Below are 72089 nucleotides of genomic sequence, written 5' to 3'. Positions count from 1 at the left end.
TTTGATTGCCAATTAGCTTAGGCCCTCTTTTCTCCAGTTTTGAATTGCCAGGCCCACTGTTTCCACTTCTTCCTACATATAAGTTTTCCAAGGATTGATTGTCTCTTCATAAATGGGCTTTAACATGTTTTTTAAGCTTTCAATTGGTGCTTTCGAAACCTGGCAACAATGTTTTGCCTGCACGCCCAGGCATTCATAGGGACTCATTATGAAAGCCTTGCGCCACCGGTGCGTCACTTTTTCCCATGTTAAAAGTGACGCACCGGCGGCGCAAGGCCTTCATAAAAAGGCCCATAGTGTTGTTGCACCAAACCGAAATCTAAGCAGATCAGGCTGTTCCGGGTGTATTTTGGTAGCTTAAATATTAATTTTCAGCCTGCGATTGTGATTTCTCTAGTGTGATATCCATCTTGCCTGGGAATGCCTGCGTGCATAGCCCGCTAATGCCCTTATTTGACTCTTCTTCTTGGGACTGTTGTTGGACTTAGCAATTTGTCATGAAGTTTTCACAAAGCATAAATTGTCGACTGCCCTTTTGAGTTCATTTTTCAAAAGTGTATGGCTGATTTCCCTGTATCACTGAGCCATTCCCCAAGAGAGTTGTATGATTTTGTGATTGCAATTGTTTTATTGTCCACTTTCCATTTAAGTAGTGCTTTTTTTTCCGCAGCGCACAAATATCATCACTTTGGTCTTGTGAGGATTTAGGACCAATTCATTGGTCTCATTATAGATGTTGAGAGTGTTTAAAACCCTTTGGAATCCAATTCTGGTGAGATCCATCACAACCAGGTCATCTGCTTATTGCAATATTCAGAACTTATTGGGGCCTAATTGGGACTAGCAAGGTTGGCATTTTGGAGTGTCTTCCCTTGATCTCATGTGTATGTTAAAAAAGGTTGGGGCAAGGATGCAGCTCTGTTTTAGACTGCAGGTCTGTGAAGCACTGTTGTTATTGTTTTTATCTTCTAATTGAACTTTCATCCAGGTTTTACTATAATATATAATATTATATATATTATATATTATTATATATAATATATAATCTCATTCAAGAGACTTGCTTGGATGTCCCAATTTCTTAGCTATTCCATAGCTTGTGTCGAGAGACCCCATTAAATGCCTCAGAAAAGTCAATGTTTTTTTTTTTTGAGGTGAGCTTTCTGGCTCAGATAGGATGGCCACTATGTTGTCAATTGTTGACCCTCCTTTGGGAAACCCTGTTTGATATAGGGGAGGATTTATATTTTGTCTTCGATCCTTCTGTTGAACTCTGCCAATAAGGTGCTAGCATAGACTTTCCCTTCGATGTCCAGTAGAGCAATCAATCTGTAGATTTTGGGCTCAGTATTGTCTCCTGTTAAAACAGTGAGCTGTGCCATAAATCTGGGACATTGGCTTGCAGGCGCTATTCAGAGAATAGGTGGAATAGAACTCCTCCCCAGTATACCAGCTCTTCTCTGAACATTCCTCCCGGAATCCCAGTGGGACCCGGGACCCGTCTTTTCTTATCTTTTTTTTATTTTCTGAATGGCAGGGTCATCTTGATCATTGCCTTCTGACCTAGGCTCATCATCACCATGTGCATCCTCGACTAGGCGTTCCTCGGTACGCATCAGTTAGACCACCCTTTACTTTCTGTGCAGGTAGTAGCTATGTGACTTAGCCATGCCTTGGAGGGGACAGAGTTGCATTGATTCACTTTGTCATTTTCCAACGGGCAATGTGTTGACAGCTTGACAAAGAACCATTCGCTCTGCGTGGCAGCTCGGCATCGCTTCTAAGCGCTGTGTTGCTAGCGCGCTGAGTTATTTTAAAACTCCCTTTTGACTATTTTATTTGTTTTGCTTCATTTAGTCCTTGTTTTTAATTGGGATTGCTGGCCCCTTACCTGCATATAATAGTAATTTTCACCGCTGCTTTGGCGGGTCCGGTTCTGGGGGTGCAGTTTCGTTCTTGAAGCTCGGGCGCCATCTTGGGAGGGGTTCTGATGCTTTTTGGGCGCCATCTTGTGTGTCCTAGTGGTGGCGGCTCACACGTGGGGGCCCTATTTAAACCTGCCCTTGCTCGCGCAGCGGTTTGCGCCTTCGCTGCGCCTGAGTCGTGCCCGTCTGCGCTCGTCAGTGTCTCGGAGGCGCATGGAGGCGGACTCTGGCTCTTTCTAGTATTACCTAGGCAGGCGCCACCTCGACACTGGAATGCTTTTCTACTCTTCTTCTGAGCTCTACGTAGATATTCCTTGTTCTGTCATCATATATTTCCGGGAGGGCGTGTTCTTAAGAGAGGTTGTGTGGCTTGTGGCTGGCGTCTTACGAGTGATATTACTAACCGGCCGGCTGTCTCACCTACTCTAAATGAGTGCCTTCTTCTCAACACAAGTTCTCTTGCCAAACATTCCCTTGATATCTGGAACCTACTAACGGAGTCCAAACCACCTTGTTTGTTCCTCCCGACTATACCATATTTAGGAAGGATAGGGTGATAGGCAGGGGAGGGGGGGTACCCTGGTTGTCAATAAATTCTTCCCCTGTACTACCTTTTCGATTGATAATATTCCTAACTGCGAGACCCTTGGTTTTACTCTTAGGTTGTCACCTCATCAAACGGTCATCGGGATTTTACTTTACAGAGCACCTGGTCCTTTGGGCCCCTTCTAGGATGATTTACAGGTAGCACTTTCTGTGCCCTGTCTTAAATCAGACCATTGTATTTTATTGGGTGATCTGAACATCCACATGGATAATAACATCGATCCAGATGCTCTTAAGCTGCGGGACATTACTTCGTCTTTAGGGCTGATTCCTTATATCACATGGCCAATTCATATCAAGGGCCACATCATCGATCAAGTTTTTTCCACAAAAACGATCAGTGTATCCACGCCTCTACCCGTTTTTTGGTCTGATAATTTTTTAATAAAGTTTATTATACCCCTCATTTCTGTGACTGTCCTGAGAGCACCGAAAGACCAGAGAAGAAGTACACGAGCTTTCCATCAGGTCTCCGCCGAAATGGTGTCTGATGCGCTCTGTCATCATCCTTGTTTATCTTCTGGAAGTTTGGAGGAAAACCTTGAATCAGTGCATAAGTGGATGACTGCTATTTTCGAGGAGTTAGCCCCAGGGAAGCCAGCTACATCTGCCGATAGGCGTGCTTCGGCCCTGTGGTTCACTCCATCCTTGGGTGCGATGCGGCAGGAATGTAAGAAAGCCGAAAGGGCCTGGAGACGCCTATATGATCCTCATCTTAATTAAGGCTAGCTACAGAGATACCATCAAGCTATACCACAGGCACATCCTAGCAGGAAAAAAAGTTTACCTTGAGCGTAGAATAGATGATGCAGAGCGCACCAGTAAAGAGATATTTAGGATAGGTTCACTTCTCCCTCCACTGGTGCTCCCTCTCATGCGCACACTGAAGCTTGGATTAGCCAGTTAGCGGATTTCTTCGTGGACAAAACCAAAGCTATTCACGATTCCTTTCGCCGTCCATGCCCTATGTCTGAGCCGGGTTTTACATCCAGCCTGGAAATATCTATAACAGAGGAAGGCCCACTTTTGTCGGAATTTCCGGCAATGTCTCCCATGGTCTCCCTTGACCTTCTGTCTCGGCTTAAGTCCGGCTCTCCGCTTGACCCTTGTCCGGCGAAATGTTTGGGGAAAGTACCTCCGGCTTTAAATGCGGTGCTCAATCCTTTACTTAATGCCTCACTGAGCATGGGTGTTGTCTATCAAGTGTGGAAGCATGCACTGATTCTTCCACTGATCAAGAAGACTAACCTTGACCCTCTCATCCATGCTAACTACAGGCCTATCTCTCTCCTCCCTGCTATGGCCAAGGTGACTGAGAAGCACGTGCATAACTCCATTTCCAACTTCATTGAGAGTAACAACATACTTCATGACTCTCAATCGGGCTTTCGCACAAATTTTAGCACAGAGACCGCCCTTCTCGAGGTCACCGATGCCATCAGGGAGGTTTTGGATACTGGAGGAAAGGCCATTTTGGTTATGCTGGATTTGTCGGCGGCTTTCGACACCGTCCCCCATGAAGGTATCCTTTTAAGACTCCAGGAGATCGGTTTTCATGGGACGGTGTTGAATTGGTTTAAGTCATTCCTGACCGTCCGCCGGCAAGTGGTCTGGGAACCTCCGTTTTCCGCTGAAATGCCGCCGCTGGAGGTGGGGGTGCCGCAGGGCTCTATTCTAAGCCCTGCGCTTTTCAACATCTATATGGCCCCTCTGGCGGCGGTTGCGGAATCTTTTGGTGCCCAGATCATAACCTATGCTGATGACACCCAGTTGCTCTTTACATCTGAAAAGGGTAAGTACTTTGACGGCCCGCGGATTAGAGACTGTTTGGGAGCCGTATTTACCTGGTTCCAGCGGCATAGCCTAAAATGCAATCCCGATAAATTGGAATTGCTTTTTTTCATATGCCCACCTGATCCTGGCTGGAAGGCTTGGTGGCCTTCAGATATGTCTCCACCGGATGCTGCCTCTTCCAAAGCTAAAAATCTGGGCTTTGTGATTGATGATGGCCTTGCCTTTTGCCCCCAGATCCTTGGGCTGACCCGCAAATGCTTCGTCCTCCTGAAAATGTTACGGAAATTTCTTCCGCTGTTGTCGCTGAAGCATAGAAAGATCATCGTGCAGGCCTTAATAGGCTCGCGTTTGGATTATGCAAATGTTTTCTATCTTGGCCTGCCGAAATATCTTTTGATGCGACGGCAGATTGTGCAAAACTCTGTGGCCAGAGCCATCTTTGGTCTCCGGCGCAGAGCCGGAGCCACAGATTTGCTAAAAAAACTGCATTGGCTCCCAGTCACTAAAAGGATTGTCTTTAAGGCGCTTACTTTTGCCTTCAAGGCCCTTCATCTGATTGGCCCCAAATATCTTCAGAAGCGCTTGGCTTTTTATGTGCCTCGTAGGACGTTACGTTCCGCGACTTTATCCAAAGCTTTGATTCCCCCCATCTGCCGGGCTAGAATCGGAGGACGCTCTTTTCGTTTTCTAGCATCTCAAAGTTGGAATGACCTGCCTGTCTTGCTTAGGAAAGCTGAGAATCTGCTCTCTTTTAGGAAAGGACTAAAAACCTGGCTTTTATACAGTAACTGTTCTTCTCTTTTTTCTATTTTCGCAGTGTTATGTTTTTTTACATTGAGAGCTGTTTGTCAAAGCGCCGGGACACTCCTTGGAGTAGCTGTGCGCTATAAAAGAGCATTTTTAACGTAACATAACATAACATAACAGAACTGCCAGAGTTTATAGTTCTTGGATAGCTCGTTGATTTTAATCCATTCTTCCTCAAGATTCTTTTATTTTAAATTCCATATCACTGTTTGCACTCCAAATTGTGTTCTCTGCATTTGTGCTTGGTGACCTCTATTTTGGAGTTCAGGGGCTCCTCTTTGCTCGTTTTAAATCCCGGGTTAGTTCACTTAGTTTTTTTAATATTTTGCCCCGTTTGCATAGCATGTGGCTTATTAGCTCGATAGGACTCTTTGCTCCACCCCAAAGAGCTGTTTTCAGGGCAGAGCTCCATGCCCCCCAGTTTTCAATAGTGTATTCGACACTAGGATGATTACTTAAACACTCCTGTTCATGTTTCAATAATCTTAGTAAGGCGACCTTCTGCTCATTCCATCCTATCCTCCTGATTACTGAGTGTTCCTCTATACCTCTGGAGTGTGCTAGAGTCCTGACCTGTTTCCGTTGTTTGGTATGGATGCTTAGTTTCAATTGAAGAACTGCATGATCACTTGTTTCGTGTGTCGCCATTATGAAATTAGCTTTTTTGGGACTGAGATAGTTGCACTGGAAGATGTAATCAATTGTTGTGCCTTCTACTGCGTTTGGATTTAGATCTTTGTTTAATGTCTCGGCAGACATGAAATTGTAGCTTTCTAGGAAGTCATTTAAAAAAATTTCAGAGCTAGTCAGATACCTTGTTTTATTTTCCTCTATTCAGAAATAATGAAGATTGAAGTTGCCCATGATCACCTTGGCCAATGACTGGTATGTACATAAGATTTCCTCTATTGTATAGATCATGGATCTTGTTGTCTCCAATTTTGCCTGACCCTGGACATTAAGATAAACATTTATAATTAGCACTGAAGAACTTAGGGCCATTTGTATCATCGAAATTCGCATTCGCAAAGGCTGAAATGCGCAGAATTTCAGCCTTTGCGAATGCGAATTTGCAAAATGGTATGTATGTATGCAAAATCATTGGGAATCAAGGAATCGGTAAAAATGCAAATCCTTAATTTGCAAAATTGGCCAATCTGCGATTTTTCTGCAATTCCCTACATTTGCGAGTTCTCAGTTTGCAAAAATCGCAAACGGAAATTCACAAAATTTGTTAAATTCCAGGAATATCGCAGATTGGCCATATTCGCAAAATAAGGAATCGCAATGGTATGTATGAAAAAATCGCAATTAGCGAATTTCCGAAATTGGCAAATTACAGAATCGCAATTACCACCAAGTAGGAGCAGGTGGTAACCAGGTGCAAACTACTTAAGCAGCAACAGAATTTCACAAACTGTTTACTACAATGGAGGTGCTTTACATGATAGCTAGGAGGATGCGTCTGAGAGCTGCTGCACAGAGGAGGAGACGCCAGGAGAGGATATTCCGTTTGCGTGTCAGCATCTCCCAGCGCCTTGAGGAGGAGCTCTACACCCATTACAGGCTGAATGAAGACAGCATTAATGATTTATTTGCGGAACTCAGACCCTACCTTGAACACCCCACACGCAGGACAAATGCCATCAACACTGAAATCCAGGTCCTGTGTTCATTACACCTGTTGGCCTCAGGAAGTTTTCAGGGTGTGATTGCCACAGCGGGAAGGGTGTCACAAAGTGCCCTTTCGCGATTCTTCCATGCCTTTCTAGATGCCATGGTTCAGAGGATGCAACATCACATTTACTTCCCCACCACCCCACAGGCACTAGCCCAGACAAAGCAGAACTTTTACCAAATCTCGCAATTCCCACACGTGATAGGATGCATAGATGGCACACATGTTGCTATATCCCCCCTCAAGCAATGAATACATCTTCATGAACTGGAAATGCTACCACTCACTGAACATTCAGGTGGTGTGTGATGCCAAACACTTCATAACTGACATAGTAGCAAAGTATCCTGGCAGCACACATGACGTATTCATCTTCCCTCAGAGTGGGCTATACCGTAGACTCTCAAGAGGAGAGTTTGGCAAGGGATACCTACTTGGTAAATACCTTCAGACATAGGGCTCATTTGTACTAACTACCATGTGCATTTCACAGACTAACCATTTAAATTTCAACCCACAGGTGGCAGTGCATATGCAGTATGGGATTTCATCTTGACTCCCTACCTTAATCCCACCAATGCTAGAGAATGCAGACACAACAGGGCACACATCGCAACCAGAGGCACCATCGAACAGACCTTTGGGACCTTGAAAAGTAGATTTCGGTGCCTCTATAAAAGTGGAGGTGCACTCCAATACATCCCCAATATGTGTTGCAAAATAGTGGTAGCATGTGCCATGCTGCATAATATTGCCACAAGAAAAGGCACACCTGTGGAGCTGAGTGACTCAGGATCCTCTGACGTGGAGGGGCCTGGACCAGGACCTATGGTAGCTGGTAGAGCTGTTGCAGCAGCTGGGCGCCAGAGGCGTGATGAGATTGCGCGCAACAATTTTTAGGTAAGGAAAAATGACACAATGCCAAATCTTGTAAGTGTGAATGTGGTTTTTAATCCTTTCACGGAGGAAAAATAATAACACAAAACATTCAGGCACAGTAGTCATACTACATATGTTTGGCACATGTTTCAGTCACAGTGTTATAAAGAAAAAAGGAGTGACTTTAAAGTTTGATGTTACACAGTGTGATGCTAATTGGAAGGTGTAGGCCTATTGGTCCTGCCACTACGGCGCCTCTCCAAGGTGGGTGGTGGGGTAGTGCTGCTCCGACCTGACTGCACGTCCTCTTCACTTGGAGTTAGTACTCCAGGTCCTGTTGTGCGTACTGCCCGCAGGTCGTCCACAGCAGTTGTAACTTGCAAAAGTGCATTTGCAATATCCTGTGCAGCATGTGTGAACTGACGCTGCATCTCAATGCTTCACCTGGATGCTTGTTGTAGACGCCAAGCGGTTGATGGCCCAGGTATAACGATCTTGGCTCTGCAAAGCTCTGCGCCTAGCAGAACCCTCTGTGCGCAATTCCTCACATACCGCCTGTAGGCCATCCCTCAGTTCATTCCTCAATCCCCTGAAACCTGCCCTCACCTCTCTTTGTAACAGTTTAATATTTTTGGCTTGCAGGCGCTGCACCTGCAACATATTGAGTTCCAGGCCGGCAAACACAGAATCTTCACCTCTGCCTTCAACATTGTTAGTCGTGCACCGTCTGCGCCTGGCTGCACTTTGTGGCACATGATGGTCTAGTGCACGGCCCTCTTGCTGTAGCTGTGTGTCATCATTTGTCAAATTTCCAACACTATCATCTGCATAATCCTGTATTGGCGGAAGTGGTCTCACAATTTGTCTCCTCTTTTGCTTGTGAGTGGACACTGGGCTGTCCTCCCCATCAGTGTGCTCATCATGGCCGGCATCTCCTGAGTCCAAACCTTCATCAACTGTTCCACTGCCTGTAGGCTGTGTTGAAGATGGTGCTGTGGACAGAACAGCACCCATTAATTTACTGTACTCACTTGCACTGTGTAAATAAAATGTTTTCACCGTTTGGGTTTACATTGGTGTATTGTTTCCCTTTCATGATCTGCAGATTATATGTAAATGTAAATGTGTTGTATTTGTATAGCGCGAACAGTAACCCGTAAGCATCCCGGCGCTTGTACTCCTACCACAAGGGAACCCCTCCTGGCTTTTCCATGTGAGGTGTCCACTCCTGGGCATCCCATGGTGAAACCAGGCATCCCTTGTGTATCGGGGGCCGTTGTGGAGACTAAGCAAGCTATTGCCCAGAGTTGCAGCTTGGGGCCCATGCTTAGATTCGGCACTGAGGCGAGAATTTCCGGTCAGAGGAATTTAAGCCCGATCCCGCCAAGGCGGGAATCGAACCCTGGTCCCTGGCCAGCGCTCTGCATCAAGGTTTGCCTCTCTAACCAATGAGCCACACTTCTCCACTATGTTTACACTTCTACAATATGTTTAACTATTTTGGCTGCAATTTTTCACCTTTGATTTTCATGTGACTACATCTCCCATAATGTATTGCTATGTCTGCCTGTGTGCCTGCTCTGGACTACCTATCTTTTTTCTATGACCCTTGTTCACTGCTGGGGGGTGTTGGGGGGTGTAAGGGGTGTGAGGGCATGCTTCCTACCTTTTCCAGATACTGGGTGATCAGAGCTGTCAAGATCAGCCACTCCTCCCATACTCTCTGGTTGCAGGGTCCCCTCCACCAGTTCCTCAAGGGGTGTGGAGTCCGAAACAGAAGAGGTCCCACCACCGGTTAGCCTAGACTGCTCCAGCCTGGCAGCTAGCTTCTCTTTTGAGCACAGGCACAGGTCATACCAGCGCTTTCTGAGGCCCTCCACACTCCGGGGTGTCACCCCCACAGCATTCACCTTATGCTGGATGTCCTCCCAAATTCACCTTTTACGGCTCTCTAGCACCTTCAGAGATTTTTTTCCAAATAATAATTCATGGTTTGACACCATTTGTTCAATCAAAGCCTCCAGTTCTGCCTCTGAAAATGTCTGCTTCCTTTTCCTGGAGCATTCTCCTGCCTGGGCGTGTCTCCACTTTCTGCCATGTTGGTTCAGGAGCACAGTTCACTCGCCCAAACACACCTTCACTCTACCTCTGACTCAGGAAGTCAGGTGCAGCATGGGTAGTCAATCACTTCCTGGTTGTGATGTCATCATGCTGCTCCTGAGTTCCTGATTTGATGGTTAGCGAAATTCGCAAAATTGCGATTTTTTTCTGATAAGGAATCGCAAAAATTTCGATTTTTCCATTGTGAAATCGTACATATTGTGATTCCTTGAGGTTAAAGAATCACACAAGGGTATTTCGCAAATAAGTAGCGATTCATAAGGAATTGCTATTTATTTGCGATTTCTTTCATACATACCAATTTCCGATTCTGAATTTGCGATTCGGTAAAAATCGCAAATAAGGAATCGCAAATCGGTACTTTCATACATACGGCCCTTACTTCCTTATCCTCTTACCCTTCCACTGGGAATGCCTGCAACATTTCTGAGTCTGTGTTTATTTTCCTTGTTGTAAGTTTTTTTGCGTGCTTTAGGTAGGTTAAAATCTCTCCAGATGGTCTGCTGACACATTGATGTCTGGTTGCTGGTTTATGAAAGTCGGCAAAAACTTCCAAGTGGGTAGAAGTTATAGCCCAGGTTTCTAGTAGGCATACAATGTCACCTTCCTGCATAATCTTGCTTAATGATTCATGTTTCAGTGCTCTCTGTATATCAGCAAAATTCCAGGATACAATTTTGATGCTTTGTTGGGGGGCTGAATTACCGTCTCAGAGGCACTTGTTTGTTTAGGGAAGCGCAGTTCTTTGTGGGCCTCTCTGATGTTAGGAGTGATGAGAGACATGCATTGTTGCACTACTTATCCTTTGATGTTCCTCCCTCCTACTGAATTTCTGAAGTTCTTCATTTATTACAGATCTATTTTTGGTCGTCCCTTCCTGTGTTCTTACTGATATGCTCAAGTTTATATAATTTTGAAATTATTGTGGTTTTGTGGTTTCTCTCAATACACTCTGAGAGTTTTCATTGGCTTTCTTTATGTTTTTTGTGATGTTTGTTGGTTGGAGCAACATGTAAGGATATTTTTCTCGCTGGTCCATTTCTATGTCCAAATTTTAAAAGCTTTCTTTTTCCCAAAGGACAGCTTCTAATATGCATTTACTCTTCTTTGTCACTATGGTCTTTTCCTGGCCGCTGCTTTTCTCTTTGGGTGCAAATTGTACACTAACCAAATCATCACTTGCTATTTCTTTCAAAGGTGGTATGTGTTTGAAGAGCCTCAATAGATTTGCCCGGTTGAGTATATCATGCTTGCCCTTTGATTTGTACAAAGTCTGAAATGCGATCTTCCATACACTGTTTTTGTGAGCAAGATCTGATATATTTCCCCTCGCAATCTGTGTGTAAAGGTTTCCTTCATTCGATTTCCCTTTTGGTGGATCACAAGCCAGTCAATTCATTTGGGTTTCGGATGATGCTTGTGGTGCCCTCTTTGTGGGATCCTCAAGGTGAGTATACAGAGCCTCCCGGTACCCATCTGTCTGCCCTGGTTAGAGCATTTATTTGATTTTAAAATCACTCGGCCACTGTTAAACTTGCTCCTGGTGAGGTAGCCAATGGGTTTATGATGGTTCTCATAATATTCCCTTCTCTAAGTGGTTTGCTTTGCTTAGACATCTTAGTGAAAATTAGAAATGGCTTTGTGTTTAATGGCCCAGCCTGATTCGTGGATGGCTTTACTGTTGGCATTATGGAAGCATGAGGGGGCTCTCCACAGCTTCTTCTAATTTGTGTCGTCTTTTGGTCCTTTTGCTGTTTTTTACATCTTTTTTGTGCGTCTTGACAGCTTACTTGTGGTGGTTTTCACCTTGGGGGACTTTTGGTTTCCTGGGTTGTTGGTAGCTCCATAATTGACAAGTCACCCAACTGTTTGGCCTCTAATGTTTTATTTGCCCGATTCAAGTTGTGAGGCAACTTTTGTTAGATTTTCTACTGTCTTGCCTTGTTCACCTTTCAATGAGTTTGAACTAATAGAGACCAGCATTGTTTTTGCAAACAGTGGGTTTTGCTGAGATTGACGGAAATTGAAGAGGCATCCAGACAACATCTTCCTTTCTTTACCCATCTCCTTTTAAGTTGTTCAGCATAGGCCTCTAATGAGATTGGGCCTTCTGCGATAGATCTTTTGATCTCGTTGTTTGAATTTTCATAAACCAGCCGGTTGAGGTTCATCAGATTATTTATCATGGAAAGCAGGACTTCAGGGAGTGTTGTTAATTTATCTATGATGTCAGAACAGTGGCACTCCCTGTAATTGAGCCCCTTTTCTATGTTATCTAAATAGTCTGAGGTTTTTATGATTGCCAAGGTTTTTGTTTGACTTATCTCCATTTGAATTTCCAGTTTGTGTGATTGCCAGGTAAGGGGGTTAATTGCTGCCGTGAGAGTTGTATTTATAGAGGACAGCAATTTGTCTTGATCTTTGGTGAGCTCCAGACTGACAGTTGAGCAATCCTGCAGAGATTTACCATGTATTTTTTCTGACGTGAAAAACAAAGAATTTAGACTTGAGCCGAGGTTTGGTTGATGTTTCCTTGTTTCCTGTTCTTATTTGTGACAGGTCTGAGTCTTCGAAGTCACCTGCGCTGTGAAGTTGCCATATTTCTTGCTCTTGTTGGTCTAACAGGTCCGCGTCTCCAATATCACCTGTGCACAAGAGTATGGGGTTGCTCGCATCCAGCTGGCCTCATATGTGTGTTATTAACTTTTTGTTTCTTGATGTTGATTTGTGTTCTCTAAGGCCCTAAGGTCTAGTTTTTGCTGGTCATTACTATTCTCACTCCAGGGTAAAACATCTTTGTTGGAAATTGGACTAGGTGAACGCCTGCTAAAAGGGCCTGTAAGGCTTGAGAAAAAGCAATTTTATGGTTTCCTGGCTCATTACTTTCCATGATGATATACACTTACAAGATGCATACACTCCTTTACAGTTCACACAACAACTTTGAACATTACCTATATGTCCACAATACGCCTAACGCACATCTATTACTGCTGAGTTCGTTATGAGAGCACGTCTGTTCAATATCATTATTCATTATATCACGATGGTCTGCGTATTCAAACATGCCCGAATCTAAGACCTTTTGAGAGCCTATCACTACACTACGTTTCACATGAGTGTTTATTTACTAACAGACGTCTTAACACTTGACGGCGTTTTTCACCGCACGCTAAAGCATTTAATTCATTCATTTAATTTGTATTCCTAAACTGCCTCGATAATCTAGGCGAGAAACTTGTTCATCTATTATATTCAATCTAACACTAAGATACCGGTATCTTTTCTCGTAACGCAATACCGTTACAGCCTTTCCCGATGTTGTCATCACGTGACTATTAGACATGCCTATAACTAGCTTCCCCATTGGTCTGTTTTTCATCTGACCGGTTCCGCGTTCGGGACCCAGAGAGCTCGACACGTTACTTTCACGGTAAGTCCTGTTAGAACGGTTTCCGTTTGTCCCGCTTGCTTGCTCTAGCCGTAACCATTTACACACTCGCCCAACACTCTCATGTCACCTCCCCAAACCACAATCATAGTGTATTGCACACGCTACACGGATCAACGCGTAATGTTCATGTCACCTCCCCAAACCACATGCATAGTGTATTGCACATGCTACACGGATCAACGCGTAATGTTCATTGCATATACAAACAGGACAACATAACAAACTGTTGCAACTCATTTTATTTGTGTTTTGATAATGTGTTTAAACGGTAATCTTTGGTGAATGTATTTACTTATGGCTCGTTTTGAATAATCTCATGGCTCGTTTTCTGAAAGTTAAGGTCTTGTATGTTTTCATTTCAGGCCCCTGACGAAGGGTTATATCTACTAACCAGAAATGCATTGTGCAAGCATGAAGTAATGTTAAGAAATACTTATGTTGGATATTATATTGCAACTACGATTTAATTAAGGAATCACCTGTTGGAATGAAATAAATTCTAAATCAAGAACTTCAGCAAGTTTTGATTGTATTCTTTTGAATAAGCACAATAATCTTTGAAGAAACCAAAGCGTTTCACGTCAAAATAGCGCGCCTTACAGTGATCTCCAAATCACACTTTGGATCTATTGAATAAGGCACTAATTGGCATAGTGCGACAAGGAAACGCACCCAAATCACCTTAAGTTGGAACAACTTTCCGAGTGCACGGAGATACAATAACCAGATCATTACTTTCCAACGCCATATTTGATTGAGTCCGCCTGTGTGTCCTTTAGATCTGTAGTTGTTTTAAGTGTGGTCTTTTTTAAAACCTGGGTAGGGTACCACCTGTGTGGGGGATGGATATCATCTTCACTACATTTGAGAAATATTCCATGTGTCTTATTTCTTATATCTCTGACCAGCCTATTTACTTCGTTCATAGATGTTTGCTTATTCACTTTCACTTTCCTTGAAGGTGACAAGCCTATCTTCTTGAGTTATGAACATTCGTTTCTGATCTGTCCTCAGTGGCATCCTCTTGGTCTGCTTGGCACTTTATGTCATTCATCTCCTTTGTAAATATATTCTTCCAGCACTCATCAAAAGCCTCTCTTTACCTAGTAGTGGTGTTAGCCCTCTTACATTTGGGGTCCAAAAGGCTCTCCTGTGTGCTTCTTTTACTGGCTCCAAATCCCGGGGCCGAGTCCGGAACCCCTTTCCTAATCATCCGGGCTCCTGGGAAGGTGAGGATGTCGGTGCGTATGGTGGTGGATTGGATGTGCAGTCCACAATGAAGTGTGTGTGATGAGCTGGGTCCCTTTGAGGAGGACCCAAAAGCCACACCTCTTTGTACCCTTCAAGGCAACTCTCTGCATTGGCAAGCTGCAGCTGCTGCGCTCACAACATGCACTAGCCCTGTAAGCCGTGTCAATTTATTCGGGTTAACAAGGTTCCTTTCTCCCCTTGTTCCCCTGTTTTCTGCTCTTTGCTCTTTGTTTTATATAATATTTATTAATCCTTATTTTTTATTGTTTATTGCTTTTGCTGCTTTTGCTGTACACTGGACTCTGCATTTGTGGTGCGGTGCAGGGTTTTAGCAAGAGTTGTCTCAATCCATTGTCTTTGTCCTATGTATGCTTCACAGTCCCCCCCCCCCGGCTCTTCAGCTCTGTAACGTACATATGTGCATGTGTCACTGGTGGTGTTGAATTCTGCTACCCAGTGAGTAGTTTCTTTCCGGGTTCCGGGATGTTAGGATTTTTCCTGCAGGTTAAAGCAATGATTTATTTGTTTCTACTCTGGAGAGAACATAGGAGAACATAAACTTGTGAGGGAGGCACTTTTGTGAACATATGTCTACCTGTCCTCCTTATAGCGTACTGAGCCACCACTTAAGATTACTGTTGGGGGTGCTGACCACCTGGTTTGTAGTATTTGCCCCTTTGCTCTATATGTTGCCTTTTGTTTTTTGTTTTATTCTTGTTAAAATTCTCTCCTTTTCATTTTGTTGATCACCACAAAATAGCCTATCTAAATGAGGCTTCAACACACTATTGAAAATAGGCCTTGTCTAGGAACCTTTGGTTGCTCTTGCTTTGCTTGCCATGGTGCAGCCAAATTGCCACTTCACAAGTCTGTGTGTTGTTTCCAAGATTGAGCCAGGGCAGTTCCACAGGGAGTAGGTCCACAAACACATCTCTGTGAACAAGGCAACGTGAATGGGTGGGTGCTTTTAATGCTGGCTTATTTATTTACAGCCAGAGAAGTTGAAATTAAATTGTTGTTGAGCTGAGGGCAGGGTGAGCGGGTGTCCTCGCGTACATAAGCCGCGCCGGCCTAATGCCGGCCGCCTCCACGAGCGCAAGCACTCCCGCAGCTATAGCTCCCCGAGGTCTTGAAAAATAAGTAGCCCGGCTGAGAGTAGGTCCGGGGTTGCAATCGGGATGGAGGACACTTTTGCTGCCCTCTCTCACCTCCAATCACTTCTACGGTCCTCCTCCATGGACTCCGGGAGTCAGGCGCCAGATGCCCACCCTGGGCTGGAGCGGCTCCTGGCTGACTCCGTCCTGCTCTAATTTTCCTGCTGCCACATTTTCTGGTGGTGCTGTAACAATGTCCACTCTCCGCTGAGCTTAGCCTCCGCCTCCTGGAATTGCAGCGTTGCGAAGCCACAGCAGCAAAGAGTGAAATTAGTGACTGCTATGGTAAGTAGTGCAGTTTGACTTGGCTAATGTCCACGTCTTTTGGCTTGCTGTACTAACTGAAGTGTACGGTAGATATGTGTCTAATGTATGCAAAGTAGGTATTTGTTTCTCCACACATGGGGGTGTTGTATTTTTATACCTTTTTGGTACTTTGAATGCACATGTAACCTTTTTCATGTGTTTTTTTCCACCTATGTGTGACAACTGCTGTTACTGCAGTGACACTGTTTTTTTCAGGACTTGCACTTACATATTAGCCACATGTGCATGCCAATTTGTGAAAATATTGGCTGTCCCTGATTTACCTCATGCCACAGGTCTTCTGCACATGGAGACATTGAAGCAAGTGCATTATGGACTGTGGCCTTGACCCGTTGCCTTCCAGAAGTCTTCCTAGTTTGGGTAACCCAATCTGCAGAGAGTCTTTACATTGCGGCCTTTAAATGTATGCACCGTGGTTTGTGGAAATCCCATTTACCTGACTTTCCTTTTCATGTGGTTGATATGTGAAGGCCCGTCACAGTGCTTTAGCAGTGGAGGTGTGTTTTACTTTCCTCAGACATCCATACTGATGTATGTTCAATGTCACAGAACCTAGCTTATGAGCCAAGTGAGGGTGCCACAGAAGGTGATTGCTATGTTATTGATGAGGAGGTGCTGTTTTGTGAAACTGTTTATTGCACACATCAGTACATGAGCTTCTGAGATGTGCACACATGTAGAGTTTGTGAGATTGTGCCTGTACTTTTTCACTGACCTGTACGCAGAGGGCATCATTCAGATGTGATGGGAGCATACATTCTGTGATGTTGCATACAAGGACACACAAAATATGTTTGGACCATGGATAAAATGCCCCTAGTCTTCACCACAGTCTCATGGCTCCAGCAGGGCTGTATGTAGTGTCGCAACCCCATGATTAATGTATTGTGTGGAACATAGGTGGCTATAAGTGCTTTTAGTCAGGTGATATAAAGTATCTGTAAATTTCCACCAGGGATGTTTTAACTGCCTACCCTGACACATACACACACTCTCTGTCTTCTGTGTTGTGGTGGAAGTCAGAAATCTTGGATATGTCATGTATTGTACACTATGCAGACATTCATCTTCAAAATCACTCCCTTTGCTCTTTTCTACCACAAAGGGGAAGTAAATTCTTGATAGTCATCATGGAGGGCAGACCTTCAATGCAACTCTCATGAAGGGGAAGGCAGGAAAGCAAAGTAAATCAAAACAAATAAAATCAATTATCAAAAGAAAAACTATTTTAAATCAACAATTAGATGGCAGTACAGTGTATATCAAAGACATCCATCATACCAAGTAATTACTTTAGTTAGACCAAAGAGTGTGTGCAAAATTCTGGAGCAGAGGGTACATTTTAAGTAATCTCCAAATTACAGAAAGGGCATACATTGAGGTCCTGATTCCAAATACACTTTTGACTAAGTTTACTACTTTTTTTTTATTTACAAACTGCACTTTTTTAGTAACTTAACCGGTTTGATGCTGATGAGGGAACCTGTAGTATTCCATTCTGTGCTTCACTCTCCCTTTAACCATGTACTTCCCTTCCTATGTTCCATTCAGAATTGTTTTGATTCCTACTGCCTGGGGATTCTTAGGGATCCTTGGGAATGTAATGTTCTATTAAGATCAGTTACAACTCTGCATCTGTTCGTGGTGGTTGTGTAAGCTGTCTCCTTGGATTAAACTGATTCAACCATCAAGAAGCCTCTTTTTGTTTACTACATATTCTGGCGACGATCGGGATATCAAGCCTGAAGCTCAACAGGACCCGTGTTATTCTTCATTTATTTTTTTTTTCTTCAAAAAAAAAAAGAAAATCCAGTTTGGAGACAGCGTTCACCGTTTACAGTGTGGATCCTATTAAGGTACTTTTCTAAAAATTCTATGTGTTAAATTATAACACCAGCGGCAGTATTCCTTACTTGACGTGCCTTGATTGCACCTGCGGCTGTTTCTCCGTGTTTTATGCATCTAAATTTGAGAATTCGAGCGATCCGCGCTCACATTCTGGAGAATTTCATCTCACATTTACTTTGGTCTGTCTCCGTGTGAAATTCCCCTTTCTGCCAGTGTTTTCGTGGAATTATTGGTATTTTCTACGATCCTTTTGCTGAAGTGCATCTTTCAAAAGCACACGAGACTCACCTGTATCTCCGCGTGCGCTCCACTCGCTGCCAGAATCCTTTCACCATTCTCCCGGAACAGACGCGTCATCCTCACACGCTGCCTCCGTGTGTACCTGCGTCATTAGACAGCGTCCTTCTACGTACAGCGCTGCGTTCCAGCGGCCATCTTGAATTGTCATGGCAACAGACTCCGATCCGAGTCCCGTTTTTTTTTATTTAATTCTTTGTAACGCTACAAATATTTATGTAGTTTAACTCCACCACATCGATATCCACCACAGTTATTTGTGTATCTTTGATCATTGTGTTTTATAATCTATTTCCTGGTTGTGGTTTCACTTACGAGGGAATCGTTTTGAACATCTTTATTCACAGAGAAGGTACCTCAAACTTTGATACTATTGTTATATACTGTATTTTTGACAATTTATCCAGCCAAATAACTGTGACTTTTATTTCTATTTTCCTTTCTTTTGCCTGTTTTTAATACTTTTTCGAAAAAATGTCAAATAACATAATTTCACCTGCACATTTCCTACCTTCGGCTGGTGATCCCAAAGTAGAATGGGATCTTTGGTATCCAACCTTTTTAGCTTACGTTGATGTGGTAGAAGAAGACGGCTGTTCTCCTAAAAGGAAACTCGCCTTACTTAAAAATTGTCTAGGTGGCGCCGGTCTTAAAGAACTAGAAAGTCTTCCACCTATTGACAATTCTGGTGCTGGTGATGTAAATGTTTTTGAGGTTGTTGTCAAGCAATTAAGCATCAGATTTGGTAGGAAAATCAATACTTTGATGGAACGTTTTAAATTTTACTCTAGAATTCAAAAAGAAGATGAATCCATAGAAACATATGTAGCTGCTCTACGCACTCTAGCTAGTTCTTGTTCCTTTGAAACCATTGATTTTGACCAAGTTTTAAGGGACCAAATCATGATGCGTACTAAAAGTAAAAAGATACAGGAACGTTTGTGGATGGGCACTGAGACCTCTCTTAACACCGTCCTAAACATTGCAAAAGGTATTGAGCAATCGGAATTGTTTGTTAACGAAATAAGAGGCCATGATATCAAAACTAAAGTAACTATCCCGGAGGTTTCATTAGTCAGGAATCCCCCAAATTACAGAAAACCTACTTCCAATATCACTAGAAGGGACAACTTTAGCAGAGACAACAGAACTTTCCAAAGAAGGTCTCCTATAATTTGTTATAGATGTGGCGCTAATGACCATGTGGGAAATTACAAAGGGTGTCCTGCTTGGAACAAAATTTGTGTCAAATGCAAAAAGTCAGGTCATTTCACAAAAATGTGCAAATCCACGCAGAAAGTTAATTTTTTATCACATGATGAGTATGATGACTGTGAACAACCTTCTGAAATTAACACGATGTTGTGTGTTGGTGATACCGAGTGCAAAGGTTTTCCTAGTGACATCATTCTTATTAATGGTGTAGAAATCTCCATGCTCATCGACTCATGTGCTTGGTACACCATAATAGGCAAAGATGTTTTCGACAAGTTTTGGTCCCCAAAAGAACTGTTACCACCTGACATACATCCCGGAGGGTATACTGGGAAGAAGATAGGCCTTGAAGGTTTTATGTGGGCAGAGATCAGGTTTAAAGATAGAACTATCAGGGGGAAGGTTTACGTCTCCTCGAAAGGGGCATCTATCTTATGCTGGCCCCATCAGTTTAACTTAGGGATCAAACTTGATCCCAATGCCTCCCCTCCTGTATATGTGGTTTCTCCGGAAAATGACTTTATTTCCCAATTAAAAAAAGATTTTCCGTGTATTTTTAATGACAATTTGGGTGTTTTCGCTAATTTCAAACACCGCATTATCCTTAAAGAATCAGCTGTTCCTGTCCGACATAGGGTCAGAAATGTACCCTTGGCCTACCGTGATAAATTAAAGTTAATTTTATCTGACTTAGTTTCAAAAAAAATCATCGAACCAGTTGAGTCATCCCCATGGGTTTCGCCCGTTGTTTTATCCCTTAAAAGCAACGGTGAGCTTCGTCTGTGTGTAGATCTCCGCAGCTTAAACAAGGAGATCTGGATCGACAGACATCCTTTACCCAACATACATGAGCTCATTTCCACTCTCTCTGGCGCCTGTGTTTTTTCCACGCTTGATCTAACCAGCGCCTACCATCAGGTAATTTTACATGAAGACTCTAAATTCTTAACCACTTTCATTACACCTGAAGGTTTGTTTCAGTACTGTCGTATGCCCTTTGGTCTAGCTAGTGCAGCGTCCGTATTCCAACGCCTCATGAAGACACTTCTGGAAGGATGTGAGGGTGCAATCGCCTTCCAGGACGACATCCTGGTACATGGAAAAGATTTTGAGGAACACGATAAAAATTTGGCTAAAGTTTTAAAAAGTGTACAAGATTTTGGTCTCACTCTTAAATTATCAAAATGCAAATTCAGACAAAGTCAGGTTGAATACCTCGGCCATGAGATTTCAGCGCTGGGAATCAAACCTAAACTCAATCACTTCAAGAGTATATCCGAAGCCCTTCTCCCTTGAACAAAGATCAACTTGTTTCCTTTCTTGGTCTCACAGAATTTTATAGTAAATTTGTCAAAGATTATGCTTCCAAGGTTCACCCTCTCAGGGTGTTATTGAAGAAGGATGTGAAGTTTTTGTGGAATAACGATCAGCAACATGCTTTTGAATTACTTAAACAAGAAATTATTAGTGCTCCTTTCCTAAGACCTTTTGATTTAGAAAAAGAATGCATAGTGTGTGTGGATGCGAGCAATGTTGGCTTAGGTTCAGTCTTGATGCAAAAAGACAAAGGTGAAGAGTACGTTGTGTCATATGCTTCAAGAACCTTGCGGGGCGCTGAGTTCAATTACTCCACAATTGAAAAAGAGCTACTAGCTTGCACCTGGGCCTCTGAACATTTTAGGCAATTTCTTTGGGGAACCAGGTTCTGTTTAAGAACCGACCAGAAACCCCTAATCAATATGCTGGCAGCTGGTGGTGGCAGGACCTTAACAGCGCGCCTAGCACGTCTTGCAGCCAAATTGCAAGAATTTCAATGTACTGTTGAATATGTCCCTGGGCGGTTAAACGTGCACGCCGACTGCATGTCCAGGTTGCCTTTAGTAAATTCTATTTTTTCTGTTAGTTGGAACAATGATTCTGATGTTGTTTCTAACATCGATGATGTCAACGATTGTGGTCCGACTGGTGTTTCTCCTAGCATCTCTGAAATTGAGTGGAGGGAAGCTATGGCGAATGATTCTGACCTTGCTTCCTTAACCAGGCACTTACAATATGGTTGGCCTCATGAGCGATACTTATCTGGGGACATTCTTTCTTTTTTTAAGGTAAATGACGAACTCATGTTTGACCAAGGTTTCGTGTTTCGTAGCGACAAAATCATTCCCCCCACTTCTTTGTGAGAAAGAATTATTTCCATGGCCCATGAAGGCCATATGGGCATGTCTGGCACAAAAAGACGCATACGCGAGTTCTACTGGTGGCCTGGTGTAGACAGAATGGTTGACAAATGGGTTCGCTCATGCTCCCCTTGCGACAAAAGTGACAAGACCGTTAAACCCTTGTCTGTTGCCACTTCTCCCATTGAATTTGTCTCTTGCCCCTGGAAGAAATTGGGCATTGACATAATTGGACCTCTTAACTTGTCTTCCCAGCAAAATGTGTTTGGTCTGGTCCTTATCGATTATTTTTCTAAGTGGCCAGAACTAAAAATTGTCGACAAAGTTGGCTCCACTCAAATTATTCAATTTCTTGATGAGGTTTTCTGCAGGGAAGGAATTCCCGCTGAGATAGTGTCGGATAATGGTCCGCAATTTATAAGCAAAGAATTTTCGTCATTTATCCAGAGATGCGGGATTGTGCACAAAAGGGTGTCGAACTATAATCCACAAGCCAATGGTCAGACGGAACGCTTTAACCGTGTCATCAAAGAGTCCATTCAGCTGGCTGTTAAAAGCAATCTAGACTGGAAAAAAACTCTGCGTTCCACCTTACTGTCTTACCAGACCTCTCCCAATTCTGTTACAGGGTTTTCACCCTTTGAATTGCTTAGAGGCAGAAAGCCTGGTTCCAAACTTTTGCCTTGGTGGATGAAAGTTAAGATACCGGTTGATCCTTCTGTAGATCCTGCTTGTGTTAAGGACAGAGTTTTGAAGTATCAGGAAAGAATGAAAGCCAATTTTCTGTCTACTAAAAACTCTGGTCAGAAAGTCAGGGTGGGTGATTTTGTCCGCGTGAAATTAGGTAGAGCTTTTGACAATAAGTGGAATAAGTGGTCGGACCCTTGCAAGGTTATTGAAGTATTTTCTAAGGCTGTGAGAGTTGAGGATGGGAAAATTTGGAATTTTAGAAGGATTTCTCTGTGTAAAGGTTCAAATTCTTCCAATGCAGAACCCTACTCTGCACCATCCTCCAATGATTGTTCCACTGCTAAGCCTTTGTGTGATCAAAATGATACATCTTTTTCTCCTTTGTTTAACTCTTTTGACTCTGAGAACCAGTCTGTCGATCGTGTTGTTCCTGTGTCTGGTAATTGCAGTCCATCTATGCCTGACAATGGCAACTTGACCACTGAACCAACTTCTAGCCATGTCAATGACTCTGTTAGTGAAAATGTTCCCATACCTTGTCATGTGATTCCTAACGATGATACTTCTTCTCTTAGGAAAAGCATTCGTGTAAAACATACTCCTGTAAAGTTACATGATTACTACCTCTAAGTTTTTTTTGTTGTTTTTTTTGTTTTTTTTAAGGGGGAAGGTGTGTAGTATTCCATTCTGTGCTTCACTCTCCCTTTAACCATGTACTTCCCTTCCTATGTTCCATTCAGAATTGTTTTGATTCCTACTGCCTGGGGATTCTTAGGGATCCTTGGGAATGTAATGTTCTATTAAGATCAGTTACAACTCTGCATCTGTTCGTGGTGGTTGTGTAAGCTGTCTCCTTGGATTAAACTGATTCAACCATCAAGAAGCCTCTTTTTGTTTACTACAGAACCGCTCCGTCATCAGCTGCGGTTGGGCTGTGCTGATGACGGAGCGGTTCCGTCATGGCCCGGCCGCCACGCCTGCGCGGCGCTGATTTCGCGCCAGTGCGACGCTGATTTCGCGCCTGCGCGGTGCTTTCTATTGAGCGGCGGGCCATGACGGAACCGCTCCGTCACTAGCCCAGCTCAACCGCGGCTGGCGATGGAGCGGTTCTGTCACCAGCATGCGGCCGCCGCACGGCCGTCCCGCCGCAGCGAAATAGTTAAACATTCAAAAAAAGTCCAGCACTACATATGGCCAACCACTGGTACTGCAACACCCTCACATAGAAAATATTGGAGGTAGGGACTTACTACAAAGTGAAAGTTACTACAAAAGCATAAGTTACTAAAAAATCTCAGTTTGTAAGTACCGCAAAGTAGTGAAGGTATTCAAAAGTGTACATTTGTTCAAAGTGCAGTTTGTGAATAGCACTGTGTAATACATATTGTAGAACTACTTCAGTTTTTGAATTAGGCCCTCTGTTGTTACATCTCACACTATTTCTTTATTCTTTTCTCATACAAAATACCTTCCAACACATGTTTCACAATGAAACAATTGTCACCTAAGGGCCATACCATTATGGTTCAATACACCATTCTGGAAGATAAATCGCAGATCACAAAAAACATTAAAATAAATTCCCCCAGTGGGCTGGAGCCCCTGGAGGCTTTTGAAAGTTGAGGATTACTCCTGTTGCCTCTGTCGCGTTCTGCTGCTCCTTTCATGCTTCTGTTGAGACCAGGTCAGACATTCACCCCTTAGCGCCAACGAAGAACATACCCCCAGAGCCCTGTGACTCTGGCCCTGGAGAAGCATGTACTTGCTGTGGTTGCCGAGGGCCACCTGGTCTTTACTCCTCCCAAAAACCATATACTCTAATCAGGATTTGATAGGCTTATTAGCCACGGCTCTGGCTCTCTTTAAACGCTGAACCATTTCACCAAATGGTGCTCACTTGGGGGAATCTACATGAAAAGAGCGGCTGAGTTTCTGTTCTTGAACATTCCAGCTCTCTGCCAGCTGGTCTGGAACTCATCGTGGACTTCTGATCTTTGACACCAGCTCCTGAACCAACTAAAGAACACAGAAGGAGGCAATAGACACTTGAGAGTTAGGCAGGTACTGCTTAAATGCAAGCTCATACAAAGCAAATTAGGGAACTAGGATAGGGAGATATTTGGGAAATTTACTGATGAAGCAAAAGTCTAACCTGGAACATGAGCTTCTTGGCAATTCCTCTTGCCATAGTTAGAAGATGCAGCTCAGCATTATTGGCTTCTTGCTGGTGTGAATGATAGCAGTGTGTTACAATAGATAAAAGTTATTATTCCATGGACACATAAGTGCAATAGGACAATTAACTGCACTTTAGCTGCAAAGATAGGTGAATGTGTATCCATTAACATGTTAAGGGAATGGGTTTTAGATGTCAATGAGCATTGATGGGCACTTGTTAACCATTTTCACATCGAAATTTCATAGCCTTCAGCACCTTTTATAAGGGCTCATTTTATTTTATTTTTCCGTCAGCGTTTGACATTCATTTTAGTCAAGTTCAAGGCCCACATTTACTTATTTTTCACACAATTGAGCACAGCAACTAGTTTTTCTGCTTTCCATTGCACAAGGTGGAAAACACGGCCCAGAGAGGTGTCTACTAAGACTTGCGTGCTACTGCTGTCGTCCACTGAAAAGGTACTTTAACAATGCTGCCTTGCATGACACAAAGCCTCAACCATTGTGCAGCGGTGAGTATGTGCCCTCTAGTCTGGGATTTGTACTGGAATCATAGACCACTGAGAAGGAACCTATGTGTTGAACGTACTATCCACTGAAGCACACATCAAATGATTTTTTTCGATAAACCAACACATTCCTCCTTGTTTATTTCTTATAGCTAACACCAGTTAGCGACAGCTAGTAGGAGATAGCGACCATCTTGGGCCCCGCTTTGCATGTCAGTGATATTTATCACTAATGACATGCAAAGTGGGCGTGCCAAGATGTTAGAGACTGGAAACAGTCGCTAACATCGCTGTCTCCTATTACCAACTTTTGGAGATATTCGCGCGCGAAGATCTCCAAAAGCTAACACTTGCCCCATAGCAGTTCTTAGCCATGTTATCCAATGGTAGGTGGAAAACATGGCTAAGAGCATTAGCTTGGTAATGCATGAATATCGCGGACTTTTCGGCGATATTCATGCATTTCGGCCGATTTTTATCGCTTAGGAGATATACCTTGATAATAGCAAGGTTCCTAAGCGATAAAACGCCGCAGCTCGGTGATAAAAATATCGCCGCTAAACCAACAAAGCGCTAATTATCGCTAGTTGTTGGTAATATGCCCCTCAGTGCGGCGTGTCTGCCTCGAGTGCATGGCCTCCGCCACGAGTGCAGAGGCCCTTTGTAAATCAGATCCACTGGTGTTTGTAGTGAGCCACCATAGTAATGCCCCCTTCTCACAAAAGGACTTTCCACTGGGATAAAACACTTTTCCAGCACAAAAATCCTTTTGCACTGGATAGTAAATCCCATGCGCTCCTCTGTGTGACTTTGCACAGTGGCAAAGCCTTAGTCTGGGCCTATTGTCTTCTATTGGTAGGAAATGGAGTATACCCCTTTTAGAAATGCTCGTAGAAACATAATGAAATCAGCTGTATTGCATTTAGATTGCAATATTTTTCTGAACGTTTTATTTATTGATCTGTTTTATTTCATTTTACCAGTTAATTTAGTGAATCTGGAATCATCGGCAATTGTGTGCAATTTCATATTATCTTCTTCCTTGATCCTGCTGTTAATTTTAATTGAACACATATTTTACGACGAGATTTTTGTAATTCTGCAAATCGCGCTATAGCTCAATGCTATTGCAATGGCACAACTGATATTATCTTTAGCGTGCCATGGATATGCTGAGGTTACACAATTCTCCCGAACGTTTCAAAAACCAATTGATATGTTGTGTTTTGCAATTTCTTTTCATCCTAGAGTGCAATAAAGGGACCTGAATGAGCTCCTTGTAAAGTCAGCCATAGCTCAAGTGATGTGCTAGATTCAGCCACACAGCCTGCTGACACACAGTTCAGCTGTGAATTGTGGGATTAGTAATACCCTACATCCAATACAATTTTACATCTAAATTAAATTCTCAGGAGAGGTTTGATAACAGAACATTATTCTCACATCTGTTTCTTTTATTGTTAGTACTACCCTTATCTTGTAAATATTATGCCACTATGTTATTAGTTGCCTGCCAATCTTGCAGTTTTCTCACAATATCAAGGCTCTTGGGAACGGATATAGGACAATTATCTAAATGGAATGATTAAAGGCAGGATTTAAAATATTGACGCCACGCCCTACTTATTAAATATTCTTCGTTCCCTAACTACAAACAAAAGAAGAGTGTGTGTGTGATATGCTTTAGATTTCAGAAGCGTGCACATCTGTATATTTTGACACATATGTTTAGAATACATTTTTATCAGTCATCTCTACGGTTTCAGTAAGATCTATTCACATATAAGCGTGAGGACGCACTGGGTAAAATTAAACTGTCTTGCAAGTGAGAATTACCAAAATGAATTGTGCAAAATGTTGTGCATGAGTGCGGATTCATTTTTGAACTGGCACGTTAGCTTCCCTAGTGGATAGAGCAGGCTTACCCACATCCTTTAACGAAAGAGTACAGATATCTACTACTCATGGGGGCTTATTTACAAGCTCTGTGTGCCACCGTGACAGTGGGGCGCAGGGCTTAGACATATCTACAAGACCACGTAAAGCCTCCCTGAATGGCTTTTCATGGCCTTGTAGACAGCCGCTGCCGGTAGTGGGAGTACCGGCCGGGTGGTGACGTGGGGAGGGGGAGGGGCAGGTTGGGGGGTAGTAATGTATGTATTACAGACCTTAACAGGTAAGTAAACATATAAATAAATAAAACAAATTTTGTTGCGTGCACTGCATCACCAAATGTGATGCAGTGCGTGCAACGACATTTGTTTTATTTATTTATATGTTTACTTAACTGTTAAACTTCGTAATCCATACATTATTAACCCCCCACCCTGCCCCTCCCCCTCCCCACATCACCGCCCGGCCGGTACTCCCACTACCGGCCGCGGCTGCTTGTAGCTACAGAGTGAGTCAACACCGCGCAAGTTGCTGCATTGCCTTACACTGTGTGATGTGTGCCATGAGCATTACAGTGGGTGTTCCCACGTAACACCCATAGGTTTTTACACATTCCCAGATTTACAACATGGCATAAATCTGGGAATGTGTCAAAACCGTGCACCTCCCCAGAACAGGCGTAACAAGCAGAAATGTTTTAATTTCTCCTCATTTCTTCATCTTTCTATGTGTGCTGCATTCTACTGCACACATAGGAAGTAAGAAACACCTCTTAGGATTGTTTTTGTGCAGGAATGTGCCCCTTCCTGCCCCAAAACAATCCTGCCAACAACACAGACACCCTTGCACCATGGTGCAAAGATGCCTGCATTGGTACACAGATTAAAAATGTGCACCGGCTGAAAGGACAGGAATGCACAGTGTCCTGTAAATATAGTGCATTCCTGTCCTTCCATATTGGCGTATGGCAGCACAGCAAGAAACCTTGTGGTGCTGCCCTATGCCAATTTCATGTAAGTATGCCCCCTGGTGTACTTTTATTTCCTCTACGCAAATCCTGACATGGCACAAAGGAAAGTACAATGCAAGCTTGGAAGAATAAGGACCCCTACTGCAGTTCTCGCACACTAATGCTTATGCAAGGAATGAGCCCTAGTTGGCTGAAGTATACTCCAAATATGGGTTAGAAATGGTCTGTGAAGGGTCGACCCATCTTCCTCACTCTTCTGATTGGAAAGACTGTGGGACACATAAAATCAACCAGCTTGTTGTCCTCAAGTTGTGGCTTTTGAGAGCCCAATAGATTCTAAAGCAGAGAGCACACACGGGCACTTTGAAGATTGCCTGTTCACACAGGTACCACTGTGAACACAGACTTCCATTGAGCAATATGCATTGGCAAAGCCAATAGGCCTAGCCTATGAGAGCTATTGGCTTTGGTAATAGTTTGTAGTCAAGCTGTACATCATCTCACATGCTTTGCAGTGTGGATAACACTGATTTTTATAAGCGCTATGATGCACCTGATATGCCTTTTCTCCCAAACAGCCTCAGTGCTGGATTAATCCTTTTATTTTTTATTACGTTTAGTCACGCTGCATGGCAAAAGTAGACAATGCCCATACTCTATGGCAAGAACAGAAGACAATGGCAGAGCCAATAGCCTCAAAGGTGAGGCCTATTGGCTTTATGAACACGTGATAGGTCTCGGCACAACACCCCTCTGTTTCTGAGATAATCAGGTAATCACCCCATGTGAGAAACTGGGTGTTTATTGCAGTGCCCACCTGCTTTTTGACATGGCTTTAGATGCAACTTTGGCTCCCTGCTAACCAGGTTCCTAGTACCAATGTTCTTTCCAAATAAATGTACCACAATTGGCACAACTTCAGTTTCCTTTATAAGTCCATAGTAAATGGTACCCCTGGTACCTATTGCCTGGGTACTGAAGAGGATCCTGTCGGGCTGCAGCATTGGTTGTGCCACCCCAGGTCCCCTTCACCAAAGTTATGCACTCTGCCACTGTAGGCTGTGTGTCTTGGTGTAGGACAATCTTAAGATTTGACATGGCACACAGCCCTGTGTGCCATGCCACCCATACACTGCATAAGATGTAGGGAAGCCAACCCTACTGCAGGCTGTTAGCCCAAAAGCAGGGTGCAATATATCCTTTGTGTGGGCATAGCAGCCTGAGCAAATATGTCCTACAATGTCCAGTCCATTCTGTGATGTTGTAAGTGAACAGGGAAGTATTAAAGAGTACATGGGCTGGATACTTGTCAACATAGATTTCATAGCTCCATTGTGGCATCACTGATTTCTAAGATAGTTGGAACCAAACCTCTTGTCTTAATAAATCCTCAGTGATTACAGTGTTGGATTTTTTAATAAATTCAAACACAATGCCCTTTTAGAGGGCAAACTGAAACCTAGCCAAAAACTTGTGGGGTATCTGGCCAGTTTTCACCAGCCTAAGACCACCATACATGTTCTGACCTCATGGGGTGTGAGCCAGCGCTCTCAGGGGACAAAAACAATACGTGTTCTAGGCCGGGATGTTTCACACCTCCTCCAGGACAGGATGACCTTCACAGGCGGGAAGCTTCAAAGGCTATGCTGCCATGGAAATCCAGCACAGGAACGTCCAGATAGTGGGGTAGGCCAAGCCCCCGTTCCTGCTCCAATTGTGGCAGGAGGAAAGGCAGGAACATTAGTTTGATGAGGAGGATGGTCCCCCCTCATACTGTACCACCCATAGGGTGGGGCAGGTGAGGTGAACCCACTCCCGAAATTTGAATATCTTGAGATAGTGAGAGAACCTTCAATCAGGGCTAGGAAGTGCCTCTTCCCCCAGGAAATGGTCACCAGAGGGTGTAGACACCCTATAGGTAAGTAGCTCATTGGTTACTGCCAGTCTCCCTTTGTAACACCCCTAAATCCAGTATTTAGGTGGCAACCCAAGACCCGAACCTCACATTCATCAGACTAAAGAAGACCAAGACAAAAAAAGACCTGCTATGCGAGAAAAGATGCCCTGCTGCAGAAAGAAAAGGCGCCAAACCCTACCAACTGTGAGGAGGAACTCCGCAATCATTGCTGCTGTGTCATCCTAAAAGCTGAAAGTACTCCAAGAAACCCGGAGCATCTTAGCCTTCAAGAAATGGCTCCCTTTGAGTGAAGATATTGCTCTCCTGCAAATCACAAGCACAGATGCTGTGTAGTTCAGTGTGTCGACTTTGATGCAGCACCGGAGCAAGAAGGATAACAGCTCCAGAGGGTCAGATTTGCCTCTCCACCAAGTTTTGAGGCACCAGTACTTACCGGAGCCACAGCGTATCAATACCCAGTGTACCAGACCGCTAACAGTTAAAACCAAGAACTCCGTTTTTCCAAAAACACCAGAAGCAAATACCTGTCAAGGGACATGAGATACACAGGACCCACTTACTGAACGGCCCAGCTGTCCCGAGATGGCCTCTCCAAGTTGCCTGCTCCTGACCAGGAGGACCCTAAAGACGCACAATGCCTGGCCGTCCTGTTCATTCTGCACCCAGCCCTACTGGCCCCATCACCAACTAACCAGCTCTGCTCCTGTGGTCCCCAGGCTCTTGCAACCTCCTCCCTCCAAGGAGACTCACTAGACTTATCTGCAAGTCCACCTGCATGGTTCATTTTCAAGTGACACCCTCCATCTTTGTGCACCAGTTTCTAAGACCCTCAGCACTCTGCCCCGACCGAAACAGGATGCTCCCAAACTCCTCCTGCTGGAACTTTGGGCCTGGTCCCGAAATTGACCTAAAACAAGAAGGTGAACTTCATTAAAGCATTACCTGGTTTTATGTGCATTCTTCCTCTTTTCCCTCATTGATTTCTAAGGTGCATAATTGCGTACAAAAGTGATATCTTTTTACAAACTTTGAAAATAATAATTCAAAAAGTACTTGCCTTAGAACTGTATTCTTGGTCTTAAAAAATACAATACAAAATCAACTTTATTTTTACAAATTGGTCTCGGACTCATTCTTGAGGGTTTGTCTCATTTATTGCCTCTGTGAGTACATTGAATGCTTAGCTCAACCCCTGATAATCCTAATCGCTTGTACACACTACCACAGAAAGAGCATTTGATATATGATCTACTTTTACTTCTGTGTACCATTTGTGGATTCTCTGGACTCTCTGCACCATGTACTTCTTTATAGTACACTATATAGACAGCCAGCTTCCTACACCCCACATGTGAAAAAGAAAGAAATTGCACTAATGGTCATGTCTTAATGAAAATATATTTGGAAGCAGATAATATATTTTATCACAATTGAAACAAATAACATCTGTTGTAATAATAAACATCTATTTCAAAGAACAAAAGAGCTTCCTTCAAGTGGCTGTGGCATAGTAAAACATAGCTACAATTGGCAAGAGGCTAAACAATGATGACAGGGAAGACAAACAAAATAAAATAATGCCTCTATCACAGTACAATCAGTGGAAGGATAGAAATCAAGCTGAAGCAATCAGTAATTGGTCTATGCTCCAGCTGAAAAAAGGGGAAGTGAAGTTGTGCAATAAGAAGGCAGCAAATTAAAGTGACAAATAGTCAACAAATCTTAAGAAATGGGTGTGTTAGAAGTCACTTTTTGCATATACAGGACCTTATTAAGCCCCTTGCGCCGTTGGTGCGTCACTTATTGTGACACACTCTGCTGCATAAAATATGCCCCACACTGCAACATATTTACAAAGTGAAGCATCTAAGTAGATGCGTCACTTTGTAAACCCCTGCGCTACCTTACACCGGTATTAGGTATAAGTATGCAGGATGGGCGTTTCCCGCAAAAAAAGGGTTGTACAAGTGGCGTAGTGAAATCTATCAGATTTCATTGTACCACTTCTGGGTTGCCACTGTGTCAAATCCTTACGCCTGCCTCACATCAGTGGTAAGACTGAAGCAGGCCCTTCCATGTGGGGCTTTTCCCAAGTGAAAGGACACATTGCTGAAGTTTCATCTGTTTTCAGGCACACTGTAACTATGCTTTAATTTTGTGCCCACAGATACATATGCTCTGTCACATGCAAGACCAAAAAAAGCAATCATCTGTTTCTGGGAAACAATATATTCTTCAGAACTGCGTGACTCTATTTATGTATGCCCTTAATGTTCAATGCACATTTTCTGAATCTGCAGGTCTGCATCCTCCTTCAAAACTGCAGAAATATTGACACAGTCGATTCAGCTTGGTCATTTCTTAGAACTTTGAAAATAAAAAAATATTGCTCATGTCTTGACACCCGTAAACAGATTATGCAAATTCTGCAAATCAGGAACTAATGTTAAAATGATGGATTAAGTATTATTTGAGAAGTTACTGTTGTCTTTTATTTGACATATCTAGTGTCCCCAAGCATTCTGGCGCTATTAATGTTCAGCATTATCAGTTCAGATGGTGACTGAATCAAGGAAGACCTCCAGTGATAATTGAAACTTAGACCTCTTCAAACAATGTACATAAAACATCCATACAGCTCCTGATGTATAGGTCAAGAGATATTGACGTTTTTTTACTGAATAAACGTGCTGTTAAAGTGAAGGTATTGGGCACAAATAAATAAAGTGAGAAATGTGCAATTATTTTTGCCAGAGCAATGGATTAACTATTTGGCACTGGTTTGTTTGAATGTTCAAGTAATTTAAAAGAAGTTCCACAAGCAGTGCCTAAGAGCAAGCATTTTACCGCCATATTCATGAAAATCGGCATTTGCGATTCTGAAATAGCGAAAAATAGCGAGTCGCTATTCAGAAATCGCAAATCCGAATTCATGAAGAATTGCGATAAAAAAAAGCGATCCGCACGCGATCGCAAAATCCGATAGCGATCCGATCGAAATTGCGATTAATCGCAGATTAATCGCTATTTCGGCCTACCCGCGGCTGGACTGCGATCTCGCAAATAGCGATATCGCTATTAGCGATATCGCTATTTGCGAGATCGCAAACTCGCGAGATCGGGAAAACGGGAAGTCGCATTTCGAGCCCAGTGATGACATCACAACCAGGAAGCTGCCGGTTCCGAGCACCATTCTCCACAGTGAGGCAGAGAGACAGGGAGCAGATCGAAGAGCAGCTGCACATCTTGGCTTGTAGAGTGCACCACTCAGCCACAACCCATAACATGGCAGAGGAAGCAGCACCAGGGACCAGCAGCTCGGCTGGGAGGAAGCGAAAGCTGAAATTCAGCGAGCAGGAGCTGGAGCACCTCATCGAGGGAGTTGTGGCTAACCACGACCAACTGTTCGGTGCAAATTCCAGGAGGGTCCCGGAGATGGAGAAGAGGCGCATTTGGCAGGGGATAGCCTCTGCAGTTAACTCGGTGGGAGTGGCGGCCAGGTCCCTTGAAGAACTGAAGAAGAGGTGGTACGACCTCCGAGGCCGTGCCAAGGAGAGGGTGGCGGCGCGCCTCGGGGAGTCCTCGGGCACAGGCGGAGGAGGTCCGACGGTACCACAGAACACCCCCCTGGAGGACCAGGTGGAAAACACCCTCGAGATGGAGGCCGTTGTGGGTTTCACTGCACTGGACTCATCCGCCCCCACACAAGACACCCAAGGTAAGTGGCATGCGACTGCGACCCTGCCCCCTATGGATGTCCATGACCAAATAGGCCCCCCCAATGTCCCATAGGCATGTAATTGTTGCACATCAAGGATTGTCCTGAAGCATTGTGGGAGATGTAGTCTGACCACAATGTAGTAGTACCACAATGCAGCCATTGTGGGAGATGTAGTCAGGTCCCAATGCACACAAAGCCACTGCCATTCAGGGAATGTCACCCAGCATGCATGTTGCAACTGCACGTCTGCCAGATGCATACAACTAATGGTCCTCCACTTACCCCCACAGGTGGAGATACCAGTGACAGTGACAGGCTGGTGATAGACGACAGCGTCCTGGAGGAGCCAACACATACCCAGGCACCAGCCCCTAACGCTGCAACTGTACCACCATCAACTTTCACCGGCAGCGTCCCACCTGCAACTGCTGCAGCGCCCTCATCTGCTGCCATCGCAGCACCCATTGTGCTCCCTGCCACCGCTGCTCCTCCCAGAGCTAAAGCCAGGTCAGTCACTCCTGTGGCCCCCGCAGCGACTGCCACAGCCACACCAGCAGGCACACCCCCAGCGACGAGCACACCTGCAACACCGGTGGCCTCATCCCCATCAGCTGGCGCCTCAACATCCGGGGCTGCGCCACTGTCCAGTCAGCCCCCAGCCTCACAATCCGGCCAGCAGGGCAGGCGTGGCAGGTCACGCCAGCGATCCGCAGCTGCTACCAGGCGGGCCAATAGTGAAGGACAGGCGCGGCTCAGCATCGAGCGACGGATGCTGCACATACACCAGCGCCAGGCACGGCAGCAGGGGGCAATTCACCTGCAACTATGCAACATTGGCCGCAACGTGGCATGTGTTGCTACACAGATTGAAGGAATGAGGGCCGACCTGGCCGGGGTGGGCAATGGAATGGCCCGCATTGCTGCAGCCGTGGAGGCTAACACCCGCGCCATGAATCGAATGTACGGTGGCCAACGCCGGCACCACCGCCAACTGCTGACACAGCTTGGCACCTACAGCAGGGCGAGCTACGTGTCGGCAAATGCCACTTCCCTACTGGCGAGGCGCTGTCTGACACAGCAGCACACTGTCATACAGTGCAGTGTGGACATGTCGAGGGTGCTGGAGACCCTCACCACAGCTGTCGTGGCTCTTCACCCTCCACCCATTCCATCTGTTGTGGGGGGTGATGATGCGAGTGAGGGGGCGTCCAGCCTGAGCTCGCAATCAGCCTCACAGGCCCCACTACCCACCCGCAGCACCAGGACCCCCCCATTGCCTGACGCCCCGGAGGAGGAAGGCCCTCAGAGGCGTTGTGGAGGGGCACGCTCTAGGCACACCTAGAGGACTGGAATCACCACTGGCACAGGCTGAGGTGAAGCCTGGCAAGCACAGCAGTATGGCGAAATACTGTGTGTGGGACTAATTTTGCACGGACCATTACATTTACTTTTGTGAAGTGAACAGTTACTTTTATTTAGACCTTTGGCACGGACCATTACATTTACTTTTGTGAAGTGAACAGTTACTTTTATTTTGACCTTTGGCACGGACCATTACATTTACTTTTGTGAAGTGAACAGTTACTTTTATTTAGACCTTTGGCACGGACCATTACATTTACTTTTGTGAAGTGAACAAATACATTTCTTTTCCTACACACATTAGCGTTGTGTCTTCTTTACATTTTGCATGCATTGTCGATTCGTGGGGTGATGGCAGTGGTTGTACTAGAAACTGTTCACTGTGATGTGGTTGCGACGTCTGTGCCCTTCTGCTGGGGTCTCCCCTTGTGCATGGCGCGCATGTGCAGGTGGCTGGTTGTCCCCCTCAGATTCACTGCCAGAGATGTCAACAGGTATCCGGCGCTTGGTTGCCATGTTATGTAGTATTGCGCAGACAGCCACTATGCGGCAGCACTTTGCAGGACTGTAACACATGGCCCCACCTGTCTTGTGCAGTATGCGGAACCTGCTCTTGAGCAGGCCAAATGTCCTTTCTATGCAATTTCTTGTCCGTATGTGAGCAATATTGTAGCGCCGTTGCTGGGGTGTAGCAGGGTTGAGGTATGGGGTCAGGAGGTATTCACGGAGGGCGTAGCCACTGTCACCTGAATGGGAGGAGCAGATGGTGATTGCCTGTGCTGCGCTGTTACATCTTTGCAATGTGACATTTCAATCAAAGTGTACTTACCAAGTAGATGTCCTTCCCCAAACTCTCCCCTGACCAGCCGTGTGTGGAGTGCGCTGTGCCGGAAGATGTAGGAGTCATGGGTACTCCCTGGGTACCGTGAGACAATGTCAGTGATGTATGTCTTGGCATTGCAGACCATCTGGATGTTGAGGGAGTGGTAGCACTTTCTGTTGCGGAACATGTACTCCATGCCAGCTGGTGGGCAGACGGCGACGTGGGTACAGTCTATGCATCCGAGCACATGTGGAAAATGGGCTACATTGTAGAATTGTAGCTTTGTCATATCCAATTCCTGTTGGCTGGCGGGGAATTTGATGTGACGGTGTAGCTGGGTGAGCATGGCGTCTACAAAACTGTTGAGGCAGCGTGACATGGTGGGCTGGGATATTCCCCCAGCGGCCGCTACTACCCCCTGGAAGCTTCCGGAGGCCAGGAGGTGCAGGCTACTCAATACCTGCACATGTGTGGGCACAGAATTGTTTCGCCTTGTTGGGTGCTGCATGATGGGGTCAAGTTCTTGTATCAGCCAGGTGATCATTTCCCCATTCAGCCTGTATTTAGCATAAATCTGTTCTCTGGTTTGGCCCAGCAAGGTGACCCGCAGCCGGTAAATCCTTGCCTGCCTCATGCGTCTCCTCCGTGCTGCTCGCTGTAGCCTTCGCCGCCTCACCACCATGTACATCCCAGGCATTGTGGAAAGCCTAATGCTGCTACTGAATGTCCTTATGTGTGATTGGTCAGGCCTGGCCCTGTTGGTGATAGGACAACAGTTTTTTGAAAAAAAAAATTCTATGCCTTTCATGGTTACCACCTGCTTTGAGTTGTCCTTATTTTGCGCCGTGCAAATAGCGATTTTTGGGTTTTTCGCAAATTGCGATTTTTTTTGAATGCCAATTGCGATTTTCTATAGCGAATTCGCTATTATTTTCGCAGATTCCGTGGTGTGTCGCTATTACCGATTCGCTAATGCTCAGCGGCAGGGATTCTGCGATTATATTAGCGAATTCGCTAATATGTGTTAGCGAATTCGCTATTTTGTTGTTGAATGCCGATTACGGAAATTGCGCCCGCATTTGCGTTTTCGCAGCGATTGCGGGCGCTATTTAGCTACATGAATCAGGCTGTTTGAGTGTTCAAATAGTCGCATTTATTGGTTCCCTTGACCGGCACATGATTTACCATTGGCACACAACCAAGGAACAACTACAGTATGACAAATTGCTTTTTACTCAGGGTTTGTAGCCAAGGGGTTTTGAATTTGAATGTTGCTCTCAGTCAACACTATTTGTTGTAAGGATAAGCAAGATGGACATAAATTGTGTATTTCATGTTAGCAATTTGAGGATATGCTTGTTTCCTTTAATCATTTCAATAGACGTTGGTCAACTTTTCATACCAAACGATTATGGTTCTGCTTTTACTCACACATAATTCTATCATCCACCTAAATTGGAAAGGTAAGACTGGGAGTGGAGTAGCTGTGAAGTAGCTGTGATCTACAAAAAATGACATACTTTGAAAGCATCTAGAAGTGGAATCTTCACTCGGTCACCAATGTCTGGCATTGGAACTTACTTATATAGGATCTTTTACCACAAGAGTTCACATTTTTTTCAAATCAAATTCTTTATTTAGATATGACACAGATATCTTTAAAAGCAGATTACAATATCACATTGTGTACAAACTGTTAAAAGAAATTTAAAACGTGATTTAAAAAAATGGTCACCCCGTTTTTTGTTACTCTCGCAGTCAGCGGCATCATACATATAGTAGATAGACCAGTATTCTTAGGGCTACGACTCATGTTCTTTTCATTTCATCCTCCTTAGAGTTTTTGGGTGTGGTGTAATGTGTATTAGGTGATTAAAAGAGAAAGAGGTGAAGCATTAACAGGACCTCTTTTGCTTAAAATTACTGTATGCTTGCTGAATAAAATGTATTAGTCCTATGTTTAAGCCTGTGTTTTCAGGGTTCAGAGCCACAATGATGGCTTGCCTGCAGGTCCGTACACCCAGCCTGTTCCACTCAACTTTAAGTTTACACCTGCGTTGGGAGTTGAGGGCTCGGCAGAGGCAGACCACATGCAACAGGGTTTCAGGTGATTTGCCGCACCCTCTGCAAGTAAGGTTTTCTGCTGTGCGTTGCCAGGGGGGCAGATCTTGCAGGAATCGCCAGTCACCCATTCCAATAGCTATGAAGCTGCGTTTTAAATACAGTGAATATGTGCAAGACAGGGGCTAACCGTCTGTAAGAATTTACGAGAGCCCAGGCATGACTACGTTTCGAAAAGAGTGCTTTTTCTATGAAGAGTGAGCTCATTCTCACACATTTTTTAATGCCGGTTTTAAAAGCTATCTGACTGGGGTTTAGGGCCCATAGGTCACTCACCGACATTTGTTGAATGGAGTCCTTGAAAAGGTGACCAAAGACACCTCCTGGATTTTTCTGGGTGATTTCTAGCCAGACTATGGATTCTAGTGTGCCTAAAACCGCTTGTCTTAATTTGTGACAGAGGTTTAGGTATGCGCCGATGTTGGAAGCCTCATCATTTAATAGCCCCAGCTCTAACCTTATCTGTGCTGACAGTGCTGAATTTGGCAGCTGAAGGACCTTTTTGTAGATTTTAGTTGTGTGTTGGTTTAAAGCAGACTTCATTTTGCCCCTGAATATCTCTTTGCCATAAGATAGGGTAGGGCCAATTTTCGCTCTTAGGACTTCCAGAAGAGGTGAGAGAGTTGGACCAGAGAGATTTTTCGAGAGCTTGGCTAGCGACACTGCGAGGGTTTTAGCTTTGACTGCGATCTCATTGTGCTGTTTAATGAGATTACCCCTGGAGTCCAGGTGGACACCTAGATATTTGTACGAATGACCTATAGCAACGCTTGTGTTGTTGTATAACCACCCACCGCGACGGTGGCGTTTCCTTCCAAACAGGACAACTTGAGTTTTTTTTAAGTTAACCTCCAGTTGGTTCGTAGTCGTGTAACTAAGCAGTTTGTCAAAGAGCCGTTGCAGCCCGACCCTAGTGAGGCTAAAAAGAACCAGGTCATCGGCATATAGAAGGTTACTTAATGCCGTGCCTCCCACCTTTGGGGGATGACTATTTGTTTCATCCAGAGTCATCGACAGATCCGCTATGAACAAATTAAACAAAAGCGGGGCCAGCACGCATCCCTGCTTCGGAACCTCTAGATGTCATAATTTTCCGCAAGAGATGCGTGCCGGACCCCAACTTCACCCAGCCCCAAGTACATGAATGAAGTTGAATGATTACCTCCAGTAATTTGTCAGGAATCCCCCATTTCCTTAGTTTTTCCCATAAAGCCGCCCTTGGGACGCTGTCAAACGCAGCTTTGAAGTCGACAAAGCAGCAGAGGACTGACCTGGATGTTGAGAGTGCTTTGTCGACAATAGTTGACACTGCTAATAATTTGGTCATAGTCCCAGAGTTAGCAACAAACCCTGTTTGGTTCATCGGTATCAGCTTGTGTTCCTTTGCCCATAGACTCAGCTCCTCCAGGAGGAGACCTGCATAATACTTAGCCTCAATATCCAAAAGAGCAATGAGTCTATAATTACTGGGGGAGGCGCGAGATCCTGATTTATAAATTGGGAGGATTATTGCACCCCGCCACGAGTCTGGGATTGTTGCAGTTCTCAGAGCATAATTAAAAAGATCCGTTAGCGTTCTTGACCAGAAAACTATGTCATATTTAAACAGGCTCTGTGGCAGGCCATTTGGGCCCGGTGCTCCGTCTGATCTCGCTTTTGACACTGCTGTAGCAACCCTTTCTTGTGGCATCTGAAAATCCTCGCTGACGGAGTGTGTGCACTCAGTTAGTGTATTCCGCCTATTGCTGAGGTCTGTTTCAGTCTCTCTTGGGGGGCAGCATTCTTTAGCTCCTAGATGCTCTAAAGTGGTCGATAAGGAATGTTGCCCAGTTTGATTCTTGAATATTTGCCGATCCAAAGCTCGATGGAGTGGTTGAATAGGGCCCAAAATTTTCATGAGTTTCTGCTCCTGCTTTCCCACACCAGTTTGCACCAGAATTGATTTTTGTGCGTCAGTTTATCTTTGATGGTCGCAAGCCTGAATGACTTTTGGGCTGCTTGGTAGAGTTTTAAACATTCACTATTCCCCGGAGATTTTGCAAGTAGCCGCAAGGCGTTGTTTCTGGCTTTCTTAAGTGATTTTGTCTGTATTGAAAGTGTAAACCTGCGAGGCTGGAATGTCCTTTGCGCCTGCTGTTTTGCTGGAAAGAGGTTGGTCAGGTGAGAGCAAAGCGTCGTCCATGTCGCAGAAGAAGAGGCATCTTGATCGATTCCTCCTCTTATAAGGTCCATGCTTACATGTAGAATATTTGGGCTGATCTCTTCACTCCATTTAAGGCGCTTTAGGTTTTCAGTGTATATTCCCCTGCAGGTTGGGGGTGCAGATTTATGGTTCACTGGATTTGTGTTGAAAGATATAACTTGGGGCCTGTGGTTGCTTTCCGTACGTGAATGGATGCAGAAGCGGGCCAGAAAGTGGAGCAAAGCTTAATTGCAGATAGTGTAATCCAAGTAGGATTGTTTATTGCCATTTGACCAGGACCAGTTGGGAGGAGGATCACCCACAGACCTTCCAATCACTACCAGGTAGCCTGCACTGTAAAATCGGATCACGCAGAGTTCACCCAGTCTGCAGTGAGGTTGGTTTGGCGGTTTGTTTGTGTCACAGCCTCAGCAATGGAAAATAGGAAAGGCCCTTCAGTTTCTGCTAGTTTTCCTTGGAATAGGTTGGTGTTAAAGTCCCCAGTGACAATACAATCTGAATTCGGATGTTCCGCGGCTAGGTCACTCATAATTTCGGTTAGACGTGACAGGTGTGCTTTTTTTGTACGTGTGCTTGGGTTAATATATACGTTTAGGAAGAAGAGTACACGTTGTTTCCGCCATGAGTTAATTTTGACCCCGAGTAGCCAGTCTTCGTCAAGATGTAATCGTGTAGTTGGTCCTTTTAAGTTGTTTGATACGTATATTGACAGGCCACCTTTAGGGTGATCGTAACAGCTGTCCCTAAGTGCTGGTTTCCATAATTCAGTAAAACCAGTGACGGGACAGCCTTGTGTGGCCCAGGTTTCCTGCAGGGCTATTACTGCGTGCTCACATAGGAAGGAAAAAGTGTCGGGATTCGTAATTTTCTGGTGAAGGCCGCTGATGTTCCAAGAGCACATTACAAAGGTGGAATCTGCTTGTGAATTAGGCACATTTACTGGTCGGGCTACTAGAGGGATTGTCTTTGCCATGGGTTTACGGGTTTGATCCGTGAACTCTACTCCGTGTTGTCATTCTGAGCTTTTAGTTGACAGGATAGCTGGGAGCCAACTCCATCCTTGACTAGTGTCGATGTTGGAGACCACTGTTGGAGAGGTTTTATTCTGTTCTTCGGAACATGACGCATTTTTGAAAATCGAATACGGTCTGGAATGGACCTCGGGTCTGATGGTTCCGGCTTTTGCAGGTGGTGTTGGCTGGCTCAGTAATGCTGTGGGGTAGCCTGGGGTGGTATATGGGTACACTCGAATGCCCCAATCCTGCAAAGTAGCCTTGTGATTCAAAACTACTCCTGCACAGCTGGCCGACTTGAATGACACCAGGGTTACCTCAGATGGTTGGGAGCCTCTTGGTGGGAGGAATTCGATAGATTTAATATCGTCCGATACCAGGCCTGCAAACTCCGGGGTGCCATCCACTAGTTTTATTATGTTTGATCTATTAAGGATGTCTTGCCAGCCCTTTGATTTATATTCGGGTGCTAATAGAATGTAGAAGTATGGCGAATCGTTTTTATTCTCATTGCTATGTGAGCTTGGAGCCGTCCTATTGATTTTATTGGGTAACGGGCCTGCAACAGGTTCATGCTCCTGTCGTGTCGAATAATGGGGGGCCTTCCACGAGGACTGACTGTTTTTGGGCCAAATTGTTTTTTGATTATAGATGGTTTTGGTGAAGTTCATTCTTGTTATTGCGATATCCAGCCGAGGTGAAGTCAAAACTAACGCTGGTTGGGGGTTTACTTAGGTCACTGTGGACCCAGATAGGCTAGGTTTGTTGATTTTGATCCTTAATTTTTCTATAACAGTGCTGGGCTCTTCTATTACTGTTCCCGCAACTGGCTCAATTGGATCTTGGTTACTCCACCAAGGTCAGTTGAATACCGGATGCGGGTAGGTCCCCTTTTTTGTTCAGTGGCATTGGGATTTACTAAGGTTGATGGCGCGTCAGTCTCACTTAGGGGTTTTTTAGTAGCTGCCTTTGCAAAGAGGGAAAAAAATTTCCGGACGGACAGCTGTTGCTTTTGTCCTTGTTTTATTTCTATGTTTACGCTGATGTTTGCAATCTCTCTTACTGCAAGGTGGTAAGGGAGCTGGCAGCGCTTCTGATTTAGAGGGTGCCAATGCCACGGGGCTTTCCAGTGGCCCCGCCTCGAGGTGGTCCTTGCAGGTTGTGCGCCTGCTTAAAGGCTGGGCGATTTTAGTCGTCACTGCTGTCGGCTCACAACCTTTTGGCACAGATTGGGGTGCACTGAGTTTTGACTGTTCATTTGACTGGTTTGGACAGTGAGCTGTTCCCCCCTAAACTGAATGCCCTTATTTGTGGTGGTCCACTGGTTAGCTGAAACTTGGGTAATGTCTGGCGTTTTTTGCAGTTGTGGACAAGGAGTTGTAGTTGAATTGCCTCCCTTCAGCAACTTGACTTCCTTTATAACACTGGATAGTAAGGCTGGAAGCGAAGAAAGTGAGTCAATGATTGGGGAGCAGCAACAGACCGACTGTATGAGCTTTGTCGAGGCTTGCGCATCTACTATTAAATTATTCAGTTTGTCCAGCTTGTTGTCGATCCCTGCCGTAAACAGCGCTAAGGTTTTCAAAAGGTCAACCTGCGCGTCCAGTTTGTCCGAGTGGTAATTCAGTGCATTGACTGTTTGTTGAAAGGTTTGAAGAAGTTGAGGCCAGAAGCTGGTTGCCGTGGGCTCTTCTTGGTTGGACTTAGTATTTGACGCATGGTTGGGGGAATTTTGGGTGTTTGGGAAGAAAAATGACAGGTCCGCTAAAAGCTGGTCATTTGGGTCTAGTTTTTTGGGAGATTTTTGTGATGATATCGTTATTGCTGCTGGTGTTGAAAATGCAATATGCTGGTGACTTGAAGCATCCAAGTGATCATTAGGTGTACATATGGTTTGAGGCGAGTGAGAAGTATGTGGAATAAGAATTTTGCACGTGTATTTGTGCGAGAGTTGGTTGACAATAAGGAGCCATTGTGGGTTCCTTTAAATCAGTGATATCTTGTCGTTGGGCTGTTGCTGACACTTCTAATGTCTGAGTTTGATCTGTGAGGGAACTTAACTTGTGCGGTAAGCTCACCGGAGAGGATTGCAACTAGGTGTGAGCGGGAAATCCGTTACGCTCGCGGATTTTGCGGATTTTTGGGAAATCCGCAATCCGCAAATTTTGGGGATTTCCCGCAAAATCCGCAAAAAAAAATCCGCGATCGTAACGGGTTCAAAAGTTGAACCCCCACTCATGCAACTATTTTACAATGGTGCCAGCAAGCTGCCAGCGCCGTTGTAAAATAGTTACAAAGTTAGCTTGCACAGGAACCACTAGATAAAACGAAGCAGGTGCTGCTTTATTTTATCTCAGTGCTTCCTGTGCAAGCTAACTTTGTAACTATTTTACAACGGCGCTGGCAGCTTGCTGGCGCCATTGTAAAATAGTTGCATGGCTGGGCACAGGTCTGCAGCTCACTCAAGGGACCTCTGCGCCCTTCGGGGCGATTGCATAGTAACACACACATGGTCGCTCGAACTAGTTGATGCTCAAATTCAGTGACTCATTTATTAGCCCAAAAACAATCGTGAGCGTCGTCGAGGCTGGACAGGTGTGCCTTCTTCCCAAATCTACCGTGGAAAATCAGCTGTGATGCTGGATAGGCTTTGCATCCTTGACTTTCACGAGCGCAATACCCGAGCTTCTTTCTCTTCATCTGCTGAACTGAGCTTTCTCTGACCTTTTATTCACACAAGAGGCACATACCCTACTGGGCACATTGTGTTCGCACAGGTTTCTGCAAGTTCGCACGCGTTTTGTACAATTTCGCAATTTGCGAAATTGTACAAAACCCTCGCGAACTTGCAGAAACCCGTGCGAACATAAAAAAAAATCCGCAAATTCGCGGATTTTACGGATTGCGAGTTCGCAAATCCGCAAAATTCGTGAACGCGAGATTCGCAAAATTCGCCCATACCTAATTGCGACAGACATGCTTCTTGCTTCTCCGCATCAGTGGGTGGAGGTTGAAGACCTAGTTTCGACTGTAGTTGAAGGTTAAATAAAAAATGTTGTTTAAAGCTTGCGCCCTCCAGCCCGGCAGGGGTCGGGTTGTTGAGTACTGATCCAAAAATGTAAACTCCAGGAGGTTGAGCCAACTTTTTGGTTTTCGATGACAACTGTTGTGTAGATAATGGTTGTGGGGGGAGCATACTTATTTCAGCCAGTTGGTCCGAGGCTCCCAACCTGGTTCCCTCCTGGGCTGAGACTGAGGGAGAGTATAAGTCATAGTTGGGATTTTTTTAAAATAGTCCAACAAGTTTGAGGGTTTTAAGGCGTTTGACATGTCCATACTCTTGCCATTATAACTGGGATTGCTGCAGCCGTTTGGCGTCGGTTCTTCCGCGATTGCTATTTCTTGGCAGGCCCGGGAAGTCTTATGGCTGCCCAGATGAGACTCCTTGTTAGATGTCAGCTGTTTTGATCTCCTCCGTTTTCGTGCCGCTGGGGTTTTTCTTACTCTTCCAGATCTCATTGCTTCGGTTAGTTAAAGCTGTTGTTCGGGCCAGCTGGTGCACACGCCCTTTACCGGTGCTGCACAGAAGTCGCTCACCGGTGCTGTTGGAGGACGGGGAAGGGGTGCAATTGCCTTTGTAATGTGAAGGTTCTGGTGATTCTAGTTCTGGTGATTCCGACGTCTCTAGCTGACTAATGTTGTGATGTTTTTTACGTTCTGCGCTGTTTTGGGGTTTTGGTTTGCCTTCGAGGAGCTACCAGATCTGTTGATTGCTTTACTTTTTGGGGTGGACTTTTAGCACTTCGATGAGTTTGTCCCGGTACTTTGTTGGTACCTTAACTCCTGGCACCCCCGCTCTTTCTCTTTCCCAGCCCCAGTCCGCGTGCTCATGACCGACCGCACCACGCCCCCTCAAACCCTGAACTGGGAGTCGGGGTCCCCCATCTGTGTTAACCCCTAAGATGGTACACTCGCCAGGTTGAATCACACAGGTACTGGGGTAGTGAGGAGGAACCGACTCAACCAGTCAGCGGCCCGAGCTGGTGACGAGGCCGGCAGACGCTAGTCGGGATTCGGGGCTGGGCAGGGGGACAAGATCTTGCCGCTCTCGCCCAATGGCCGAATGCCCTGCCCACTACCAGCAGGGGCAGCAGAAACGGCCCTCGCACCTCTCCGCACCCTCACTCCTGCTCACCCATTTTGCCGACTTACCAGTACACCGCTGCTGCCGCTAAGATCCTGACCCTGGTCCCTGGTCCCGGTCCCAATGCCATCAATGCCCGAGGGGGGGACTGGCTCCCGGCCGGAGCTCAGCTCAGCCTTGCCTGCGCAGCCTCTGACCAACTCCGCCTACCTCACCAAACCACACCACGCCTCACCTGTCGACACATCCGGACGCTCAGCTGCACTTCCGTTAGTGGGACGCGGCCTTTCCAAATTCAAACTCCTCCAAAGAGTTAATATTATCTACCTGCCACATGCGAATGACTACACTTATGTAGAACATTGTATGGTAGCTCTAAAATGATAAAATCCGCAAACAGCATATATTTTAGTGAACGTAGCCTACAATTAGATAATCCTAATATCTGAAGAGTCCCTTTCATTAAACAGAAAGTGAACAGAATTTAGTGTATTACCAGATGTAAAATGAATCATATTCTTGGAGCAGAGGCCTGCACTTCTACCTTTTAAAAGTATTCAAATTCCCATTATCTAAAAAATTGGGTGAAATTCTAAAGAGTCCCTTTCATGAATCAGAAAGTGAACAGAGCATGGGACTTACAGCTAGATTCATGAAGCCAAATTGCGATCTCAATAGCTGCGAAAAAGCAATTGCGATCGCAATTTGATGAAAAGGAATTCATGACAGTGTAAGCCCAAAAATTGCAAAATCGCAAATAAAAAATTGCGATATCGCAAATAAATTTGCAGAATCCTGGAAGAAGCCCATTAGTGATTCTGAATTTGTGAGAATCCATGGAATCTGCAAATAAATCTGCAAAATTGCAAAAAAAACGAAAATCGCCATTTGCGCGCGCAATTTAAGGAGAACCCAAACCAGGTGGTAACCAGTAAGGAAAAAAAAATTGGGGGAAATAAACGTTTCCTAAGTACCAACAGGTGCAGGCCTGACCAAACACACTTAAGGAGATACAGCTGGAGCATCAGGACTCTCACAATGCCAGGACTCCACATGGTGGTCAGGCGGCGAAGGCTACAGCGAGCACCATGGCACAGACGTAGGATCCAGGAGCGGATATTCCGCCAGCGGGTCACCCTTCTGGGCCAAACTAGGGAGAAAATATACGCTAAGTACCGCCTGAATGGGACAATGATCATCAAGCTAATCTAGGACCTAGACCCCCTGATGCAGCACCCAACAAGGAGGACCAATGCCGTTCCCACACATGTCCAGGTATTGTGCAGCCTGCACCTTCTGGCCTCCGGAAGGTTCCAGGGGATAGTCGCTGTTGCAGGGGGGATATCCTAGCCCACCATGTCCCGCTGCCTAAGGACTTTTCTGGAGGCCATGCTGACCCGCCTACACCACTACATTGCATTCCCCACCAGCCAACAGGACTTGAAGGAGACCAAGCGACAATTTTACAACGTAGCACAATTTCCACATATAATAGGATGCATTGACGGTACCCACATCCACATCTGCCCACCTGCACAAACGGAGTACATGTATCGCAACCGCAAGTCCTACCACTCTCTCAATATCCAGATGATGTGCAATGCAAAGACAATCATCACGGACATAGTGGCACAGTACCCGTGGAGCACACATGACTCCTTCATAATCCGGCACAGCGGCATTCACACACGACTGGCCAGGGGAGACTTTGGTGAAGGACACCTACTAGGTAAGTACACATGCCCCACAATGTTACACTGTGAAAATGTAGCTGCGCAGCACAGGCACTCACCCTCTGCTCCTCTCATTCAGGTGACAGCGGCTACGCTCTCCGTGAGTACCTCCTCACCTCATACCTCAACCCTGCAACACCACAGCAACGGCGTTACAATGCAGCACACATACACACAAGAAATTGCATTGAGACAACATTTGGACTTTTGAAGAGCAGATTCCGCATACTGCACAAGACTGGTGGGGCCTTCAAATAAGAGCCAGTGGTCTGCTGCCGCATCGTGGCCGTGTGTGCAATCCTCCACAACATTGCTACCAAGCGCAGGATACCTGAAGACATCTCTGGCAGTGAGTCAGAAGGGGACAACCGACCACCTGCACATGTGCATCATGCACGCGGGGAGAATCCTGCAGAAGGACACAGGCACCGTAACCAAATCTGCATGAACTATTTCTAGTGCACCCACTCCCCACACCCATTACTTCACTAATGCATGACAACATTAATAATGACATGAGTCAGATTAAGTTAGACTGAATATATGTTATTGTTACATCACAATAAAGTGGGGATTACCCAAACTGGTCCATGAATGACATATTGCGTCATATGTCTGTTCTTCAGGAGGGCATGCTTGTAGAAGCAGCATGGCCCCTCATGTAAATGTACAAATGTTCAATGCCGCCTCCGGGCAGATGCTCCCAACCTCCTTTCAACTTCCTCCTCCTGAATCGGCCGTGAGGCAGCAGAGGGCCTGCTGCTGCGGCGGGGTGCTACCACCGGTGGCACGGACTGGCTACTATGGCTGGAAGTAGCCTCACTAGTGTTGTCACCTTCCCGCCTGGCCATGGCCGGAAGCCTGCATGCCCTGTACAGCTGTTGACACCTGCTCCAGAGCTCTTGCGACGTCCTGACAGCACTGGACCATTTGGACCTGCATGGCCAAGGAGCATCGCGAGAGCTGGGAGGTTGCGTTGCCTATAATGTAGTTTGACCTAGTGTATGCTGACAGGCGGGTCAGCAGCTGCCGGTGTCCGCGGCAGTTGAGGTCGCGCTGGCTGTTCATGGCCTGTGTGTTGGCCTCCATGGCAGTTGTCATCCTCTCCATGCGGTCTGACATTTGTGCTACATTTCGGGCGGTCTTGTTCAGTTGGAGGTGGATAGCCGTAAGATGACGGGCCTGTGTTTGATGCACATGCAGCATACGGCGCTCAATGGAAAGCCCACCTGGTCGTACGTTTGGTCCCCTGCCAGCGCCGGAATTTTATGGCGCTGCTCCCTCACCAGTCCGCTTGTCTGGCTCCTCACAGCCGCAGGGCGTCGGGTTGGTCGGCGAACTGCTGCTGGTGCTGCAGGCCCCACTGGTGGTTGTGTGACGCGCTGTGGGACAGCCGTGCCTGTTGGCGCAGGGGTGGCACTGTCCACATGGGCAGGTGGTGAAATGACCGCTGGTGCGGCTGCTTGCCCTGATGGTCCGGGCTGTGGGGATAGATGTGTGTCTCCCTCTGTGTCCTCTGTGATGTCCTCAATTAGCAGGGCATCGCTGTCTGTGATGGGGAGTTCAGTGCCACCTGTGATGTAAAGTGGACGTTGATTAATGACATGTTTCTTCCACATTTAGGCTTCCTACATGCATGCAGACTACCATTCCCTGACTCGCTGCAGGATTGACTCTCACTACACATGTCCGGATTTATGGGGCTAGATGGCAATTGTGGTCGGACTACATGTCCCACAATGCAATTGCGCTTTAGTGGTGTGTTTTGGCTGCATGACTGGGGTATTAAATGGAATACTCTGGAGTCATGGACATTGTTAGGGGACAGGGGTTTGCAGTCGCATGGCACTTACCTTGTGTGTCTTGTGTGGGTCGGGAGGAGTCCAGCTGGATCACACCCACGCATGCCTGCGGATTTATGGTGTCCTCCACTCGGTCCTCGCGTGGTGTGTTTGGTGGGACAGTGGGCTCCCCTCCACCTGACGCCTGCCCTCTCAGGTCATACCACCGTTTTTTGAGCTCGTCCACGGAGCGCTGGGTCACCCCACAGAGTTTACTTTTGCGCGGATGCACAACCATATCCGCCTTTTATTGGCCTCAGACACCTTTCTGGAGTCTTTACCAAAGAGCCGATTGTGGTCCCTGCAGACTCCTTCAATAAGAAATTCGAGCTCTTGCTCAGAAAATTTTCTTTTTCTTTTTCTTCCACTGGAAGATCCACCTGCAGCTTCCTGTGACATGCTGGCCACTGGGGTGTCTCCTTGTTTTCTCCTGTTGGCACTCTGGAGGGGAGCTCTGGCACCGCTGCATCCACTTCAGGCTCTCACTGCTGAATGAGGGTGGAACATGCCTACTTCCTGGTTGTGATGTCATCACTGTGCTCAGGATGCAACTTCCTGTTTTTGCGATCTCGCAATTAGCCAGATCGCAATTTGCGATTTCGGTAATTGCGAGATTGCAATTTCAACACGGGTATCGGCCGATTCTGCAAATATTAATCAATTTTTGGATTCTCGCAATCGGCGATTGCGGCTCGCTTTTTTTCTCACAAGTATTCATGAATGCCATTCTGCGATTTCTTAATTGCGATTCGCTTTTTCTCGCAATTTAGAAATCGCAGAATTTGACAGTGATGAATCTAGCTGATATTCCCTACTTTTTATGTCCTTCAAAACACTGAAAGATAGCCCAGACACACAGGGTTATGCCTTTAAAGTAAAGCACTAGTAAAGAATATTGCAGGCCTATCAGAACATTTTCCAATAGGCAAGACTTATTGTTAGATTGGAGATTGCTATGCACACATAAAGGACTAAAAGGACATCTGAAGGAAGAAAATAATAGTGACCCACAGCTGACAATCACAATCTATTTTCAAGAACAAGATATATTCTTAAACATCCTCATAGAAGAACACATGACTCACTATTCTCATTGAAGTTTAACCACAATGTTGAAATCCGGAAGACAATTTTATATGTGGAAGCAGGTGCTGGCAAGCCCAACATGGCAATGAAAACGAAAGACAACATGTCACAAGAAGTGGCTTTGGATGTGATTTTGGAAGAGATCACAGCACCCAAAAACACCAATTAGTGAGGAGAATACAGGGAAAATATTCTCAAAAGTAATGTCCCTCATGTAAAAAATGGCCACATTCAATACTCATCTGAAGGCAACAGAGGAGAAACTGGTGAATGTGGAACAGCCAATGACTAGAGCAATTGGCTTTGAGCAGGATCAGTAGAACAGGCAAATGAAACACACACAGATAGAAGACAGGAACAAACTGAGCTTCTCAGGGATCCTGAAAAAACTGACACGATTGTCTTTTGAATTTTTTTTGCCTAAGATAACAGGTGTGGCATTTGACTCACAACTAGAATGTGAGTGAATTTACAATATTTGGATATGTTCTACTGGTAAACCCAATAGCCGAATAAAAACTTTAGCTTGCTTTCTTGGAAACCATCAATGGTGACAGATACTACAAGAAGCAAAGCTCAAGGGTCCCTGTACATTTGGAGATCACAAAATCTTCGTCTTTCAAGACATTTCAAACAAAACTTTGCAGAAAAGGAAATGCGTCTTAGCCCGGCAGCCAGGCCTTAAGAAATTGGAATTCCTCTATGTCCTTATTGAACTGTCCAATGTGCTCATACCATGGGATGTTTACACAATGGAGTTCCCTTAGCCTGACCAATTAAAGAGATTCTTGGAAGTCCAGGCCCCATCAGTCATGGACATTCATTCACATTTAGATTATATGGCCACCTTGCCTAAAATCGAAAAGACAAATGTTGACCACACTGCATCTGAGAAAGCGTGCTTTAAAGAAGTCACAAGACATTGGCAGCTGAGGAGAACCATAAAGCACAACAACAGCACGTCCATCAACGGGACAAGTCAGAACTTTTGCTTAAAACCATGCACAGAGTAGAAACTCTATATATCCTTCTGTAAGAGACTATTGACAACTAACGCTGGGAACACTACATTTCCAACTATCCCACGTCTGCCTCCATGGGACCTGTAAGTCTACTGCTTACCCCAGGTGAGAGATGGGGCTTACTAATTGAGTTGTCTCTTTAATGATACAGTCGCAATCAGTGCATTGTGGGGCGTAGGGAAAATGAGGTAACAGGAACGGATATTAATTATATTTAATGTGTGTGTCCTATTTTGCAATAAAACTGATCTCAGATCGTTCAGAAAAGATTAACACATTAGAGCAGGATACATACAGACATAGAGGTCAAGACCTATGAGACCCATTGACGGCCTATACCCCTGACACTATGTAATATGGCTCGCACGACTGTGTAGCACCCTAAAGAAGAATACTGCACCATATGCAATGGATGCCTTTCATAGCAGAGTTTATTGGGTCTCACATAAAGGTCGACCTCATCACTTGGCTCCTTAGCTACTTACCCAACCGAAGTTGAGTTTTAGAATTGTTTCCCATGATACCTATAGTAGTAGGCTTACTTTAGAAAGTTCTTCCCCATAAAACACACTCCCTAGCCCTATTGGCCCTATCTTAAAACAACGCACCAGTCTGTGTGTCTATTGTCTTGGTGCCAGAGCATCCAAGCAGTATACAGCGCCTTCAAACTCTGTGAATAGAAACCAGTCCCTCCCCATCGCTTGGACCCCACTGTCTAGTTGACCTCCACTGTCCTTGTAGAAGTTCACTGGGCTGTACTATAGTCCTTGACATGAATTATTCTCCCACATGACTGCCAGTTCAGATGTACGAGCCATCTCTTTGAATATAAATGGATTAACACAGCACTGTAAGATTAAAAAGATCCTCTCATATTTGAAATCACTCTCTTTGGATTTTCCTCTTATACAGGAGATGCACATTTAACCCCTAAAATGGAAGAATTGGACAGAGACTGGGTGGGGAAGGTATACTTCTCTAGAAAATGCTTTGTCACAAAGGCAACAGATAGCACACACAAAACATATAGGAAGGGGGGAGTCGTGGTAAGAAAAGCACGAGTAGCACAGATAAGTGGCAATTCCATCCTAATTAAATTGCCCTTATACAAACAGACAGTGATTATCGTCCCCATCTATGCGCTTGTGGGAACAAAAGTGCCTTTTTCAGGGACATCACCAAAGTATTACTATCTTTATCTCGAAGTATAATACTGATTGGTGGTGACTAGAATGCAGTACAAGACCCATATCTATGCCAATTGACAGATCACACCATATCCCTCCGTAAGGAATGGCACTAACTCAAAGACATAATGTAAGACTTCGCACTGACTGCCGCCTTTGGTGAATGTATTCTGTACCAGTATTGACTTGTAACTGATGATGTACGCTCTGGAACCCAACGTTTAGTCCACTGTAATTATGCTGTGTAGCATCCAGATCATGACATGATACAGATCTTATTAGACTTAGGACTACAGAAACCGTTGAAGTGGTGTAGGAGGATCAGTATGTCCTATTATTAACTAATGAAGAAAGGAAACACCTTAAGACCTTTCTACCTACCTCTTAAGAAAAAACAAGGGTATGGTAACCTCTCCTTAAACAACTCCTACTCAAGGCAAAATATCATCATAACATACTGCTAGCATTGCAAGCTGAACAGGCACTCTTTCAATTACAATAATGCAGCAATGAGAGAAGCGAGAAGGCTCTTCAGCTCAGGCAACAAGAAGTACAGCACACCAGCCTAGCGACTACTAATGGGGAAGGAGTAATTGTAACACAACCCTGTTGGAAATGGCCCTTCTTGAGGGGTTATGCCCAAACTTCTTGCTTCCTCCTCCTATTTTTTTCAGACCTGCTGTTGTTGGTTTCAGGACTCTGGGCACCCTACCACTGCTCTTCAGTGCTAAAGTGCATATGCTCTTTGTGGAATTTGAGTTGTGTATTGGTGTTTCCATGATTGGTATATTTGACTTCCGTGTCAGTCCCTAGTAAAGTGCACTGAGTGTGCCAGGGCCTGTAAATCAAATGCTACTAGAGGGCCTGCAGCATTGATTGTGCCACCCACATGCGTAGGCCTGAAAAGGTAACTCAGACCTCCCACTGCAGAGTATGAATGCACTTTGTAACTGTCATGTCCCCTTGGCAAGTGCACTTATTTGCCAAGCCCTAACCTTCCCTTTTTTTACATGTGAGTCACTCCTAAGGTAGGCCCAAGGTACCCCTGTGGGCAGGCAGCAGTGTATGTGAAAGGTAGGACATGCACAGATGTGTGTGACATGTCCTGGTAGTGAATTGCAGTGCATTTAGTTTTTTACTCTTCTAATAGGAACGCATGGGAGTTAATTTATAACATCTTATAAATATAACTTCCCATTGAGACCAGATAGGAAAACAAAGTTTAGTATGCCTGAACTCAGAATGTTAACCCCTTCGATGCTGATGACGAGCTCAGCTCGTCATCAGCCACGGGTGGCGTGTGCTGATGACCAGCTGAGCTCGTCATGTATTGCGGTAATTAGAAAAATGCAGCACAGCGCAAAAATCACAGCAGCAGCGATGCGGTTAAAATGCATGTAATTTTTACATTCTGTGTCTGAAAATACCACTTTTAGAAAGAAGGTATTTTCTTGCTTAGCCATCCTGTGTGCCTCTGCCAGGATGTGTGTTGTCTGGCTTTGGAGTGAAAGAGGATGGGGAGGTGCATTCTCTCAGACGGCCACCGGGAGGGGGAGTTCATTTGTGTCATGCCTTTCCTGAATGATTCAGGGCTGAGCTGAATAGACATGGGCTGCATTCAGAGTGGTGTGAGGAGATTTCCCTTGCACCTGAATAGGAACTGTCTGCCTTGGACAATGCTGTCTCCATCCCCTGCCAGGAAGCTGGGCCAGAGAGAACAGAACTGGTTTGGACCAAGCACAGACACTCTCTGTGTGAGAGGATAACACATTTTGGGGTATAAATAGTGGGCCCAAACCTCTAAACTTTAGAACTCTTTTGAACCAAGAAGACTGCCAAGAAGAAGAGCTGGAGAAGCTTTGAGGAGGAACTACCACTTTGCTGTGTGCTTTGCTGTTTTGGCTGGCAGTGGCTGCTTCTGTCTTGGTCAGTGAAAGGACTGGACAGGAACTTTCTGCAATCTCTTTTTTGAGTTTCTCCAAAGGCTTAAGGTAGAGCTTGCCACCTATTCAAGAAGTCTCAGCAAAGACTTCAAGTTCTTCTGCCCTTAGCACTGAGGACTTTGTGTTTTGTGCTGCAACAGAAGAAAAAACAACCCAATGCCATCTACGAACCGCTGCTGAGTCCGTGTCCGGAAGGCACAGCAGAGGACACCTCTGCAAAGCCGCACCGTAACCCTGGTCTCACCGATGATGGCAGCTGATGATGCCACTGAGCCACTGCTTGGACCGCAACCTGTGGGCACCGCACTCCGCACCGCTTCACTGCACATTGTCACCTTAGTATCCCCAATGATGCTGCTCCATACCAACATCAACGCCGTTGCTTGCACCGTGGTTCGAGGGCACCACTCGTAAGTTACACGATGCACCATCCCAATCCCGCACCACAGACTTGGCCTACTGACGCCGGCCCCATCAACTCCAGTTTGTCAGCCGATTACAGCCCTTTAGCAATGACAATGCTGCTGCTTGCATCATGACCTGCCAGCAAGGCGACGAGCACCACATCACTTGGCACCACAGCCCTGGTCTCACCAACTCCGCTGGACGACCGTCACCGAGCTACTGACTGCACCGCGACCTGAGGGCACCGTAGGCCTCACTACTGCACTTCACACTGCAGCATATAATGTCTGCCGAAGCTGGCGCTCCTGACTTCAACTGCAAGGAGTTCAATCTGCAACGTGTGTGACTTCAAGGGCCCGATGACTCCTGCACCGACCTCCTGCACCGACGCCTGCGGACACCATGCTTTCGGAGCGCAACAAGAGGTTGCCGACACCCTGCATTTCTTAAGGTACTGTTTTGTGTGTCTTTCCATCACAGTAGCTAGCCCGCGATGCCACAGTCAGCCAGAACTGTTTGAAATTTGTTGTTCACGATGCGGTGATAGCCCCAGATGGAGCTACTGACTTCAACTAACTTTATTTAAAGTTTATTTGGATGACTGAAGGTTTCTAAGTACAGTATTGTGGATTTTTATTGTTTTTGGTCTTGTCTTAATTATATAAAAATATTAGATCTTTTTCTAAACTGGTGTGGTGTCCTTTTGTAGTTCTTACACTGTGTTACTGTTGGTTATGTGCAAATGCTTTACACTCTAAGATAAGCCTGACTGCTAGTGCCAAGCTAGCAAAGGGGTGAACAGTGGTTATTTTAGGAGTGTAACTCCCTTATCCTGACTATAAGGAAGGGTCCCTACTTGGACTAAGATGCAAACCCTTGCCAACTAGAGACCCCCATTTCTAACAACCCATTAACATTTTAGCATATTTTAAAGACTTTTATCAGTCACTGGAAATTTCAGAAAATAACGACTTCCAAACATGGAAGATCAATTTCTCCCTCACCTCCCCTTGAGGCCTTTATACCCTGATCCAGTGCTTACATTGCAAAACAATAAGAGGCCACTGCAACCTGCACTACACATTGCCCCCCCATGCTGTCACTGATATTAATAACTATTTTATACCTCCATACCTATAAGAATTGCTTGGGCGGCAGGTAATAGTCATGTTTTATGTATATTAAATAATTACCTGTTATTGTGGTCATATCTAAATTAGCCAGACAGCGTCACCTTGTGGCAGACTGTCACAAGAGTGGTGTTGACAATTATTTGCCAGTGCTGACCAGCAGAAACCACCCTCTCAAATTAGCACTGTCCTGATCTAGCTCAGTAATTAGACACTGAAATAAGAGCTGAGGAGATAGGCCAGACAATAGATAATCTGCCCTTAAGTAACGACCCAAGTCCAGATGAATTTCCTGTGGAATTTTATAAAGTTAACAAAGACAGAATAGTGTTCCAGTTGGAAAAGCTCTTTTTGGGAAGTACCCCTGACTCGCAATCTCTCCCAGAATCAAACACAGACAGAATATTAGTGTTACGAAGAATACTCCACACAAGTTAAGGTAAAGAAGAGGAGTTTAATGGAAACGGATTCTTCAGTGCCAACTATTGGAGTGAGCTCCCCAAAATTCCAAGGCGAGCTTCACTCCAACATTCTACATGAGGGAGAGAACTAGTAGGGGGAGAGGGAAGGAAGGGGGGGGAGGGGCATACCATGTTACAACAATTAGTCATATAAAAATCGGGGAAAGACCAATTACAATGCAGGAGTTACAGACTGATTTCATTTCTAAATGCTAATATTAAGATCCTAATAAAAATTCTGGCAAACCGACTAGCAAAAGTTCTTCCCGTACTGATCCACCCTGCTCAGGTTGCCTTACCCACACCGCTCCTCCCCCTCCCATCAACACTTGCTTTTGCACCTGATTTGACATGACTGCAAAGGAGAAGGTAGGTGTTTCATTGGATGCAGAGAACCCTTTAACTAGTGTCCTGTTTTAAAAAGGGTTAGTCGCGGGTGGGGGGGTGTTGGAGGGAGTGTTGTGTGGAGGGATTGCGCGGGAAGGGGGGTTGATACATTTGTAAAACCTACCTATCGCCGGGTCCTCTGTTTTCCTGCTCTCCTGCTTCTGGCAGTAAAAGGAAGCAGGCAGCATCCCTTTCCTCCCCTAAGCCAATTACAATGCTGCAATGTCAGCACTGTGATTGTTCAGGATGCCAACCAGCCACGCGCCTATGGGGATGCCATTTTCTCCATGTAGGCTGCATGCAGCCTACATAGAGAAAACTCAGAGTGTGCATGACTGGTTTGGTCAGCCCCAGAGCGCCAACCAAATAGTCAGCGCCCTCAGCAGTGGGAAGCCCCTCCACTCCTCCCCTACCCTAGACCATACCCACCCACACGCCCCCAACCAAACCGTTCTGCTTTCTCGCAGTGCTAGAAGCAGAAACATAAAATGGTAGTTTTACCATTTTATGTTTCTGCTTCTCGCACTGTGAGAAAGCAGTGGGGCAACTGTCCTCTGCCCTAATTGAGGAGCCACCCCTGGAAAGGGTAAGTATTTCCTAAATAAAGATCAAGTAGCTGCGTTCAAACCCTGCAGACATAGTATTAGGTAATGGATCTATATCAGCATTAGAAGAGGAACACAGCAGGGTGGTCCTCTGTCTCCTCTGCTCTTCATCTTTGCACTAGAGCAATCAGCAGACGCAATACAGGACAGGACAACCCCATGATTAATGACAGGGCCAGCTTTAGGAATGTGTGACTGGTGCGGCTGCACTAGGCACTGGTCTGTGGAGGGGGTGGCTTACCCCAGGCAGTCGCTGTGGTTAGCAATAGCTTATGATTGGAGAGAAGAGGGGCACTTTGTCCGGTGGTAGTGAGAGAAGCGGAGGAGTTGGTCATGGGGTGTGGGGGCACCATAAATGATTATCACACCGGGCTTCACCAGCGCAAAAGCTGGACCTGATTAATGTAGTTCCCAATCCAGCAGAAAAGGATACTGCTCTTTTTTTGCCAACAGCATCTTTGTAACCTTAATGAACCCATAACAGTCCATAAAAGATCTCACAGACCTTATCTCAGAATTCTCTGTATTCTCCGAAGACCAGATCAATTGAGATATGTGACAAGCACTTCCTTTAACTCTTGTCACAGCAAAAGCCTCAATAGAGGGATTTACCTTCCATGTGAAACATCCCAAACTAAAATACTTTGGAATACCCTTGAACAGAGCTCAACAGCATGTGATCTAGGATAATTTCCACCCAATACTTGAAGAAATTCAGAGATATTCCATACGGCGGTCCCTCGTGATATCCGACCTTTGGAAATCTTTTCTGTGGGATGGCAGGAAGATGAGCCTTAACCTTACCAAACTTCATGCCTCGACTGAAAGTTGGGGTCTCCGTTTACCACATGTAGATTCTCATGGGCTCTCTTTCCAACTAGCACAGCCTACATACTATATTCACTTTTCACTAGATACCCCAACCAGGCCCAGGATTGAGAATGGAATTCAGGTAAACACTGATAGATGGGACACAAGTACACTAGAGACTCATAACAATCTGAAAAGGCAAATCCAATCATTCAGTCCACAGTGTACGCATGACATAAGGCTCACAAATTACTCAAAATTAATAGTTATCTTCATATGGGAGTGCAATTGTGGGGCAACAGATTAATCTACATTGGAGAGATAGAACAACATGGGTCCACTTCTGAGACTCAGGGATTGCTTCACTGGACCATCTTGTTCAAGGAAGCAGACTCAAACTTTTGCAAGGTGCACCATGAATCTGGAATTCACCCTCATCGATTCTGGAATCACTAGAGGCTGACACACTGCCTTAGACAAGCCCTAGGCCAGGGACCTCTTGATCTCCTATACTCCCCCATTTTGAAATGCCTTCATACATGGGGTACATAATAATAAGCTGTGTTAGGAATATATAAAATCATCACAGAACGCCTGTTTCTCACATCCTATTGTGGCAGATTTGAGGAGGTGGTGACAACATGGATATGACAAACATTTCTGAAAAACCCGTCTCAAGTTTAGCTCTTAAAAGATCCATCATAGATGGCACAGGATTTCATGTAGGCTAAGTATAGCAAGATTAAATAGGGGATCAAAATGCTGGTGATGCGCAATCCTGGAATGTGATATAGTATATTTATGGATCAACTAATTTTTATTGTTTTCAACCAGGAATACACATACTCCCACCTACATCTGCTGACAATGGTGGGGTGGAGGGGAGGAAGGAGAGCAGAAAAGTTAACAAACGGCCACTGTAAAAACAAAGGTAACATTATGAGAAACAAACTTCCCAATGCTCACCAGAAGAAAAGTGAAGCTCACAACAAATAGGTAGGGTCTCAGCACGGCACTGCGCATTAGTCAAAGTCCGTCAGTCCCATTATTTGCAAATATTTGGGATCGGAGAGTTCTCAAAATTTGTGAGGCTAAAAGATCACATAGGGGCCCTACTGCTTTTGAAACTACCACTGGTGTCAGCTAATTGTGGTAAAAATCTTCTCCTTCCCCAGAATATCCCATAACCTATGATGCTAGTCCCGGTGGTCTGTCACATTATTTGTACACCAGTGGGCTGTGAGTACCTGTCGGTCATTGCAAAGTGCCAGGGTGATTGTCGTGCCTTTCGGTGAGTGGAGGTGATAAGTGAAGGCATTGGGGAGGTCCAGTAGGGTACAACTGGTGAATCGAGGGAGGTTGGTATGAAAAGTACTATGCCAGTCAATATTTCATCCAAATAATGTTGAAGTTTAGGGCAGTGCCATAATAGGTGTGTCAGTAAACTTGTGGCCCCACAGTTTTGGCAACAGGCAGAGGACACCCCAGGCTTCTATTTGGATATGTGTTCTGGGGTATAACACCAATAATGTGCCATGTTGAGCATTGTTTACTTAGCCATCATGCTAGTAAGTGAGATTTGTGCTGTACAATATATGTCTGCCCATTCTTTATCAGTCAGAGGGTGCTCCAAATCCAATTCCCAGCAGCGCTGTGCTGCTACTCTTGCAGAAGGGGATGCCCCTACCAAAATGTTGAACAGTTCGGACAGTAGCCATTGTTATGATCAGCTTTTCACGAAAACGACAGACCTAACAGACACATCCCCCTTGGGCCAAAATACAACACTTACAATACTTACCCAAGGCAGTAATAACTAAAAATTTGCAGTTCGCTTGCCAGGAGGATACATAACAATTTTCTAATGACAGGCGCTGCCTAGGAGGGAATTTGCAATCCTCTCTACAACAGAATACTCTCCTGGAAAAACCACACACTCACACACATTCTCCTGCCACAAGGCAGAGACCAATTGGTATATCTGGGATATATTTATTAGTACACGATACACAGTAGGCCACATGGTATCACTTATAGCCAACTGCCAACTAACAATTAGGCGATAACTAAACGCAATCAGATACACATATGTAGAAATATATGTATATAAATGTATGGAACCTGAAAACAGAGAAATAGGTAAGCAAGAACAGTAGGAAAATAAGAATTAGTGGAACACCTCACTAACCGTCTGTTCATCCCGATCTAGTTTTCCAAAGGGGAGTCTGGTTCTTCGGCCGAGCTAGGAGACAGTAGTGACACTATACGCCCCACCGCCACAGCTGCACGTCTGCCCTGTGATTAACTTCCACCGAACAGAACCCATACACCTCCTTTAGTACAAGTGGAGACGTAAGACAAAACTCCTAGTGAGCCTCGCCCCCTTTTCCCATCAGAGTCCGTGCCACTCCACACCAAGGCCACAGCTTCAGCTGGCCAGACGTCTGTTATGGCTTCAGAGCAGAGTGAGCACATACCTCTAACAAGAACCAGTTATTTCTGGTCAGTAAAGTGCGAAAAACAAGTGAAAAAGAAAACATGCCCTTTCCCCAGTGATGCTCAGAAGATGGCGACAGCTTAGAAAATGGAGTCATTCGAGCATAGGCCTCTATTCACGCAAAGGAGCAGAATTAGTATGCAAGATGGCATAAGATTATGCCAAAGCCAAAAGCAAGCACTGCCGTTAAGCAAGGCAAAGTAGGAAACAGAAAAAGGGGCATAATCAAGCCCTACTTTGTAGCTTATTCTTACTAGACAGGCCTACACATCGCTATATTATGTTATAATATGCTAAATAAGACTGAGAAGTGATGGCCGACGGTCGTCATCGGGCTACTTATCCACATTAGTGGCATGTTCATTACAGCCATTTATCCTCAGATTAAGTAAGAGGCCCTTAATCAAAGTCAGCGAGCGAGCTGGCAGCATGAGATTTAATGGAGGGGTGAAGGACACAGTGGCAGGTTTGTTTATATCACTAGCGCTCAGATTACGGTAGCCCATATGCCATCGAAATTGGTTAAAGGGCATCAGGCCCTCAGAGTCAATAAATCTCCTATTTATTAACAGTATTCTTTTGGCCATGTCAGAAATCCCTCGCTGGTAGCAGCCTGGATTGCCAATTTCTGGAGTTAATGGAGAGGGTGAGGTGAAGAGGCCCCTGCAGAGGGCAATTCTGTCCCAGGCCTCGAGAGTGGCCCGAAGCACTAGGGAGAAATGGACTCCCCTGGGACGATGATGTCTGGGCAACCACAGTACCTTTTGGATATGTATTCCGGCAATCGCCTGGTCTATGAAGACCCATTGTTTTTCAGAGGTGGGCCCATGCCATTCCAGCATTTATTTTAATTGGGCAGAAAGATAATAATTGGTAAGATTTTGAATCCCAATGCCGCAGTCCGCCTGCGGGCAGTACGCCCAGGTTCTACCCCACGATATGTCCAATTGAATATCTTCCTCAAGGCCATCCACCGCTTGCAGAGGGAGAGATATAACAGAAGTCCTAGAAAGGTACAGCAAGATAGCCAGCTGCTCACACTGGTCAGGGAAGTAGAGGGCCGAGTATAAACATTTAAAATCCCAGGCAATTTCCTCTTCCGTCTGAGCTTCCTTCCCATCTTGACCGAGGATCCTCACTACTTGCTATGGCATCTGGCTCTGAGGTTACATGCTAGCAGTCGGCCAGCTTTAATACCTCCAGCGCAATATTTTTACTGCACTCCCAATAGCGGTAGTCATAGTCAAGGGCTTTGAGCTCTTTGCAAGTGATAAACAGCTGTCTACAGGCTGAGTGTGCTCTTGTTGATTATGGCGCTCCTCTAGATCCTTTAAGCGAAGCTCAAATATCATGCATTTTTCCCACCAGAGGGCAGTACATCGAGCTGAGATGGCTATGAAGAACTCCCTGAGGATAGATTAAGGGTCTCCCGCAAGAGAGAGGTGAAAACATCAGGTGTATCATTGGCCTGAAGGAAGAGAGTAAATTTCTCCCGTATCTCGGCCTGAATCGATTGGTGTTGAAGTATGTTGCTTTTTAGCTACCACAGTCGATGGTGAGAGCAGGAGAGAGTACAATGGTAATCCTATTAGGGAAATTGTCAGAGAGAGCAGAAACTCTAATGGCCATGTCCTGCACATACGGTTTTAGGCACTAGGAGGTCAATACATAATCCATCCTGGTGTAGTATTGCTGCATGGCAGAATAGTGAGTGAAGTCATGGGAAGAGGATTTCCTCTGCCTCCAGACATCAGACAGCCACTGCAGGCAGAGTGTTTTCCAGGCACCTATGCACAACGAGGAGTGCGTCCTCATGTTCCAAGTCTTGCACAAAAGGCACCACACAGTTCTCATGTGTGTTTTCAAATTCCAAATCACACACAAATGGCACCACATGCCAAGCTACCAGCGGATGAGCATAGGTTAATTTGGGGTTTGCTGTGCTTTATCCTGACTAGGATTGGGGTTGCTGCTTGATGAGGGTTCACACCCCAGTCCAGTCAACCAGCAAATCAATTTCTAACAAGGACTGTTCTGAAAAGGTGAATCATTCGTTTGGGTGGATGGTAATCCAAGAAATAATGTCACTATTCTTGTTGGGTCAGGTAAACCTTTCAATAATGTAAACCTTTGCTCAACCTGTGGTAAGTATGGCACTGAACACACAGGCTTAAAAGTTAAAAAACTGAAATACATCAAAATAAAAATAATAAAAAATAGATAATAATTTTAAAGAAAAATATTGCCAAAAAACAATAATTGCCAATTGCAGTCATGGTTACACTTGACCAGGACTGGGTTGCGATTTAGGGCCCATTAGGATGGAGCACAGATCGGTTAAAGAAACATTTTTCCAGTCCATCGGAAGTTCTACCTCCTGGCTTAGCTTCTGAAAATAGTCATAATGCCAGATAGCATTTGAAAGTGGACCCTGTGAAGCCATTGACTTTTGGCAGGAAAGCTCTGAGCAGAAGAAATTCAAAATTCGTTATTATGGAGCTTGGATTGCGACAGTGGAGCAAGACTGCAAGTTGCATCCAAACAGGGAACCACAAGGCCAGATATCCTCTCTGAATCATCCTGCTGAAATTAATTTGCTGCTGATGAACAGCGCAAAGCAGAGGAAATCTGAATTTTTGGACCAACAGCAACTTACCTTCCTTGGATTGATTTGGCAGGTGTTTCCCAATCCTCCTAAGGTTTTGGAGCCGAAAACGTTCTAATTCACAGGTTTTTCAGGATGTTAGGAGGCGTACACTCAGACACAGCCAAGAGTCCCAAGACCTCAGGAACAGCATTTGGGGGTCAGAGCTTACTCTCCCAGAGATCAACAGCAGGAACCAAGGAAGGTCTGCAGCTTGAGCAGGAGGTCAGACCTATGACACATGAAGTCCACAATGTGGGGGAAATGGTGATAAAGAAAGGAAGGAAAAACAGTGAGAAAGGAGAGAAGAAAAGAGGTAGATGGAAGAAAAGATGGAGGAACAAACAGAAAGGGAAATGAGAGGGAAATGAAAGACGAGGGGGAAAGATAGAATGTGAAGAAGGAACGAGGAAAGGAAAGGAAAAATTGAGAGAATGGCAGGATAAAGGAAGAAAAGGAGGATAGCAGGAAGGCAAGAAAAAAGAAACACAGAAAGCAAAAAAGTAATAAAGAAAACAATGAACAGAAAAATGACTAGTTCGAGAAGCAAAGGAAAAAAGCAGAGACGGGGAAAGAGAGAATAAACAATGAAGAGACAAGTGAGATGGAGACAAATAGCAACAAAGACAATAGAAGGAAAGATAGGCTGAAACAAAACAAAACAAGCATAGGAGCAAGTGAGAGAAAGTGAGAGAAAGAAACATAATGGCTGTATGAAAGAGAGACCTATTAAAGAAGGAACAATAGAGAAAATAAAGAGAGAGAAAAACGAAAATAAAGGAGGGAAAAAAGAAAGTGAGAAAAAGAAAGAAACAAGAAAGAAATTAAGGCAGGAGGAAAAGAAAGGTTAAGAACACCATGGGAAAGAAACAAAATAAATAAATAAATATTGAAAGTGAAAAAGAAATAGAGAGAAAAACAAAGAGAAAACGAAAAAGAAAAAAGAGAAAGACACAAAGATTTAAGTGTAATGTAACTCTCCACTAAATATATAACTACAATTGACTTTAAGGAAATACATTTTTGGATTCAATATATTTTCAGGGTAGAGAATTCCACCAAATGCTCTGTGAAGTGAATCATTTATATATTGTTTATTTAAATCTGTAGTCCTAGAAAGTCACCTTTCTGGGGCTCGGAGCTGTATACTCAAAACTATCCTGGCAGGCAGCGAGCTACTCCAAGATAAACTGCAGGCTACTGGTAGTTCACAATTGACCTGTTGGAGGTTTCTGTTTTTGGGTGCTGGGACATGTTGAACATTACATTTCCATATGTCCTACTTTTAAATATCATGTCCTCTGCCTTATAGCCCATAAGGCTACTTAAGAGTGACTTATTAATATTCAGGAAGGTTTAGACCTGTCAAAAGGGTTTATTTTGACAGGATAAATTTTAGTTTAAAAACTGCTATAGTCAGGCAGCAGTGGAGGGTCTGAAGCTATGGTTACACTGCCACTGTAGCGGATGGCACAATAGGTACTGCAGCCCACTAATGCTATGTAACTACAGGCCAGAGGAAAATTTTGTACCATATATTAGGGTCTTATAGGTAAGGTAACATGCATTGTATTGTAATTCTATTTATATAGCATCTATAACCCCTGACAAGGCATCAAAGAACTATTTCAGCAAGTAGCAAGCAACTCCGAAACCCAAAAAGGATTAGTGGTGAATTAGGGTATGGAGATATGAAATTAATTTGAACGGTCTACATGCAAGTTGGTTATTTTGATTGAAAAGGATAGTGGAGGTGTCAAGGTTACAAGCACTCTTACCTGTGGGATGCTTGTAGATGGATTTCGCAGAGTCGTTATGGACCAACTTCCCCGAGTTCTAGGCAACACCCAGTGGTTTTTTTATACACTTAGGTAATTAAATAGAAAAGAGGGAGGTAGGCCGGATCGGGGACGCTACCTGTTCCTTGGTTGTCGACCTGCGAGGCAACAAGAAAACTTTTGTAATTTTTCACCCTCGTATCTTTCAGTAATCAAATACTTCTACTCTACTCTTACATTGACTCTTCTCATGTATTTTTAAAAGAGCCTACCTGCGACTTCCAAAAGCTAAACGTCGCGTCCGTGTTGTTGTTGTGAAGTCTTTTAATTGTGTGGGTTGATGTCTCAAGAGTTGTAGCCAAAGAGATTGTTTTCTGTATTCCTAAATAAACAATTGTATAAAGAACAAGTTATTATCTTTTCCGAATTGCTTTACACCATATCAGTTTTACCACAGTTTTACCAACTTTCTTTGTATCACTTACTCTTTATATTCTCTTTAGACTTTCTTTCTTCACAACCTAAGTAAAAATATAAACCAAGCCAAAAAGCTAAAACATAACATCACATGTACACTTCTTAAGTTTTCTTATTGAATAAACTAAAAGTCTCTTTGTTCTTTTCAGGCAAATCAAAATATCGAATATTAACTTTCGCTTGGATTCAGCAAAAGCCCTCGGATGATCCTTCAGGTTACTTTTGAGTCTTTTTTCAAATTGCAGCTTGCTTGCGTTGGGCGCTGTGTAACAAGTAAAAAAAAGTTTCACTTAGCTTTTTTCCCGTATTTCTTTCTTTTCTTGCAGGGCTGCGCGAGGATGAAGGTTTCGAATCCTGAAGTCTTGGGCGTTGTCCGGTGATGAAACTCCCAGGGCTCTTCAAGGTGAGTTTCTCTCAGGGCGGCAGGAGGCAAAGCGTCGAGTAACGTCGGGTGTGGCTATTTATAGTGGAGCCACACCCGAGGGATGATGACGCATCGCGCACCTTTCTTCTGCGTGCGTGTGCGTCTGGAAGATTCTGCAATATGCCGATTTGCATTCTAGGTTGACTGTCTGCACAGCGGATCAATCTTAACTCAAAAGAGATTATTATCTTAGCAATTCAAAACATCAGAGCTCAATACAACAAACGGAATTTCAGCCTTAACACAATACTCACTAACAATACGAGTAAACAATAAACAAGGAATATTCTTGGTTTTTAGTTGCACCAAACATTACACTTTTCACTTTGGCGTGCTGGGTGCACAGGACAGGGGTGGGTTTCTTGAAAGGGTAAACTGCTCTCTTTTAGAGCTTAGTGTAAGGAGATATACAGATTCATGACAGTACTCCCCTCTCAAGAGCCCTCCTAAAACCTGAGGAACTGGTTTTGGCTTTCCGGGATTTAGAAGATGAAATCGCCTCACTAATCGAGGGGCATTTTGAAGGTTAGAAAGAGGTTCCCAGGATCGTTCTTCTGGGCCATACCCCTTCCAATGTATCAAATAGTATAGTTTTCCCCGAATTCTTTTTGAATCTATAATGTTCTGAACTTCAAATTCTGGGACTCCATCAACTTGTATCGCTGCAGGAGGTTTTTTAAATATGGTCTTTGGATTGCAGGGTTTTATCAAGGATACATGAAATACCGGATGGAATCGATATTTGGCTGGTAAAGTCAACTTAACACTAACAGGATTTATCAGTTTTTGAATGTCAAATGGACCTATAAACTTAGGACAGAATTTTTTTACAAATTTTTATCTTTAAATTTTTTGTGGATAACCATACTTTATCTCCAACGGAGTATGTAGGTTGTGGTCTCCTATGTAGATCTGAGATACTTTTTTGTCTTTCTTTTGCTTGAGCTAAATGATAACAGGCCAGATCTTGGATGTGAACTAGTTTCTTAATATGATCCTCCAAAGATGGGATTATAAAAGGAAACCGTATTGATCTGGGGGTATTTTTATGGTGGAAACCATAGGTACAAAAGAATGGTGATAGAGTAGTGGAAGAATTATCCATGTTGTTATAAGCGAATTCTAGGATCCATAAAATATCTGACCATTCCTGATCTTCCTCCGCTAATGCACATCTTAAAAACTGCTCTATGGTCTGATTGATTCTTTTGGTTAAACCATGATGATAACCGGAAGATGTACGGACATCCATATCCAAAGTTTTTCCCAAATTTAGCCAGAAGTGAGAAATAAATTGAAGGCCCCTATCAGAAATTACTACTGAGGGGATGCCATGTAGGCGAATTATTTCTCTTGAAAATATTTGTGTTAACTCTTTAGCAGATGGAATTTTTTTTTATGGGAAGAAATGTGCCATTCGAGAAAAATGATCTACCACTGTTAAAATAGTGGTAAAACCATTCCTAGTTTTAGGGAGTTCTACTATGAAGTCAAGGGATACTGTATGCCAAGGTTGAGGTGGAATTGGCAAAGGGAGTAGAAGACCACTAGGTGCTTGGTGTTGTGTTTTATTCTGAGTGCAAACCACACAGGCTTCGATATAGGTTTGAACATCCTTTAATAAAGAAGGCCACCAACATTTTCTTTTGATTAACTGACTGGTTTTTGTTATTCCTGGATGAGCAGACATTAAAGTATCATGATGTGAACGTATCACCTCTTTTTGAAGTTCTAGTGTGGGTACCATAATTTGCTCATTCATATACAACAAATCATCTCTAACCTGTAATAAAGGATACTGAGTTTGCCATTCTAGTACTGTCTTTTCCTGTATTTTCTTTTTTATTTCTTCTACTAAATCGATTTGAACAACTCCAATTTTAAAACAGTGATCAGACAATACCGGCTGAGATTTGTCAGATGTGCAATCTTTTTCTTCAGTGATTCCTATGCCTGACAAAGCATCAGCTTTTAAGTTCTCTTTTCCAGGGCGATAGGTGATTATAAAATTGTAATCATTGAAGAATAATGTCCAACGTAACTGTCTAGCAGTGAGAGCCTTTACGGAGCGTAAATATTGTAAATTTCTATGATCCGTATAAATTGTTACAGGATGTCTATCCCCTAACAAATAATGAAGCCATTCTTCAAAAACTGCTTTGATAGCTAACAGTTCCTTGTCAGCAATAGCATAATTTTGTTCTGTAGGGGTGAGTTTTCTAAAGTAATATGCTATTGGATGCATCTGACCAGTTTCCCTGTGCCTTTGAGATAGAATATCTCCAATAGCAAATTGTGAAGCATCTGCTTCAACTATAAAAGGACTGGTAGGATCTGGATGCATTAACACGGGTGCAGAAGTGAACTGTCTCTTTAGATCTTGAAATGCTTTTTCTGCATCACTATTCCATTCGAATTTCACATTTTTTCGCAATAATCTAGTTATTGGGGTTATGATTTGAGAAAAGTTACAAATGAAGCACCTGTAAAAATTGGCGAAGCCCAAAAAACTTTGAATTTGCTTTACTGTGGAGGGACTAGTCCAATCAAGAACTGCCTGAATTTTCTTTGGATCCATCTCAATACCTTTGGGACTTAAAACGTACCCAAGAAATGCCACTCTTGTAGTATGAAAGGTACTTTTTTCTAATTTAATGTACAAGGAATTGTCAAGAAGTTTGTACATGTTCTGTGGTGTTTTTGGAATAGATGAGAATATCGTCAATATAAACAATACAACAAATGTCCAAAAATTCCCTTAAAACTTCATTTATAAAAAATTGGAAAGCTGCTGGAGCGTTGCAGAGTCCGAATGGCATGACCTGATACTCATATAAACCGAATTTGGTACGAAATGCTGTCTTCCATTCGTCTCCGCTTCGTACTCTTACCAAGTGGTAGGCTCCTCGCAAGTCCATTTTGGTATAAAAGGTAGCATCTTTCAATTGGTCTAATAAGGTTGGAATTAGTGGAAGTGGATATCTATTCTTGATGGTCACATTATTTAGAGCACGGTAATCAATATAAGGGCGCAATTCACCTCCCTTTTTAGTGATAAAAAAGAGAGGTGAGGATACAGGTGACTTAGAATGTCGAATAAAACTGTTGGCCAGATACTCATCTAAATATTCTCTCAAGTGTTCATTTTCTTTTTCGGTGAGAGCATAGATTCGACTACATGGTAGGGTAGCTCCTGGTACTAGATCTATACGACAATCAAAATCCCTATGTGGTGGTAGGGTATTGGCCTTTTTTTTATCGAATACATCTTGGAGGTCAGAATATTCTTTTGGGACTCCTTCCAATAACAAAACACTTTTAGAGTTCATGGGAAAATTACTGCCTTGTATTAGTAACTCTGATAGTTGGGGTTGAAAACAAGAAGATTGACAACATTCCGAATCAAACAATACAGTTTTCTTCACCCAATCAATCTTGGGATTATGCTTTACAAGCCAGGGTATCCCTAGAATCAAACAAAATTGAGGGGCATCTATGATGTCAAAAGTAATGTTTTCTTTGTGTTTATTTAAACAAGTCATTTGAAGAAGCTCAGTATGGAACTGAATCAAGCCAGATGATAATTCTTTTCCGTCAACAGCTCTAACTACCTCTGGGTGTACTTTGGACTCTGTTTTGAAATCTAATTCCTGTAAAAAATGAGTGTCAATAAAATTGCCTGTTGCCCCTGAGTACATCAAAGCGTCAACAGACCAAACCTTTTCTTTTCTAGCAAGGGACTGTAATGAAATCTTTATACTAAGATGATGGGACATTACGTCTGGAGTTGTGGAGGCCAAACTAGATAACATACTCGACAAATGGACCTCTGGATCTGTCGAGCCAGCTAGTTTTCCGCCTGTTGAACTAAACCAACCTCTGTATTTTTTCCTTTATTTTTATTGGGGCGTACTGGACATTCCTTAACACAATGTCCAGGTTTCCCGCAATAGAGACATTGATTTAACTTTCTCCTTTTATCTTTTTCTTCCTTGGTCAGGGGTCCTTTGATGGTACCAATCTGCATAGGTTCCCCTAAATCTACTTTAGCTGTTGATTCTGTTTTGACGTTTATTCTATCCTTGAAGGAAAATATCTTTTGTTCAGATTTTCCTTTTTCCCTCTGCGTTCTGACAAACGGTGATTTAATTTCACCACTAGATCAATGAACTCTTCAATATCATCAGGTGGATCTAAAATTTGGTTAATCATATCCTTTAACTCATCCTTTAAGCCTTTATAAAAAAGTGAGACTCTCTTACCTTCTGGCCAGCGAGCTTCTATTACTAATCTGTTAAACTGGGAGATATAGTGAAGCAAATCTGAAGAACCTTGTTTTAAGTGAAGCAGTTTATGATCTGCCGACTGAACAAAAACATGTTTAGCAAACAATTTCTTCATTGTATCTTTATAGCGTCTAAGATCATAAAGAATGGGGTCATTACGTTCTACAATTGGTACTGACCACAGAGCCGCGTCACCTCCTAAGTAAGATAAAATGAAAGCTATCTTAGAAGAATCATCAGGAAAAGCTGTGGGTTTGGCTATGAAATGTAAATGACATTGGTTTAAAAAGATTGAAAACTTGTTACTATCCCCATAAAATCTTTCAGGTTGTGCTAGAGGAACTGGTACAGGAGTCACCACTTGAATCTTAGTTGGTGCTGTGGAAGAACTAGAATGCAGGGTTTGTGATCCCGGTTGAAAGGTTGGCGGTTTTAGTACTGATCTCTGAGTGGGGGAAAAACTCCAAGTACTAGAACCAGAAGGAATACTGTTCTGAAGTACAGTGACATCTCTACGAAGAGCAGCATTTTCAGATTGTATTGCTGTCAGCATATTTGCTATGTCTTGCAAAGATATCGAGGCGGAAGAATCTATAACGTCTGGGCGAAATAATCGTCGTGGGCTTTGCCTTCTGTCAAGGTTACAAGCACTCTTACCTGTGGGATGCTTGTAGATGGATTTTGCAGAGACGTTATGGACCAACTTCCCTGAGTTCTAGGCAACACCCAGTGGTTATATTATACACTTAGGTAATTAAATAGAAAAGAGGGAGGTAGGCCGGATGGGGGATGCTACCTCTTCCTTGGTTGTCGACCTGCATGGCAACAAAAAAACTTTTGTAATTTTTTACCCTCGTATCTTTCAGTAATCAAATACTTCTACTCTACTCTTATATTGACTCTTCTCATGTATTTTTAAAAGAGCCTACCTGCGACTTCCAAAAGTTAAACGTCGCGTCCGTGTTGTCGTTGTGAAGTCTTTTAATTGTGTGGGTTGATGTCTCAAGAGTTGTAGCCAAAGAGATTGTTTTCTGTATTCCTAAATAAACAATTGAATAAAGAACAAGTTATTATCTTTTCCGAATTGCTTTACACCATATCAGTTTTACCACAGTTTTACCACCTTTCTTTGTATCACTTACTCTTTATATTCTCTTTAGACTTTCTTTCTTCACAACCTAAGTAAAAATATAAACTAAGCCAAAAAGCTAAAACATAACATCACATGTACACTTCTTCAGTTTTCTCATTGAATAAACTAAAAGTCTCTTTGTTCTTTTCAGGCAAATCAAAATATCGAATATTAACTTTTGCTTGGATTCAGCAAAAGTCCTCGGATGATCCTTCAGGTAAGTTTTGAGTCTTTTTTCAAATTGCAGCTTGCTTGCGTTGGGCGCCGTGTAACAAGTAAGAAAAAGTTTCACTTAGCTTTTGTCCCGTGTTTCTTTCTTTTCTTGCAGGGCTGCGCGAGGATGAAGGTTTCGAATCCTGAAGTCTTGGGCGTTGTCCGGTGATGAAACTCCCAGGGCTCTTCGAGGTGAGTTTCTCTCAGAGCGGCAGGAGGCAAAGCGTCGAGTAACGTCAGGTTTGGCTATTTATAGTGGAGCCACACCCGAGGGATGATGACGCATCGCGCACCTTTCTTCTGCGTGCGTGTGCGTCTGGAAGATTCTGCAATATGCCGATTTGCATTCTAGGTTGACTGTCTGCACAGCGGATCAATCTTAACTCAAAAGAGATTATTATCTTAGCAATTCAAAACATCAGAGATCAATACAACAAACGGAATTTCAGCCTTAACACAATACTCACTAACAATACGGGTAAACAATAAACAAGGAATATTCTTGGTTTTTAGTTGCACCAAACATTACACTTTTCACTTTGGCGTGCTGGGTGCACGGGACAGGGGTGGGTTTCTTGAAAGGGTAAACTGCTCTCTTTTAGAGCTTAGTGTAAGGAGATATACAGATTCATGACAGGAGGGATAGAAAAGGGAAGGTTTTGCATTTATATAGTGGTCGCCACCCCAGATTAGGTGCTGAGGTGCTTTTTGGTAGGTAGCATGATACTCCGGAACTTAAACAGGATTAATGGGGAATTAGTATAGGGAAATATGAAATTAATTTTATGGTGGATGTGTTAATTTGTTAGTTGGATTGAAAAAATAGTGAAGGTATTGAAGAGAGAAAGACTAGAAAGATGTATTTATTTATTTATTTTGGAGCTCATTGCAGTAGGAGGAGGTTTGGGATGAGACAAGGGGGGAAGTGGGGGGAGGAGATAGAGGGAAGG

Source organism: Lissotriton vulgaris, chromosome 3_1 (genome assembly GCF_964263255.1).
Source record: "Lissotriton vulgaris chromosome 3_1, aLisVul1.2, whole genome shotgun sequence".
Classification (NCBI taxonomy): domain Eukaryota; kingdom Metazoa; phylum Chordata; class Amphibia; order Caudata; family Salamandridae; genus Lissotriton; species Lissotriton vulgaris.
This window is presented reverse-complemented; position numbering follows the sequence as displayed.